Raw genomic sequence first — 71,464 nt, 5'->3', positions numbered from 1 at the left:
AATCAGGCGTACCGTATCCGGTCGAAGCTCCTTGCTACCCGCCAGGGTATGAAGGAGTTATTGGACTATGTCCAGGAGTTGAGAACTCTTATCGCCGGAATGGCGGCGGACCCTCTTCTGGAACTGGTCAGCGTGACCGTGTTCATGGAGGGACTTCGTGTGAGCGCAGCTCGAACGGAAGTGTTCCGTGTACACCCTAACTCTTTCGAAGAGGCGGTGAATGTGGCGTTAAATGCCGAGCACAACTTCAGGTCGGCTCGACCTGGTTGGAGCGCTAGTAGCGCAAGCTCTTCGAGCGGTCCAGAGCCGATGGACCTCAGCTATGCTGAAGATGAAGAAGCGGAGCTTTTTGCTGCGGAGCAGCGTGCCGGCATCCGCCGATGCTTTGTGTGCAATAGCACTAAGCACTTGATGGCATATTGCCCTCTGCGCAAGAAGCGCGTGGCTCCGGCGAGCCAACCCTCCGGGTCATCGCCGGGAAACGGCATTTCCCAGTTGGCGCGGGGCGGCCTACTGGGGAAGAACTAAGTTCTGTTGTACCTCGAGGAGGTAGAGGGCAACGGGGCTCAGCCCCGAAGAGAGCTGAGCTCTCTTACGAAAAGCGTGTGTGCAAGCCGGGCTTGCTGGTCGTTCAAGCGAACGTGAAGGGCTTTGCAAAGCCATGGAGAGTCTTGATTGACTCGGGAGCCTCGGGCAACTACGCCCGTCGCTCCACCCTAGAAGGGAGTCAGCTGTATGCTGAGGCACTGGAAGTGCCAACGAGAGATACGATCTCTGTCCGTCTCGCGACGGGGACACTGGTAACTGTGTCGAAGGTCTCTGTCGACCTTGGAGTGAAGTTTGAGAACTTCGATAGCGTGGAGCGCTGCTTGGTCTTAGACCTGGATGCGAGGTATGACCTCATCTTTGGCATGGCATGGCTGGAACGCCATGAGCCATGGATCGACTGGAAGTCGAAAACGCTGGGTGCGTCGCACCCTGCTCCTAGTGGAGCTTTGGTGAGTCATGACCCACCTCTGCTAGGAAGCAGAAGCGCTTTTGGCGCGAGCACGAGGCCGGGGCGGCCGTAGTGCTGGACATTGGTATGTCCGAAATTGTTAGCAACGAGGTTGCTGTTTGCCCTGAGGGCGTACGTGGTGCGGCACGTTATCCGCTGAGCGGTGCAGGTCAGGTCAATGACCAACTGCTGGGTCCTGGTGAGGACGAGCGCGGAGTGGCGCGTAATCCACTGAGTGGTATGAATCTGCTCGATGACCTACCGCAGCGTTACCCGAGGGTCGCGGTCGACTGCGAGTCGAGGCATCATGGGCGTGGCCCAGGAGATGCAGGTGAAGTGACACCTAATTCACTGTGTGAAGGTCAAGAACCTCTTGGCTTTCAGCCGAGTGTCTTGCGAGACACTGTATCCTCTTCGAGGAGTGATGGTGCTGCTGCACCCGGTGGTGGTGACGGAGATGTCGCCACACCGCCCTCATCCGGCCGGGCTCGGTCGCGGAGGGAGAGGAGAAGAAGACGCAGGGCGTCTGTGACGTCTTCGACGTCGGACGATGTGTCCAACGTGACAAGCGGTGATGCTCCACGTGAATGCTGTGAACAGCTGTATACACTCGTGAACGGAGTGACGGGGGAGGTAGAAGGCGATATCAGCCTTGATACTCTGCCCGCTGCAGATGCTCTGCTAGAGCTGGACGAGATGTCCATTGCCGAGTTTGGCGAAGCCTTAAAGGCAGGCGAGCTAGCCGACGTGGTCTTGCTGGGACCTGAGGAGGAGTTGAACTCCTCATCCGTCGTGGACGACGCGGTCCTAGAGGACACCAAGAAGGCGCTGAGCGCAAGAAGTGGATCGGCGATCCTCAAAGATCCTTCGGATCCCTTCTACCCGGTGGTGAAGGAGTATGGAGACGTTGTCTCGAAAGACCCACCGACGGGCCTGCCTCCGGATCGAGGTGTGTGTCATGAGATTGACCTGGTTCCTGGAACCAAATACTGCGTAACAAGGCAATGACCTTTGCCGAGAGAGAAGTGTGACGTCATTGACGCATTCTTCCGTGCGAAGCACGAGGCAGGGATGGTGCGTAAGAGTAAGTCTCCGCACTCGACACCCACGTTCTGTGTCAGAAAGCCGAACGGCAAGTGGCGCATTGTTCATGCTTTTAACAAGCTAAATGCGGCCACTATCCCGGCGCAAACGCCGATTCCTCGCAAGGATGTTCTGCAGAGCAACATGGTAGGCTGTACGTTGTACAGCGCGCTCGACTTGGTCGATGGCTACTACCAATTGCTCATGAGAGCGAGCGACATTCCGCTGACAGCGGTGAGTACTCCGAGCGGTATGCTCTGGGAGTGGCTGGTGATGCCCCAGGGGCTGTCGAACGCACCAGCAACGTTCAATCGTCTTGTGACGCAGTTGTTTAGGCCCCACCGGGCGTACGCTCAAACGTACTTTGACGATATATTCGTCCATAGTCGTGCTGAGCACGGAAAGTCAGACGTGGATAACCACATTGACCACTTGCGAGCGGTGCTCGAGTGCATGCGCACTAATAAGTTGTATGCCAACTTGGACAAGTGCGTCTTTGGCGCGGAGGAGATACCTTTCCTCGGGTGCTTCATTGGGAAGCGTGGCTTACGGGCAGATCCTGCCAAAGTCAAGGCCATCGTGGACTGGCCGGTTCCCAAGAACCAAAAAGACTTACGCAAGTGGCTAGGCTTAGCCAATTACTTGCACAAGTACAGCGCAAACTACGCGGAGATGGCTCGGCCATTATCAGATCTCCTTAAGAAGGACGCACCATGGTGCTGGAACGTCGAGCACGACGGAGCCTTTGAGGCTGTGAAGGAGAGCCTTCTCCAGGCTCCGATCCTTGCGCTACCGGACCCGGATAGTCTGTTTAGCGTCGTCTGTGACGCCTCCGATTTTGCAATCGGTTGTGCTTTACTACAAGCAGACGCCGAAGGGCGTGAGCGCGTGATCGCGTTTGAGTCTCGCCAGCTCAAAGCTGCAGAGAAGAACTATCCAGTTCATGACAAAGAGCTACTTGCAATGAAGTATGCTCTAGTCAAATTCAGGGTACACCTGCTAGGCTCTAAGCCTTTTGTGATCTTTACTGATCATGCGTCGTTACGCACTGCGACACAGTCGCCTCATCTCTCTCAGAGAATGGCAAGATGGATTTCCTTTTTTGCCGAGTATAACTTCGAGGTGAAGTACAAGCCGGGGCGGCTTAATGTAGTGGCCGATGCGCTCTCGCGCAGGCCGGACTACGAGTTAGCTCATGTCACGACAGTGACGTCGTCAGTGTCTGACTTGATACGCGGAGCGTATGCACAAGACGACATGTGCGTAGCGCTGCTACGGGCTCTTGGGAGCGAAGAGTTTAAAGACTCTGACAAGGAATTGTCTGGGCGCTTACGCGCGAGGCTGCATCGATACTCGCTCAATGGCGGCCTGCTGTACTACAGCACCGACTCTGAGGATAACCCTCGTGTAGTCGTTCCTCATGATGAGGTCTAAAGTATCGAATCCTCTATGAGGTTCATGATACGCCCGTGGGCGGGCACTTAGGTCGGGAGAAGACCTATGGCTCGGTGAGCTCGAGGTACTGGTGGCCCAAGATGTATAAGTGGGTTGGCACCTATGTACGCACGTGTGAGACGTGTCAACGGACGAAGTCCGCGCCGAGCACGGCAGCGTTATTGGCGAGTTTGCCTGTCCCCAAGGGATGTTGGCAGTCCATGAGTATGTACTTTGTGTTTGTCCTTCCCAAGGACAAGGCAGGAAACACGGGTTTTGTGGTCTTTGTAGACCGATTGAGCAAGATGGCTCATCTAGCGGCGGTGCCGGACACCATAGATGGTGAAGGTACAGCTTTGCTGTTTTTAGACCGAGTCTTTCGCCAACATGGCTTGCCTGAGGCAATTGTCTCGGATCGAGACCCGCGCATCACCGCGAATTTCTGAATGTCCCTCTTCAGAGTGCTTGGCACTCGTTTGGACATGTCCACAGCGGACCATCCGCAGACCGATGGTCAGACCGAACGCGTGAATCGCGTTGTGGAGGATATCCTCCGAAGCGTATGCGCTGAGGCGCCAAAACGCTGAAGCCAGATGCTCCCACTCGTTGAGTTCGCATTAAATAATGCAGTGCACGCCTCGACAGGCTACACGCCGTTCTATGTGAACGGCTTGGTTAACCCTCGCGTCCCACTGACGCCGCCACGCAGTGGCTCAGGGCTTGATGGGGGAGGGATAGCCGAGCGGCTAGCTGATGTCAGCCCTGTTGCGGTTCGCAAGCAGGTCAATGACTTTGTCTCTTTGAGACTAAGCGTAATGCGTCAAGTACGCGACGCTATGGCTGAAAGCCAAGACATGCAAAAAGAACATGCAGATGCCAAAGGCAGACGCAATGAAGAAAGGTTTGAGGTCGGAGACCAAGTTTATTAAATGCAAAAAGCCTACCTACTCATGCAGTGTCTGCAGTCTTTAAGACAAAATTGAGACCACGGTTCATAGGACCGTTCAAGGTCGTGGCCAAGAAGGGCCTAGCGTATACGGTTAACCTTCCGAAGAAGATCCGCACGCATCCAGTCTTCTACGTTGGCTTACTCAAGCCGTATCAGGACCCTGCTCAGGTGAGCGCGGAGGCGTTGGCGCCAACGGTTGCTGGGCCACGACAGGCTGCGCAACAGCGGAAGGCCGAACCACGGCAGGCTGAGCGACAGCAGGTCGCGGGGCCACAAGACGCAACAGCAAGACGATCTGACCTTGCAGCTGAGCGACTTGACGCTCAAGGTCCGCGACTCGGTTCTGAACCGACTGTGGTTGTTCAAACCAGTCCACGCGGTGGTTCGTCTCATCGAGACCATCTGCAAGGCGACTCAGAGAGTCAGTCGTATCATGGAGATACTGGTTCAGAGAACCCACACGTTGCTCCAGCGCGAACACGTCGCTGCGACTCGCGACGCGAAAGTCCAGCTGAGGCTCGGCCTCCTCCTGCTCTGCTCGACGAGCACGGCGAGATCCACTTCCATGTGGAACGCCTGGTGGCGAGGCGCAGGCGCCAGGGTCGTACTCAGTACCTTGTGAAATGGAGGGATTATCCTCACTCACAAAACTCTTGGGAGTTTGAGGTTGTCCTCCGGCAGGACTGCCCTGACGTCGTCGACGCTTTTGATCGGGCACACTCACTGCCCCGCCGCTACGGCGTACGACCGCGTCGTCAGGCGCCGAGCGCTTCCGCCGCTAGAACGCGGGGATGACAGGTCGGTGGCTGAGCTCAAGCTCCGACCAGTGGCTGGAGCAGCCGGCTCATAGGAATGAGCGGTGCTCGCAGCATGAGCAAGAGGTGGTGACGCCTCGAGATGATGGGGACGGGGTCCCAGTGCTCGTCGACGTGCTTTCGACTTAGCGAAGTCTAAGCGCAAACGTCTCTCAAGACGAATATCAGTTTCAGAGAAACTTGCTCGAAGAGCATTGTAGGAGGGGAGCCGTCGAGCTCCCTCCACCCAGCTTCGGAATTGTGCTTCATAAGCACGCTGGGATTCCCCAGGGTTGAGAACAACCGGAATGGTTCGCATAGAGGGAACCGGTTGGCGGTTGAGCTGCATCTGCAGGCGCGCCTGATACTCCTGTGGAGTTGTGACTTGTGGAGTCAGATATCGCTCTCGGAGCCGGTGCCGTTGCACTTGCTCATCAGCAGTCGAGGCCGCAGGCCCACACGTGTACGTGTTCAGCGGCTGCTGCGCCGCGAGGCGGGCCGCTTCGGCAGGATTTCGCGGCTGGAAGCCGTAGTCACGGCGTGACGTTAGAACAAGTGGTCGGACCGCAGGTCGGAACGACTGCGAGCGCTGCTCATTGGACAACTGACGGCCTTGGGCCTCGTCCAGGTCATTCGTAATGACGTTGTGATCGTATCGATCTTCCTCGTCATACCGCGACGATAGCGGTGGCGCATCGCGCAGCGAGCGAATCGGATTCGAACGTTCAGAGAACGGATGCGGTGTCCGCAGGTGTCTTCTTGTTGGAGATCGCGCCGTTGAGCGGCTAGACCTCACAGAGGAAGCTGGGGAAGACGCGGCACCAGCGTGCGACCTCGGAGAGGTTGGGTTGGAGTGATCCTCACTACCCATGGGCTCGTCGTAATCGACTTCGCCCTCTTCGAGTTCCGAGAACAGACCATCGTTCCCTCTGGGCGGCGCCCGCGGCTCTGACGAGCTTTGAGCTTTGCTCTCTTCCTGTTGACGGCTCATGGAGCGTTGACCGTGTCGACGGCGATACTCTTGGTGGTACTCTGCCACCGAAAGAGACGAAGATGCTCTTGGAGCAGTTGCGGAGCGCAGTTGGGGGTCTGGGACCGACGAGGCAGGGGCGGCGCGACGCGCTGGAGACGTTGAGCCGTGGGCCGGAGTGGGAGTGCCAGGCATCAAGGATGCGAACGCGTTTGTGAGCTCGTGGGCCTGAGAAAGCAAAGGTGAGGTCTAGTGACCTCCGTCGTCTTGACAAGACGTGACCTCGCTGAGGAAAGTTCGAGAACGGAATGTTCTCATCTTAGTGAGGGAGAGTGTAACGGGGTTACATGGTGTGGAACACACAGGGGTACGAAGTACCCGGCGAGTTAACAAACTCTCAGTACATAAGTTGGAGAGTTAACAAGGTCTCTCAGTACGTTGGCTGAAAGCCACACGTTATGCATTTGATTAGGTTTAACTATGCTACATAGTTAAAGAGATACATTTACCCCTAGGCGGCTTGGCCGCAATAATAGTAAATAAAGCACTTCTGGTTTTGAAGCATAAAAGTTAAGGTATTAACTTTGAGCCCTGGTCTTGGGCTGTAAGTGTCCTTTGGATAAGGAACTTAGTATTAGTGACTCTTTGAGTCGAACGTCTTCCTCTGACGCTAAAGCTACGGCAGCCCCGCTGCAACTTTGCACTAGTACATGTAGTACGTGTGCAAACCGGTCTTCACTGTGAGATTAGGATTCAAATATTAAAAAATAATAATACTATTAATACAGCACAGCTGGACGGTTTGAAGTCGTGGTTAGGAATATCTACAACTAGTAGTACTATAATACAGGTACTTTTGTGCTTGTGCCCACAACATGGCTGATAAAGTGTGCTCGACAGATCCACCAGGTTAAAGGAACTTTTCATTTTCAAACACACGTCAGTGTTACACCGAGTCCGGTAGACGAAGCCATAACGACAAGCAGTGAACTGCGCCCAGGTTTAGCAATTCGGTCCCGAAAATTGCTGACAGCTTGATCAAAAACGCCGGTTTCTAATGATTCGAGAACGGCGAGTCTTGTCAATGAGTCCGTGATGGTCTGTTCGTGCTCGATCTTCAAGCTCGAAGATCGCAAATCACACTTTTTGGCATCAAAACACACGGAGAGCAGCGCGTATCATTTACTCGCAAGCGTACTTAGCAATGATCTGATTTTCTACAAAACCTATGAGCTAAAGCTATCAGTGTACCGCGTGTTTCCACTTTGTGTGTAACATTTTTAAAGATTGCGATTAGCCCAGTGCATATGTACAGTATTATAGCATTTTTCTCGTTTTAAGAACACAAACAGGGAATGCAAAGATATTTCACTTTGCAGCTCTCGTTTTAATTTTTTTAAACTAGTATTTTCTACACATGCAATGATTTTTATCTTAGAAATAAAATATATTTGCATGTGTAGAAAAGCAGTTCAATACTATTGTGTTCGAAGCAGTTCAATACTACTCCGTAGTATGATACAATGTCAAAGAATATCGTGGTTTTGCTGTTCAAGCACTCTTCAACAGGTCTAGTGTGCCTGTTTATCGCTGCTAATACACCGCATTTCAAGCAAAGCACGTCGGAGTGGCTTCCACTACTCCGCTTGCTGTGGTTCTTGGCAATTATCACATTCAGTACGCTCCGAAAGCCAGCTCATCGTCGGAAATAGAAGCGTTATGCTCTGCTTTGGCTTCGAGTTCATGAACCTTGCCGCCTCTGCTATTCTCATAGACTTGCTAAGAAGTGCAAGCATTACTACAGTACTTCACCTTCCATTTACGCTTACATTATTCTACAAAACCTCTACTACTGCTAGCAATAAAGCACTAGTGGATGTTACAACATTTTCACTTCCACGCATTGCCCCCCCCCTTGGTTTACATGGTGACGTGCAGTTTGCAGTTTGCACCTGCTCCTTGGCCTCCTCCTCGAGGAAGTTAGTGCTCGGCATTATTCACGAATGATTTAGCCACCGTCCTACTATGACATTCAGTATGAAATCTGTGGGGAGAACACAGTAGCACACATGCTGATTTGAGTATGTAAATTCAAAGAAGACATAACGTCGTTGAATTGCTATTGTGATTTTTACGGAAGGACCAACTAAACTTTGAAACGATGAAGCTATAAAGCTTATAGTAACAATCTATGTCGGATCCAAATAAAGAATCCATCGTAAAGGCTGTAGGTCTACTGTGATCAATGTGGCAGCTTCTCTGTTGTTTTCCATTGGGACTATAGCTACTAATGGACGAGCATAATTTCAACATAGTGGCATGTATTCAACTCGTAAGCGATGCTGGTAGAGTGCTCGTGCTACGACGAAAGTGTCGTCGTCACAAAACCTATTGGTATTAGTATGGTCACGATTTTTGCAACGGCTATAACGATGTACTGGAAAGTACTAAAGTAGTACAACTGATGCGAACAATTCAAACTTGGCGCGAAGTTGAAGTAGTGGAAAAGATACGGGCCGTATTTCCCCCCCAGGGTTCACATCAATAATTCCACCAATAAGGTATTTGTACTCATAGTGGCATGTCGTGTGATTGGTGGAGCCACACATTCAAGAGTTGTGATTGAAGGAACCGTGGCTTCCACAGCGTGCTCACGGGGCGAGCGAATATGGCGGCAAAATCTCGCCGTGCGGAGCGCGGCAAACGAAGGCTCATTTCCAAATTCGACGAAAGCTGCACAAGTCCAACAGCTCAATGACCGCCACTGTCTTCTTCAACCACACTAGTGCTGCCTTTAACTCCCGTACAGCCAACCCAGAAACAATCGGCAAGGCACTGATCCTCTTTGGCTAGGCGGAGTCTCGCCACATATCGATATTCATCGACGGACCCGAGCTACTGAAGAACCTGTTCGGTGATACACCCATCTGCGGCTTAACCAAGGAGATGCGGGAGGGCTTGGTCATGGCAGGTTTACCTGAGATCACGACCGAAGAGGTGATCACAATCCTGTGGAACGCCGAATGCGTACTCTGCTCCCTGGCTCTCCTTATCGCCTCGGATATCGTCATCGGCCGCCCCGCCTTCAAACTCCTTAACGACTCGGTGTACGTCGGACGCGAACACAGTCTCATAAGCTAGATGTACTACTACATGGCGCAAGTGAGCAAAACCCGTATTTAAACGGCAGACGTACCTCGTCCAGGGTCGAGCCGTTGCAATAGCATAACTACGCTGGACGGATATGGAGCCGTCACGGCGGAGCTACTGAAAAAATGGCGAATCATGGGTACAGGGTTTTCCGTACACGTACTAAGCTCTACGAGAACCGTCAGACTACGCACATATACGCTGCCCTGACGGCAGAAGTGCAGGAGGTGTGGGCAAGTTCGTGCTCTCGCCATGCCACCACAGCGCTGCCAAAAGGGTCTCCGCGCGTTATACAAGTGCTCCTCGTTGCCGCTAAGGTGGAGAAAGGCCTTCTCAGGATCAAGCACGTCTACGACCACCAAAGGATTTCTGATCCGCTTTCGAACCGACGAAGGTCAGCAAAACAGATGTACTGGAGGTCCCGTGGTACGATGGAGTTGTACGCAACCACCACTGCAGAGCGGCAAACGCGTCAGACTACTGGTGTGATTATTTAATGCAGTTGATGAAGAACCGCTGAAGGAGCCGCAGTACGCTAGTATGCACGGCTACGAAGCTGCTGAACGACTCGCTGCCTCCACATACGAGTCCAGCTACCATCGTCGCTACTGAGAATCGCTGGGAACTCGCTACGATGAATTTTCTTAAAGATAGCGTAGAAGACTAATTCAGTTGACAGTTTCGTACGAGGCTAAGGTGCTGGTAGGCATAACTGGAAGTAATCTTACGCAATCATTCAAACTTTTGATTTGAGCGTTTCATTATCTACAGTGGAGACAACCACGCTACTTCTTCTCGCGCTGCTTGCGGTAGATTGCCTCAGAGGGGCTCACACCTTGGCTTTCGCGCCGATAGAATCTTACAGGAGGTAGCATGTCAGGCTCCATGACATCAGGTTTCGTTTTGCGCCACTTTGGTGACCGGTAGTACATGCACTTGGTGCATTGGCACTGCTGCCATTGAAGCTTGTTAGCTTGCTTCGCCATTACATAGATGACGTTCATGGTCATACTCAGATACACAAAAATAGTGTAGCCACGCTCTTTGTGAAACCCATCCTTCTTGTGGAGATAAATTGACTCTTTATCAACAGATTCGTCCGCCTTCATTTCGTTGTAGCATTTGAAGTGCTCATCGAGCTTGGTCCGCGTATACTGAAGGTAGACTTTCAAGAAATCTAGGCGATCGTGAAGGTGGTTGCGAGTAATCTATACATATCGATGTCAAATTAGCCACTGTATTCAACTGACACAGATCTAAAAATTAGAGTCGTACATCCGAATTTTCATAGAGGATCGAAGCCATCTCAGCATCATGATGTATTCGTGAAGAAGGTGATGATTGCCGGCATAAAGCCCTGTATAAAATCTGTACATTTGTTTCACTGGGAGGGCCCCAACGAAATCATCAATTCCGGCATAAGAGCCAAAGCTGTGCTCACGCTCCTTAACAACAAAACGCGTCAGCGTAGACACTAGTATCGGATAATAAACGTACTCAGCGTACAAGGTGATCAAGCGAATAGAGAACGGGGTATAAATTGTCGAATTCGATAGGCTTGCGAGTGCCAACAGTGAAGTACTCAAGGGCCTGGCTTACACAAGAATCAATAGCTTAGAGCTGTAAAGACGAGGGCATCATACACGCACCATGTTGAGATTGACGCCAGAGCCCTCATTCCGGCCCAGCATCTCCTTTGGGCTTGGTAGCTGATTAAACACGCTATACACAGGCACGTGTGAGATTGAACGACAGACCGGGTCGTCAGACTCGACACTTCACCGGAGACTGCAAAATCTGGACTGAGCGGAAACTAAGCACATGCAAGATGGGTGGCACTAGAAGATCGCTTCACAGCTGCCTTATACATTTTTGGAGTAAAATACACAAATTAAAATCTGGAGTAAGGGTGCGTGCATCTGCGCTTGTCGACGCAATACGACTTAAAAATGAAACTAGAGCGAGTTTAGCCTTCTCGTTTAGAGTTTCGCATTGAGAAACAACTATAGAGCTGTTGCCGCTAGTCATGGCAACGCAGCGAGTGTGCATTCACCTCTATAAATTGATACATAATAATTGTGCGTAACTTGTGCTGTAGGGAGAGTTAGAGCCCATCAATTCAAGGAGCAAGCGCAGCATAGGTGGGCAAAAGCGTATTGCGTGCGTTAGTGGCATGCGCTTCATGTGATGTGGCTGTCGGGGTATGCGCGACATGTGTTTGTGATGAGACTAGGCTAGCGGCCTAGTGGTCTAGTGGTATGATTCTCGCTTTGGGTGCGAGAGGTCCCGGTTTCGATCACCGGCTGGGCCCGTCTTTTGCTCGGAATCCCACCCAACGCCAGGTCAACCGTGTCCTATCGGGGTAAGGCGGCGTTCGGCGCATATCACCCGTCTACTCGGTCGCGACTGGTACTGGGGGAATTTTGCTCAGCACCACGACTCGACGTGACATGGCGTGGTGCTTGTGCTGTGCTTGTCGTCCTCACTTTTTCGCTACTCTGCGACTTTGCCACCCTCTTCTCTTCCACCGACAGCCAGCTAGTGACTCCCAACCATCGCACCTTTCTGCTTAGAATTCTTGGCTAGATATATCTCATTTGTGTTTGCATACTACACACCGCTTCTAGATGTTCACGGATGTCCGACCGTGAATGGTGTGTGCATTCACCTCTATAAATTGATACATAATAATTGTGCGTAACTTGTGCTGTAGGGAGAGTTAGAGCCCATCAATTCAAGGAACAAGCGCAGCATAGGTGGGCAAAAGCGTATTGCGTGCGTTAGCGACATGCGCTTGCATGTGATGTGGCTGTCGGGGTATGCGCGAGATGTGTTTGTGATGAGACTAGGCTAGCGGCCTAGTGGTCTAGTGGTATGATTCTCGCTTTGGGTGCGAGAGGTCCCGGTTTCGATCACCGGCTGGGCCCGTCTTTTGCTCGATATCCCACCCAACGCCAGGTCAACCGTGTCCTATCGGGGCAAGGCGGCGTTCGGCGCATATCACCCGTCTACTCGGTCGCGACTGGTACTGGGGGAATTTTGCTCAGCACCACGACTCGACGTGACATGGCGTGGTGCTTGTGCTGTGCTTGTCGTCCTCACTTTTTTGCTACTCTGCGACTTTGCCACCCTCTTCTCTTCCACCGACAGCCAGCTAGTGACTCCCTACCATCGCACCTTTCTGCTTAGAATTCTTGGCTAGATATATCTCATTTGTGTTTACATACTACACACCGCTTCTAGATGTTCACGGATGTCCGACCGTGAATGGTGTGTGCATTCACCTCTATAAATTGATACATAATAATTGTGCGTAACTTGTGCTGTAGGGAGAGTTAGAGCCCATCAATTCAAGGAACAAGCGCAGCATAGGTGGGCAAAAGCGTATTGCGTGCGTTAGCGACATGCGCTTGCATGTGATGTGGCTGTCGGGGTATGCGCGACATGTGTTTGTGATGAGACTAGGTTAGCGGCCTAGTGGTCTAGTGGTATGATTCTCGCTTTGGGTGCGAGAGCTCCCGGTTTCGATCACCGGCTGGGCCCGTGTATTGCTCGGAATCCCAGGTCGGCCGTGTCCTATCGGGGCAAGGCGGCGTTCGGCGCGTATCACCCGTCTACTCGGTCGCGACTGGTACTGGGGGAATTTTGCTCAGCACCACGACTCGACGTGACATGGCGTGGTGCTTGTGCTGTGCTTGTCGTCCTCACTTTTTCGCTACTCTGCGACTTTGCCACCCTCTTCTCTTCCACCGACAGCCAGCTAGTGACTCCCTACCATCGCACCTTTCTGCTTAGAATTCTTGGCTAGATATATCTCATTTGTGTTTGCATACTACACACCGCTTCTAGATGTTCACGGATGTCCGACCGTGAATGGTGTGTGCATTCACCTCTATAAATTGATACATAATAATTGTGCGTAGCTTGTGCTGTAGGGAGAGTTAGAGCCCATCAATTCAAGGAACAAGCGCAGCATAGGTGGGCAAAAGCGTATTGCGTGCGTTAGCGACATGCGCTTGCATGTGATGTGGCTGTCGGGGTATGCGCGAGATGTGTTTGTGATGAGACTAGGCTAGCGGCCTAGTGGTCTAGTGGTATGATTCTCGCTTTGGGTGCGAGAGGTCCCGGTTTCGATCACCGGCTGGGCCCGTCTTTTGCTCGATATCCCAGCACCCACACGGTCAACCGTGTCCTATCGGGGCAAGGCGGCGTTCGGCGCATATCACCGGTCTACTCGGTCGCGACTGGTACTGGGGGAATTTTGCTCAGCACCACGACTCGACGTGACATGGCGTGGTGCTTGTGCTGTGCTTGTCGTCCTCACTTTTTCGCTACTCTGCGACTTTGCCACCCTCTTCTCTTCCACCGACAGCCAGCTAGTGACTCCCAACCATCGCACCTTTCTGCTTAGAATTCTTGGCTAGATATATCTCATTTGTGTTTGCATACTACACACCGCTTCTAGATGTTCACGGATGTCCGACCGTGAATGGTGTGTGCATTCACCTCTATAAATTGATACATAATAATTGTGCGTAACTTGTGCTGTAGGGAGAGTTAGAGCCCATCAATTCAAGGAACAAGCGCAGCATAGGTGGGCAAAAGCGTATTGCGTGCGTTAGTGGCATGCGCTTCATGTGATGTGGCTGTCGGGGTATGCGCGACATGTGTTTGTGATGAGACTAGGTTAGCGGCCTAGTGGTCTAGTGGTATGATTCTCGCTTTGGGTGCGAGAGGTCCCGGTTTCGATCGGGCCCGTCTTTTGCTCGGAATCCCACCCAACGCCAGGTCGGCCGTGTCCTATCGGGGCAAGGCGGCGTTCGGCGCGTATCATCCGTCTACTCGGTCGCGACTGGTACTGGGGGAATTTTGCTCAGCACCACGACTCGACGTGACATGGCGTGGTGCTTGTGCTGTGCTTGTCGTCCTCGCTTTTTCGCTACTCTGCGACTTTGCCACCCTCTCCTCTTCCACCTACAGCCAGCTAGTGACTCCCTACCATCGCACCTTTCTGCTTAGAATTCTTGGCTAGATATATCTCATTTGTGTTTGCATACTACACACCGTTTTTAGATGTTCACGGATGTCCGACCGTGAATGGTGTGTGCATTCACCTCTATAAATTGATACATAATAATTGTGCGTAACTTGTGCTGTAGGGAGAGTTAGAGCCCATCAATTCAAGGAACAAGCGCAGCATAGGTGGGCAAAATCGTATTGCGTGCGTTAGTGGCATGCGCTTCATGTGATGTGGTTGTCGGGGTATGCGCGACATGTGTTTGTGATGAGACTAGGCTAGCGGCCTAGTGGTCTAGTGGTATGATTCTCGCTTTGGGTGCGAGAGGTCCCGGTTTCGATCACCGGCTGGGCCCGTCTTTTGCTCGGAATCCCACCCAACGCCAGGTCAACCGTGTCCTATCGGGGCAGGCGGCGCTCGGCGCATATCACCCGTCTACTCGGTCGCGGCTGGTACTGGGGGAATTTTGCTCAGCACCACGACTCGACGTGACATGGCGTGGTGCTTGTGCTGTGCTTGTCGTCCTCACTTTTTCGCTACTCTGCGACTTTTCCACCCTCTTCTCTTCCACCGACAGCCAGCTAGTGACTCCCTACCATCGCACCTTTCTGCTTTAGAATTTCTTGGCTAGATATATCTCATTTGTGTTTGCATACTACACACCCGTTTTTAGATGTTCACGGATGGACCGACCTGAATGGTGTGTGCATTCACCTCTATAAATTGATACATAATACTTGTGCGTAACTTGTGCTGTAGGGAGAGTTAGAGCCCATCAATTCAAGGAACAAGCGCAGCATAGGTGGGCAAAAGCGTATTGCGTGCGTTAGCGACATGCGCTTGCATGTGATGTGGCTGTCGGGGTATCCGCGACATGTGTTTGTGATGAGACTAGGCTAGCGGCCTAGTGGTCTAGTGGTATGATTCTCGCTTTGAGTGCGAGAGGTCCCGGTTTCGATCACCGGCTGGGCCCGTCTTTTGCTCGGAATCCCAGGTCGGCCGTGTCCTATCGGGGCAGGCGGCGCTCGGCGCATATCACCCGTCTACTCGGTCGCGGCTGGTACTGGGGGAATTTTGCTCAGCACCACGACTCGACGTGACATGGCGTGGTGCTTGTGCTGTGCTTGTCGTCCTCACTTTTTCGCTACTCTGCGACTTTGCCACCCTCTTCTCTTCCACCGACAGCCAGCTAGTGACTCCCTACCATCGCACCTTTCTGTTCAAAATTCTTGGCTAGATATATCTCATTTGTGTTTGCATACTACACACCGCTTCTAGATGTTCACGGATGTCCGACCGTGAATGGTGTGTGCATTCACCTCTATAAATTGATACATAATAATTGTGCGTAACTTGTGCTGTAGGGAGCCATAAATTCAAGGAGCAAGCGCAGCATAGGTGGGCAAAAGCGTATTGCGTGCGTTAGTGGCATGCGCTTCATGTGATGTGGTTGTCGGGGTATGCGCGACATGTGTTTGTGATGAAACTAGGCTAGCGGCCTAGTGGTCTAGTGGTATTTGGGTGCGAGAGGTCCCGGTTTCGATCACCGGCTGGGCCCGTCTTTTGCTCGGAATCCCACCCAACGCCAGGTCAACCGTGTCCTATCGGGGCCAGGCGGCGTTCGGCGCGTATCACCGGTCTACTCGGTCGCGGCTGGTACTGGGGGAATTTTGCTCAGCACCACGACTCGACGTGACATGGCGTGGTGCTTGTGCTGTGCTTGTCGTCCTCACTTTTTCGCTACTCTGCGACTTTGCCACCCTCTTCTCTTCCACCGACAGCCAGCTAGTGACTCCCTACCATCGCACCTTTCTGCTTAGAATTCTTGGCTAGATATATCTCATTTGTGTTTGCATACTACACACCGCTTCTAGATGTTCACGGATGTCCGACCGTGAATGGTGTGTGCATTCACCTCTATAAATTGATACATAATAATTGTGCGTAACTTGTGCTGTAGGGAGAGATAGAGCCCATCAATTTCAAGGAACAAGCGCAGCATAGGTGGGCAAAAGCGTATTGCGTGCGTTAGCGACATGCGCTTGCATGTGATGTGGCTGTCGGGGTATGCGCGACATGTGTTTGTGATGAGACTAGGTTAGCGGCCTAGTGGTCTAGTGGTATGATTCTCGCTTTGGGTGCGAGAGCTCCCGGTTTCGATCGGGCCCGTCTTTTGCTCGGAATCCCAGGTCGGCCGTGTCCTATCGGGGCCAGGCGGCGTTCGGCGCATATCACCCGTCTACTCGGTCGCGACTAGTACTGGGGGAATTTTGCTCAGCACCACGACTCGACGTGACATGGCGTGGTGCTTGTGCTGTGCTTGTCGTCCTCACTTTTTCGCTACTCTGCGACTTTGCCACCCTCTTCTCTTCCACCGACAGCCAGCTAGTGACTCCCTACCATCGCACCTTTCTGTTCAAAATTCTTGGCTAGATATATCTCATTTGTGTTTGCATACTACACACCGTTTTTAGATGTTCACGGATGTCCGTGCATTCACCTCTATAAATTGATACATAATAATTGTGCGTAACTTGTGCTGTAGGTAGAGTTAAAGCCCATCAATTCAAGGAACAAGCGCAGCATAGGTGGGCAAAAGCGTATTGCGTGCGTTAGTGGCATGCGCTTCATGTGATGTGGTTGTCGGGGTATGCGCGACATGTGTTTGTGATGAAACTAGGTTAGCGGCCTAGTGGTCTAGTGGTATGATTCTCGCTTTGGGTGCGAGAGGTCCCGGTTTCGATCACCGGCTGGGCCCGTCTTTTGCTCGGAATCCCACCCAACGCCAGGTCGGCCGTGTCCTATCGGGGCAAGGCGGCGTTCGGCGCATATCACCCGTCTACTCGGTCGCGATTGGTACTGGGGGAATTTTGCTCAGCACCACGACTCGACGTGACATGGCGTGGTGCTTGTGCTGTGCTTGTCGTCCTCACTTTTTCGCTACTCTGCGACTTTGCCACCCTCTTCTCTTCCACCGACAGCCAGCTAGTGACTCCCAACCATCGCACCTTTCTGCTTAGAATTCTTGGCTAGATATATCTCATTTGTGTTTGCATACTACACACCGCTTCTAGATGTTCACGGATGTCCGACCGTGAATGGTGTGTGCATTCACCTCTATAAATTGATACATAATAATTGTGCGTAACTTGTGCTGTAGGGAGAGTTAGAGCCCATCAATTCAAGGAACAAGCGCAGCATAGGTGGGCAAAAGCGTATTGCGTGCGTTAGCGACATGCGCTTGCATGTGATGTGGCTGTCGGGGTATGCGCGACATGTGTTTATGATGAGACTAGGTTGGCGGCCTAGTGGTCTAGTGGTATGATTCTCGCTTTGGGTGCGAGAGGTCCCGGTTTCGATCACCGGCTGGGCCCGTCTTTTGCTCGGAATCCCAGAACCCACCAGGTCGGCCGTGTCCTATCGGGGCAAGGCGGCGTTCGGCGCATATCACCCGTCTACTCGGTCGCGACTGGTACTGGGGGAATTTTGCTCAGCACCACGACTCGACGTGACATGGCGTGGTGCTTGTGCTGTGCTTGTCGTCCTCACTTTTTCGCTACTCTGCGACTTTGCCACCCTCTTCTCTTCCACCGACAGCCAGCTAGTGACTCCCAACCATCGCACCTTTCTGCTTAGAATTCTTGGCTAGATATATCTCATTTGTGTTTGCATACTACACACCGCTTCTAGATGTTCACGGATGTCCGACTGTGAATGGTGTGTGCATTCACCTCTATAAATTGATACATAATAATTGTGCGTAACTTGTGCTGTAGGGAGAGTTAGAGCCCATCAATTCAAGGAACAAGCGCAGCATAGGTGGGCAAAAGCGTATTGCGTGTGTTAGCGACATGCGCTTCATGTGATGTGGTTGTCGGGGTATGCGCGACATGTGTTTGTGATGAGACTAAGTTAGCGGCCTAGTGGTCTAGTGGTATGATTCTCGCTTTGGGTGCGAGAGGTCCCGGTTTCGATCACCGGCTGGGCCCGTCTTTTGCTCGGAATCCCAGGTCGGCCGTGTCCTATCGGGGCAAGGCGGCGTTCGGCGCGTATCACCGGTCTACTCGGTCGCGGCTGGCACTGGGGGAATTTTGCTCAGCACCACGACTCGACGTGACATGGCGTGGTGCTTGTGCTGTGCTTGTCGTCCTCACTTTTTCGCTACTCTGCGACTTTGCCACCCTCTTCTCTTCCACCGACAGCCACCTAGTGACTCCCTACCATCGCACCTTTCTGTTCAAAAATCTTGGCTAGATATATCTCATTTGTGTTTGCATACTACACACCGTTTTTAGATGTTCACGGATGTCTGATCGTGAATGGTGTGTGCATTCACCTCTATAAATTGATACATAATAAGTGTGCGTAACTTGTGCTGTAGGGAGAGTTAGAGCCCATCAATTCAAGGAACAAGCGCAGCATAGGTGGGCAAAAGCGTATTGCGTGCGTTAGTGGCATGCGCTTCATGTGATGTGGTTGTCGGGGTATGCGCGACATGTGTTTGTGATGAGACTAGGTTAGCGGCCTAGTGGTCTAGTGGTATGATTCTCGCTTTGGGTGCGAGAGCTCCCGGTTTCGATCACCGGCTGGGCCCGTCTTTTGCTCGGAATCCCACCCAACGCCAGGTCAACCGTGTCCTATCGGGGCAGGCGGCGTCGGCGCATATCACCCGTCTACTCGGTCGCGGCTGGCACTGGGGGAATTTTGCTCAGCACCACGACTCGACGTGACATGTCGTGGTGCTTGTGCTGTGCTTGTCGTCCTCACTTTTTCGCTACTCTGCGACTTTGGCAACCCTCTTCTCTTTCCACCGACAGCCAGCTAGTGACTCCCTACCATCGCACCTTTCTGTTCAAAATTCTTGGCTAGATATATCTCATTTGTGTTTGCATACTACACACCGTTTTTAGATGTTCACGGATGTCCGTGCATTCACCTCTATAAATTGATACATAATAATTGTGCGTAACTTGTGCTGTAGGTAGAGTTAAAGCCCATCAATTCAAGGAACAAGCGCAGCATAGGTGGGCAAAAGCGTATTGCGTGCGTTAGTGGCATGCGCTTCATGTGATGTGGTTGTCGGGGTATGCGCGACATGTGTTTGTGATGAAACTAGGTTAGCGGCCTAGTGGTCTAGTGGTATGATTCTCGCTTTGGGTGCGAGAGGTCCCGGTTTCGATCACCGGCTGGGCCCGTCTTTTGCTCGGAATCCCACCCAACGCCAGGTCGGCCGTGTCCTATCGGGGCAAGGCGGCGTTCGGCGCGTATCACCGGTCTACTCGGTCGCGGCTGGCACTGGGGGAATTTTGCTCAGCAACACGACTCGATGTGACATGGCGTGGTGCTGGTGCTGTACTTGTCGTCCTCGCTTTTTCGCTACACTGCGACTTTGCCACCCTCTTCTCTTCCACCGACAGCCAGCTAGTGACTCCCTACCATCGCACCTTTCTGTTCAAAATTCTTGGCTAGATATATCTCATTTGTGTTTGCATACTACACACCGTTTTTAGATGTTCACGGATGTCTGATCGTGAATGGTGTATGCATTCACCTCTATAAATTGATACATAATAATTGTGCGTAACTTGTGCTGTAGGGAGAGTTAGAGCCCATCAATTCAAGGAACAAGCGCAGCATAGGTGGGCAAAAGCGTATTGCGTGCGTTAGTGGCATGCGCTTCATGTGATGTGGTTGTCGGGGTATGCGCGATATGTGTTTGTGATGAAACTAGGTTAGCGGCCTAGTGGTCTAGTGGTATGATTCTCGCTTTGGGTGCGAGAGCTCCCGGTTTCGATCACCGGCTGGACCCGTCTTTTGCTCGGAATCCCACCCAACGCCAGGTCGGCCGTGTCCTATCGGGGCAAGGCGGCGTTCGGCGCGTATCACCGGTCTACTCGGTCGCGGCTGGCACTGGGGGAATTTTGCTCAGCAGCACGACTCGACGTGACATGGCGTGGTGCTGGTGCTGTACTTGTCGTCCTCGCTTTTTCGCTACACTGCGACTTTGCCACCCTCTCCTCTTCCACCTACAGCCAGCTAGTGACTCCCTACCATCGCACCTTTCTGTTTAGAAATTTTGGCTAGATATATCTCATTTGTGTTTGCATACTACACACCGTTTTTAGATGTTCACGGATGTCCGTGCATTCACCTCTATAAATTGATACATAATAATTGTGCGTAACTTGTGCTGTAGGGAGAGTTAGAGCCCATCAATTCAAGGAACAAGCGCAGCATAGGTGGGCAAAAGCGTATTGCGTGCGTTAGTGGCATGCGCTTCATGTGATGTGGCTGTCGGGGTATGCGCGACATGTGTTTGTGATGAGACTAGGTTAGCGGCCTAGTGGTCTAGTGGTATGATTCTCGCTTTGGGTGCGAGAGGTCCCGGTTTCGATCACCGGCTGGGCCCGTCTTTTGCTCGGAATCCCACCCAACGCCAGGTCAACCGTGTCCTATCGGGGCAAGGCGGCGTTCGGCGCATATCACCCGTCTACTCGGTCGCGACTGGTACTGGGGGAATTTTGCTCAGCACCACGACTCGACGTGACATGGCGTGGTGCTTGTGCTGTGCTTGTCGTCCTCACTTTTTCGCTACTCTGCGACTTTGCCACCCTCTTCTCTTCCACCGACAGCCAGCTAGTGACTCCCTACCATCGCACCTTTCTGCTTAGAATTCTTGGCTAGATATATCTCATTTGTGTTTGCATACTACACACCGCTTCTAGATGTTCACGGATGTCCGACCGTGAATGGTGTGTGCATTCACCTCTATAAATTGATACATAATAATTGTGCGTAACTTGTGCTGTAGGGAGAGTTAGAGCCCATCAATTCAAGGAACAAGCGCAGCATAGGTGGGCAAAAGCGTATTGCGTGTGTTAGCGACATGCGCTTGCATGTGATGTGGCTGTCGGGGTATGCGCGACATGTGTTTGTGATGAGACTAGGTTAGCGGCCTAGTGGGCTAGTGGTATGATTCTCGCTTTGGGTGCGAGAGGTCCCGGTTTCGATCACCGGCTGGGCCCGTCTTTTGCTCGGAATCCCACCCAACGCCAGGTCGGCCGTGTCCTATCGGGGCAAGGCGGCGTTCGGCGCATATCACCCGTCTACTCGGTCGCGATTGGTACTGGGGGAATTTTGCTCAGCACCACGACTCGACGTGACATGGCGTGGTGCTTGTGCTGTGCTTGTCGTCCTCACTTTTTCGCTACTCTGCGACTTTGCCACCCTCTTCTCTTCCACCGACAGCCAGCTAGTGACTCCCTACCATCGCACCTTTCTGCTTAGAATTCTTGGCTAGATATATCTCATTTGTGTTTGCATACTACACACCGCTTCTAGATGTTCACGGATGTCCGACCGTGAATGGTGTGTGCATTCACCTCTATAAATTGATACATAATAATTGTGCGTAACTTGTGCTGTAGGGAGAGTTAGAGCCCATAAATTCAAGGAACAAGCGCAGCATAGGTGGGCAAAAGCGTATTGCGTGCGTTAGCGACATGCGCTTCATGTGATGTGGTTGTCGGGGTATGCGCGATATGTGTTTGTGATGAGACTAGGTTAGCGGCCTAGTGGTCTAGTGGTATGATTCTCGCTTTGGGTGCGAGAGCTCCCGGTTTCGATCACCGGCTGGGCCCGTCTTTTGCTCGGAATCCCAGGTCGGCCGTGTCCTATCGGGGCAAGGCGGCGTTCGGCGCATATCACCCGTCTACTCGGTCGCGACTGGTACTGGGGGAATTTTGCTCAGCACCACGACTCGACGTGACATGGCGTGGTGCTTGTGCTGTGCTTGTCGTCCTCACTTTTTCGCTACTCTGCGACTTTGCCACCCTCTTCTCTTCCACCGACAGCCAGCTAGTGACTCCCAACCATCGCACCTTTCTGCTTAGAATTCTTGGCTAGATATATCTCATTTGTGTTTGCATACTACACACCGCTTCTAGATGTTCACGGATGTCCGACTGTGAATGGTGTGTGCATTCACCTCTATAAATTGATACATAATAATTGTGCGTAACTTGTGCTGTAGGGAGAGTTAGAGCCCATCAATTCAAGGAACAAGCGCAGCATAGGTGGGCAAAAGCGTATTGCGTGCGTTAGTGGCATGCGCTTCATGTGATGTGGTTGTCGGGGTATGCGCGACATGTGTTTGTGATGAGGCTAGGTTAGCGGCCTAGTGGTCTAGTGGTATGATTCTCGCTTTGGGTGCGAGAGGTCCCGGTTTCGATCACTGGCTGGGCCCGTCTTTTGCTCGGAATCCCACCCAACGCCAGGTCGGCCGTGTCCTATCGGGGCAAGGCGGCGTTCGGCGCGTATCACCGGTCTACTCGGTCGCGGCTGGCACTGGGGGAATTTTGCTCAGCAACACGACTCGACGTGACATGGCGTGGTGCTGGTGCTGTACTTGTCGTCCTCGCTTTTTCGCTACTCTGCGACTTTGCCACCCTCTTCTCTTCCACCGACAGCCAGCTAGTGACTCCCTACCATCGCACCTTTCTGCTTAGAATTCTTGGCTAGATATATCTCATTTGTGTTTGCATACTACACACCGCTTCTAGATGTTCACGGATGTCCGTGCATTCACCTCTATAAATTGATACATAATACTTGTGCGTAACTTGTGCTGTAGGGAGAGTTAGAGCCCATCAATTCAAGGAACAAGCGCAGCATAGGTGGGCAAAAGCGTATTGCGTGCGTTAGTGGCATGCGCTTCATGTGATGTGGTTGTCGGGGTATGCGCGACATGTGTTTGTGATGAAACTAGGCTAGCGGCCTAGTGGTCTAGTGGTATGATTCTCGCCTTGGGTGCGAGAGCTCCCGGTTTCGATCACCGGCTGGGCGCGTCTTTTGCTCGGAATCCCAGGTCGGGCCGTGTCCTATCGAGGGCAAGGCGGCGTTCGGCGCATATCACCCGTCTACTCGCTCGCGACTGGTACTGGGGGGAATTTTGCTCAGCACCACGACTCGACCGTGACATGCTGTGGGGCTTGGGCTGGGGCTTGTCGTCCTCACTTTTTTCTCTACTCTGCGACGTTGGCACCCATCTTTCTCTCCCATCGACCGCCAGCTAGTGACCTCCCTACCATTCGCACCTATCCTGTTCAAAATTCTTGCCTAAGATTATATCTCAATTTGTGTTTGCATACTACACACCGTTTTTAGATGTTCACGGATGTCCGACCGTGAATGGTGTGTGCATTCACCTCTATAAATTGATACATAATAAGTGTGCGTAACTTGTGCTGTAGGGAGAGTTAGAGCCCATCAATTCAAGGAACAAGCGCAGCATAGGTGGGCAAAAGCGTATTGCGTGCGTTAGTGGCATGCGCTTCATGTGATGTGGTTGTCGGGGTATGCGCGACATGTGTTTGTGATGAGACTAGGTTAGCGGCCTAGTGGTCTAGTGGTATGATTCTCGCTTTGGGTGCGAGAGCTCCCGGTTTCGATCACCGGCTGGGCCCGTCTTTTGCTCGGAATCCCACCCAACGCCAGGTCGGCCGTGTCCTATCGGGGCAAGGCGGCGTTCGGCGCGTATCACCGGTCTACTCGGTCGCGGCTGGCACTGGGGGAATTTTGCTCAGCAACACGACTCGACGTGACATGGCGTGGTGCTGGTGCTGTACTTGTCGTCCTCGCTTTTTCGCTACACTGCGACTTTGCCACCCTCTTCTCTTCCACCGACAGCCAGCTAGTGACTCCCTACCATCGCACCTTTCTGCTTAGAATTCTTGGCTAGATATATATCATTTGTGTTTGCATACTACACACCGCTTCTAGATGTTCACGGATGTCCGACCGTGAATGGTGTGTGCATTCACCTCTATAAATTGATACATAATAATTGTGCGTAACTTGTGCTGTAGGGAGAGTTAGAGCCCATCAATTCAAGGAACAAGCGCGGCATAGGTGGGCAAAAGCGTATTGCGTGCGTTAGTGGCATGCGCTTCATGTGATGTGGCTGTCGGGGTATGCGCGACATGTGTTTGTGATGAGACTAGGTTAGCGGCCTAGTGGTCTAGTGGTATGATTCTCGCCTTGGGTGCGAGAGCTCCCGGTTTCGATCACCGGCTGGGCCCGTCTTTTGCTCGGAATCCCAGGTCGGCCGTGTCCTATCGGGGCAAGGCGGCGTTCGGCGCATATCACCCGTCTACTCGGTCGCGACTGGTACTGGGGGAATTTTGCTCAGCACCACGACTCGACGTGACATGGTGTGGTGCTTGTGCTGTGCTTGTCGTCCTCACTTTTTCGCTACTCTGCGACTTTGCCACCCTCTTCTCTTCCACCGACAGCCAGCTAGTGACTCCCTACCATCGCACCTTTCTGTTCAAAATTCTTGGCTAGATATATCTCATTTGTGTTTGCATACTACACACCGTTTTTAGATGCTCACGGATGTCCGTGCATTCACCTCTATAAATTGATACATAGTACTTGTGCGTAACTTGTGCTGTAGGGAGAGTTAGAGCCCATCAATTCAAGGAACAAGCGCAGCATAGGTGGGCAAAAGCGTATTGCGTGCGTTAGTGGCATGCGCTTCATGTGATGTGGTTGTCGGGGTATGTGCCACATGTGTTTGTGATGAGACTAGGCTAGCGGCCTAGTGGTCTAGTGGTATGATTCTCGCTTTGGGTGCGAGAGGTCCCGGTTTCGATCACCGGCTGGGCCCGTCTTTTGCTCGGAATCCCACCCAACGCCAGGTCAACCGTGTCCTATCGGGGCAAGGCGGCGTTCGGCGCATATCACCCGTCTACTCGGTCGCGACTGGTACTGGGGGAATTTTGCTCAGCACCACGACTCGACGTGACATGGCGTGGTGCTTGTGCTGTGCTTGTCGTCCTCACTTTTTCGCTACTCTGCGACTTTGCCACCCTCTTCTCTTCCACCGACAGCCAGCTAGTGACTCCCTACCATCGCACCTTTCTGCTTAGAATTCTTGGCTAGATATATCTCATTTGTGTTTGCATACTACACACCGTTTTTAGATGTTCACGGATGTCCGTGCATTCACCTCTATAAATTGATACATAATACTTGTGCGTAACTTGTGCTGTAGGGAGAGTTAGAGCCCATCAATTCAAGGAACAAGCGCAGCATAGGTGGGCAAAAGCGTATTGCGTGCGTTAGTGGCATGCGCTTCATGTGATGTGGTTGTCGGGGTATCCGCGACATGTGTTTGTGATGAGACTAGGCTAGCGGCCTAGTGGTCTAGTGGTATGATTCTCGCTTTGGGTGCGAGAGCTCCCGGTTTCGATCACCGGCTGGGCCCGTCTTTTGCTCGGAATCCCACCCAACGCCAGGTCAACCGTGTCCTATCGGGGTAAGGCGGCGTTCGGCGCATATCACCCGTCTACTCGGTCGCGACTGGTACTGGGGGAATTTTGCTCAGCACCACGACTCGACGTGACATGGTGTGGTGCTTGTGCTGTGCTTGTCGTCCTCACTTTTTCGCTACTCTGCGACTTTGCCACCCTCTTCTCTTCCACCGACAGCCAGCTAGTGACTCCCTACCATCGCACCTTTCTGTTCAAAATTCTTGGCTAGATATATCTCATTTGTGTTTGCATACTACACACCGTTTTTAGATGCTCACGGATGTCCGTGCATTCACCTCTATAAATTGATACATAATACTTGTGCGTAACTTGTGCTGTAGGGAGAGTTAGAGCCCATCAATTCAAGGAACAAGCGCAGCATAGGTGGGCAAAAGCGTATTGCGTGCGTTAGTAGCATGCGCTTCATGTGATGTGGCTGTCGGGGTATGCGCGACATGTGTTTGTGATGAGACTAGGTTAGCGGCCTAGTGGTCTAGTGGTATGATTCTCGCTTTGGGTGCGAGAGGTCCCGGTTTCGATCACCGGCTGGGCCCGTCTTTTGCTCGGAATCCCACCCAACGCCAGGTCAACCGTGTCCTATCGGGGTAAGGCGGCGTTCGGCGCATATCACCCGTCTACTCGGTCGCGACTGGTACTGGGGGAATTTTGCTCAGCACCACGACTCGACGTGACATGGCGTGGTGCTTGTGCTGTGCTTGTCGTCCTCACTTTTTTGCTACTCTGCGACTTTGCCACCCTCTTCTCTTCCACCGACAGCCAGCTAGTGACTCCCTACCATCGCACCTTTCTGCTTAGAATTCTTGGCTAGATATATCTCATTTGTGTTTGCATACTACACACCGCTTCTAGATGTTCACGGATGTCCGACCGTGAATGGTGTGTGCATTCACCTCTATAAATTGATACATAATACTTGTGCGTAACTTGTGCTGTAGGGAGAGTTAGAGCCCATCAATTCAAGGAACAAGCGCAGCATAGGTGGGCAAAAGCGTATTGCGTGCGTTAGTGGCATGCGCTTCATGTGATGTGGCTGTCGGGGTATGCGCGACATGTGTTTGTGATGAAACTAGGCTAGCGGCCTAGTGGTCTAGTGGTATGATTCTCGCCTTGGGTGCGAGAGCTCCCGGTTTCGATCACCGGCTGAGCCCGTCTTTTGCTCGGAATCCCACCCAACGCCAGGTCGGCCGTGTCCTATCGGGGCAAGGCGGCGTTCGGCGCGTATCACCGGTCTACTCGGTCGCGGCTGGCACTGGGGGAATTTTGCTCAGCACCACGACTCGACGTGACATGGCGTGGTGCTGGTGCTGTACTTGTCGTCCTCGCTTTTTCGCTACTCTGCGACTTTGCCACCCTCTTCTCTTCCACCGACAGCCAGCTAGTGACTCCCTACCATCGCACCTTTCTGCTTTAGAATTCTTGGCTAGATATATCTCATTTGTGTTTGCATACTCAACACCGTTTTTAGATGTTCACGGATGTCCGTGCATTCACCTCTATAAATTGATACATAATACTTGTGCGTAACTTGTGCTGTAGGGAGAGTTAGAGCCCATAAATTCAAGGAACAAGCGCAGCATAGGTGGGCAAAAGCGTATTGCGTGCGTTAGTGGCATGCGCTTCATGTGATGTGGTTGTCGGGGTATGCGCGACATGTGTTTGTGATGAGACTAGGTTAGCGGCCTAGTGGTCTAGTGGTATGATTCTCGCTTTGGGTGCGAGAGGTCCCGGTTTCGATCACCGGCTGGGCCCGTCTTTTGCTCGGAATCCCACCCAACGCTAGGTCGGCCGTGTCCTATCGGGGCAAGGCGGCGTTCGGCGCGTATCACCGGTCTACTCGGTCGCGGCTGGCACTGGGGGAATTTTGCTCAGCAACACGACTCGACGTGACATGGCGTGGTGCTGGTGCTATACTTGTCGTCCTCGCTTTTTCGCTACACTGCGACTTTGCCACCCTCTTCTCTTCCACCGACAGCCAGCTAGTGACTCCCTACCATCGCACCTTTCTGCTTAAAATTCTTGGCTAGATATATCTCATTTGTGTTTGCATACTACACACCGCTTCTAGATGTTCACGGATGTCCGACCGTGAATGGTGTGTGCATTCACCTCTATAAATTGATACATAATAATTGTGCGTAACTTGTGCTGTAGGGAGAGTTAGAGCCCATCAATTCAAGGAACAAGCGCAGCATAGGTGGGCAAAAGCGTATTGCGTGCGTTAGTGGCATGCGCTTCATGTGATGTGGTTGTCGGGGTATGCGCGACATGTGTTTGTGATGAGACTAGGCCCCTGGAGTAGTGGGCTAGTGGTGAGATTCTCGCTTTGGGTGCGAGAGGTCCGCGATTCGATCCCCGGCTGGGCCCGTCTTTTGCTCGGAATCCCACCCAACGCCAGGTCAACCGTGTCCTATCGGGGCAGGCGGCGCTCGGCGCATATCACCCGTCTACTCGGTCGCGGCTGGTACTGGGGGAATTTTGCTCAGCACCACGACTCGACGTGACATGGCGTGGTGCTTGTGCTGTGCTTGTCGTCCTCACTTTTTCGCTACTCTGCGACTATGCCACCCTCTTCTCTTCCACCGACAGCCAGGTAGTGACTCCCTACCATCGCACCTTTCTGTTCAAAATTCTTGGCTAGATATATCTCATTTGTGTTTGCATACTACACACCGTTTTTAGATGTTCACGGATGTCTGATCGTGAATGGTGTGTGCATTCACCTCTATAAATTGATACATAATACTTGTGCGTAACTTGTGCTGTAGGGAGAGTTAGAGCCCATCAATTCAAGGAACAAGCGCAGCATAGGTGGGCAAAAGCGTATTGCGTGCGTTAGTGGCATGCGCTTCATGTGATGTGGCTGTCGGGGTATGCGCGACATGTGTTTGTGATGAGACTAGGTTAGCGGCCTAGTGGTCTAGTGGTATGATTCTCGCTTTGGGTGCGAGAGCTCCCGGTTTCGATCACCGGCTGGGCCCGTCTTTGCTCGGAATCCCAGGTCGGCCGTGTCCTATCGGGGCAAGGCGGCGTTCGGCGCATATCACCCGTCTACTCGGTCGCGACTGGTACTGGGGGAATTTTGCTCAGCACCACGACTCGACGTGACATGGCGTGGTGCTTGTGCTGTGCTTGTCGTCCTCACTTTTTCGCTACTCTGCGACTTTGCCACCCTCTTCTCTTCCACCGACAGCCAGCTAGTGACTCCCTACCATCGCACCTTTCTGCTTAGAATTCTTGGCTAGATATATCTCATTTGTGTTTGCATACTACACACCGCTTCTAGATGTTCACGGTGTCCGACCGTGAATGGTGTGTGCATTCACCTCTATAAATTGATACATAATAAGTGTGCGTAACTTGTGCTGTAGGGAGAGCTAGAGCCCATCAATTCAAGGAACAAGCGCAGCATAGGTGGGCAAAAGCGTATTGCGTGCGTTAGTGGCATGCGCTTGCATGTGATGTGGTTGTCGGGGTATGCGCGACATGTGTTTGTGATGAGACTAGGTTAGCGGCCTAGTGGTCTAGTGGTATGATTCTCGCTTTGGGTGCGAGAGCTCCCGGTTTCGATCACCGGCTGGGCCCGTCTTTTGCTCGGAATCCCACCCAACGCCAGGTCAACCGTGTCCTATCGGGGCAAGGCGGCGTTCGGCGCGTATCACCGGTCTACTCGGTCGCGGCTGGCACTGGGGGAATTTTGCTCAGCAACACGACTCGACGTGACATGGCGTGGTGCTGGTGCTGTACTTGTCGTCCTCGCTTTTTCGCTACACTGCGACTTTGCCACCCTCTCCTCTTCCACCGACAGCCAGCTAGTGACTCCCTACCATCGCACCTTTCTGTTCAAAATTCTTGGCTAGATATATCTCATTTGTGTTTGCATACTCAACACCGTTTTTAGATGTTCACGGATGTCCGACCGTGAATGGTGTGTGCATTCACCTCTATAAATTGATACATAATACTTGTGCGTAACTTGTGCTGTAGGGAGAGCTAGAGCCCATAAATTCAAGGAACAAGCGCAGCATAGGTGGGCAAAAGCGTATTGCGTGCGTTAGTGGCATGCGCTTCATGTGATGTGGTTGTCGGGGTATGCGCGACATGTGTTTGTGATGAGACTAGGCTAGCGGCCTAGTGGTCTAGTGGTATGATTCTCGCTTTGGGTGCGAGAGGTCCCGGTTTCGATCACCGGCTGGGCCCGTCTTTTGCTCGGAATCCCAGCACCAGCCCGTGCGGCCGTGTCCTATCGGGGCAAGGCGGCGTTCGGCGCGTATCACCGGTCTACTCGGTCGCGACTGGTACTGGGGGAATTTTGCTCAGCACCACGACTCGACGTGACATGGCGTGGTGCTTGTGCTGTGCTTGTCGTCCTCACTTTTTCGCTACTCTGCGACTTTGCCACCCTCTTCTCTTCCACCGACAGCCAGCTAGTGACTCCCTACCATCGCACCTTTCTGCTTAGAATTCTTGGCTAGATATATCTCATTTGTGTTTGCATACTACACACCGCTTCTAGATGTTCACGAATGTCCGACCGTAAATGGTGTGTGCATTCACCTCTATAAATTGATACATAATAATTGTGCGTAACTTGTGCTGTCGGGAGAGTTAGAGCCCATCAATTCAAGAAACAAGCGCAGCATAGGTGGGCAAAAGCGTATTGCGTGCGTTAGTGGCATGCGCTTCATGTGATGTGGTTGTCGGGGTATGCGCGACATGTGTTTGTGATGAAACTAGGTTAGCGGCCTAGTGGTCTAGTGGTATGATTCTCGCTTTGGGTGCGAGAGCTCCCGGTTTCGATCACCGGCTGGGCCCGTCTTTTGCTCGGAATCCCACCCAACGCCAGGTCGGCCGTGTCCTATCGGGGCAAGGCGGCGTTCGGCGCGTATCACCGGTCTACTCGGTCGCGGCTGGCACTGGGGGAATTTTGCTCAGCAACACGACTCGACGTGACATGGCGTGGTGCTGGTGCTGTACTTGTCGTCCTCGCTTTTTCGCTACACTGCGACTTTGCCACCCTCTTCTCTTCCACCGACAGCCAGCTAGTGACTCCCTACCATCGCACCTTTCTGCTTAGAATTCTTGGCTAGATATATCTCATTTGTGTTTGCATACTACACACCGCTTCTAGATGTTCACGGATGTCCGACCGTGAATGGTGTGTGCATTCACCTCTATAAATTGATACATAATAGTTGTGCGTAACTTGTGCTGTAGGGAGAGTTAGAGCCCATCAATTCAAGGAACAAGCGCAGCATAGGTGGGCAAAAGCGTATTGCGTGCGTTAGTGGCATGCGCTTCATGTGATGTGGTTGTCGGGGTATGCGCGACATGTGTTTGTGATGAAACTAGGTTAGCGGCCTAGTGGTCTAGTGGTATGATTCTCGCTTTGGGTGCGAGAGGTCCCGGTTTGGATCACCGGCTGGGCCCGTCTTTTGCTCGGAATCCCACCCAACGCCAGGTCGGCCGTGTCCTATCGGGGCAAGGCGGCGTTCGGCGCGTATCACCGGTCTACTCGGTCGCGGCTGGCACTGGGGGAATTTTGCTCAGCAACACGACTCGACGTGACATGGCGTGGTGCTGGTGCTGTACTTGTCGTCCTCGCTTTTTTCGCTACACTGCGACTTTGCCACCCTCTTCTCTTCCACCGACAGCCAGCTAGTGACTCCCTACCATCGCACCTTTCTGTTCAAAATTCTTGGCTAGATATATCTCATTTGTGTTTTGCATACTACACACCGGTTTTTAGATGTTCACGGATGTCTGGATCGGGAATGGGGGGTGCATTCACCTCTATAAATTGATACATAATAAGTGGTGCGTAACTTGGTGCTGGAGGGGAGAGTTAGAGCCCATTCATTTCAGGGAACAAGCGCAGCATAGGTGGGCAAAAGCGTATTGCGTGCGTTAGTGGCATGCGCTTCTTGTGATGTTGGTCGTCGGGGTATCGCGACCATGTGTTTAATGAAGGAGACCTAGGGTTAGCCGGCCTAGTGGTCTAGTGGTATGATTCTCGCTTTGGGTGCGAGAGCTCCCGGTTTCGATCACCGGCTGGACCCGTCTTTTGCTCGGAATCCCACCCAACGCCAGGTCGGCCGTGTCCTATCGGGGCAAGGCGGCGTTCGGCGCGTATCACCGGTCTACTCGGTCGCGGCTGGCACTGGGGGAATTTTGCTCAGCAACACGACTCGACGTGACATGGCGTGGTGCTGGTGCTGTACTTGTCGTCCTCGCTTTACGCTACACTGCGACTTTGCCACCCTCTTCTCTTCCACCGACAGCCAGCTAGTGACTCCCTACCATCGCACCTTTCTGTTCAAAATTCTTGGCTAGATATATCTCATTTGTGTTTGCATACTACACACCGTTTTTAGATGTTCACGGATGTCTGATCGTGAATGGTGTGTGCATTCACCTCTATAAATTGATACATAATAAGTGTGCGTAACTTGTGCTGTAGGGAGAGTTAGAGCCCATCAATTCAAGGAACAAGCGCAGCATAGGTGGGCAAAAGCGTATTGCGTGCGTTAGTGGCATGCGCTTCATGTGATGTGGTTGTCGGGGTATGCGCGACATGTGTTTGTGATGAGACTAGGTTAGCGGCCTAGTGGTCTAGTGGTATGATTCTCGCTTTGGGTGCGAGAGGTCCCGGTTTCGATCACCGGCTGGGCCCGTCTTTTGCTCGGAATCCCACCCAACGCCAGGTCGGCCGTGTCCTATCGGGGCAAGGCGGCGTTCGGCGCGTATCACCGGTCTACTCGGTCGCGGCTGGCACTGGGGGAATTTTGCTCAGCAACACGACTCGACGTGACATGGCGTGGTGCTGGTGCTGTACTTGTCGTCCTCGCTTTTTCGCTACACTGCGACTTTGCCACCCTCTTCTCTTCCACCGACAGCCAGCTAGTGACTCCCTACCATCGCACCTTTCTGTTCAAAATTCTTAGCTAGATATATCTCATTTGTGTTTGCATACTACACACCGTTTTTAGATGTTCACGGATGTCTGATCGTGAATGGTGTGTGCATTCACCTCTATAAATTGATACATAATAAGTGTGCGTAACTTGTGCTGTAGGGAGAGTTAGAGCCCATCAATTCAAGGAACAAGCGCAGCATAGGTGGGCAAAAGCGTATTGCGTGCGTTAGTGGCATGCGCTTCATGTGATGTGGTTGTCGGGGTATGCGCGACATGTGTTTGTGATGAGACTAGGTTAGCGGCCTAGTGGTCTAGTGGTATGATTCTCGCTTTGGGTGCGAGAGGTCCCGGTTTCGATCACCGGCTGGGCCCGTCTTTTGCTCGGAATCCCAGGTCGGCCGTGTCCTATCGGGGCAAGGCGGCGTTCGGCGCGTATCACCGGTCTACTCGGTCGCGGCTGGCACTGGGGGAATTTTGCTCAGCAACACGACTCGACGTGACATGGCGTGGTGCTGGTGCTGTACTTGTCGTCCTCGCTTTTTCGCTACACTGCGACTTTGCCACCCTCTTCTCTTCCACCGACAGCCAGCTAGTGACTCCCTACCATCGCACCTTTCTGTTCAAAATTCTTGGGCTAGATATATCTCATCTGTGTTTGTGTACTACACACCGCGTTTAGATGTTCACGGATGTCTGATCGATGAATGGTGTGTGCATTCACCGCTATATAAACGATCCATACATAAGTATACATAATACTTGTGCTGTAGCTTGAGTTGGAGCACCTTGAGCTGTAGGGAGAGTTAGAGCCCATCAATTGGAGGAACAAGCGCAGCATAGGTGGGCAAAAGCGTATTGCGTGCGTTAGTGGCATGCGCTTCATGTGATGTGGTTGTCGGGGTATGCGCGACATGTGTTTGTGATGAAACTAGGTTAGCGGCCTAGTGGTCTAGAGGTATGATTCTCGCTTTGGGTGCGAGAGCTCCCGGTTTCGATCACCGGCTGGGCCCGTCTTTTGCTCGGAATCCCAGGTCGGCCGTGTCCTATCGGGGCAAGGCGGCGTTCGGCGCGTATCACCGGTCTACTCGGTCGCGGCTGGCACTGGGGGAATTTTGCTCAGCAACACGACTCGACGTGACATGGCGTGGTGCTGGTGCTGTACTTGTCGTCCTCGCTTTTTCGCTACACTGCGACTTTGCCACCCTCTTCTCTTCCACCGACAGCCAGCTAGTGACTCCCTACCATCGCACCTTTCTGTTCAGAATTCTTGGCTAGATATATCTCATTTGTGTTTGCATACTACACACCGTTTTTAGATGTTCACGGATGTCCGTACATTTACCTTAATTAATTGATACATAATAATTGTGCGTAGCTTGTGCTGTAGGGAGAGTTAGAGCCCATCAATTCAAGGAACAAGCGCAGCATAGGTGGGCAAAAGCGTATTGCGTGCGTTAGTGGCATGCGCTTCATGTGATGTGGTTGTCGGGGTATGCGCGACATGTGTTTGTGATGAAACTAGGTTAGCGGCCTAGTGGTCTAGTGGTATGATTCTCGCTTTGGGTGCGAGAGCTCCCGGTTTCGATCACCGGCTGGGCCCGTCTTTTGCTCGGAATCCCAGGTCGGCCGTGTCCTATCGGGGCAAGGCGGCGTTCGGCGCGTATCACCGGTCTACTCGGTCGCGGCTGGCACTGGGGGAATTTTGCTCAGCAACACGACTCGACGTGACATGGCGTGGTGCTGGTGCTGTACTTGTCGTCCTCGCTTTTTCGCTACACTGCGACTTTGCCACCCTCTTCTCTTCCACCGACAGCCAGCTAGTGACTCCCTACCATCGCACCTTTCTGTTCAGAATTCTTGGCTAGATATATCTCATTTGTGTTTGCATACTACACACCGTTTTTAGATGTTCACGGATGTCCGTACATTTACCTTTATTAATTGATACATAATAATTGTGCGTAGCTTGTGCTGTAGGGAGAGTTAGAGCCCCATGAATTCAAGGAACAAGCGCAGCATAGGTGGGCAAAAGCGTATTGCGTGCGTTAGTGGCATGCGCTTCATGTGATGTGGTTGTCGGGGTATGCGCGACATGTGTTTGTGAAGAGACTAGGTTAGCGGCCTAGTGGTCTAGTGGTATGATTCTCGCTTTGGGTGCGAGAGGTCCCGGTTTGGATCACCGGCTGGGCCCGTCTTTTGCTCGGAATCCCACCCAACGCCAGGTCGGCCGTGTCCTATCGGGGCAAGGCGGCGTTCGGCGCGTATCACCGGTCTACTCGGTCGCGGCTGGCACTGGGGGAATTTTGCTCAGCAACACGACTCGACGTGACATGGCGTGGTGCTGGTGCTGTACTTGTCGTCCTCGCTTTTTCGCTACACTGCGACTTTGCCACCCTCTTCTCTTCCACCGACAGCCAGCTAGTGACTCCCTACCATCGCACCTTTCTGTTCAAAATTCTTGGCTAGATATATCTCATTTGTGTTTGCATACTACACACCGTTTCTAGATGTTCACGGATGTCTGATCGTGAATGATGTGTGCATTCACCTCTATAAATTGATACATAATAACTGTGCGTAACTTGTGCTGTAGGGAGAGTTAGAGCCCATCAATTCAAGGAACAAGCGCAGCATAGGTGGGCAAAAGCGTATTGCGTGCGTTAGTGGCATGCGCTTCATGTGATGTGGTTGTCGGGGTATGCGCGACATGTGTTTGTGATGAGACTAGGTTAGCGGCCTAGTGGTCTAGTGGTATGATTCTCGCTTTGGGTGCGAGAGCTTCCGGTTTCGATCACCGGCTGGGCCCGTCTTTTGCTCGGAATGCCACCCAACGCCAGGTCGGCCGTGTCCTATCGGGGCAAGGCGGCGTTCGGCGCGTATCACCGGTCTACTCGGTCGCGGCTGGCACTGGGGGAATTTTGCTCAGCAACACGACTCGACGTGACATGGCGTGGTGCTGGTGCTGTACTTGTCGTCCTCGCTTTTTCGCTACACTGCGACTTTGCCACCCTCCTCTCTTCCACCGACAGCCAGCTAGTGACTCCCTACCATCGCACCTTTCTGTTCAAAATTCTTGGCTAGATATATCTCATTTGTGTTTGCATACTACACACCGTTTTTAGATGTTCACGGATGTCTGATCGTGAATGGTGTGTGCATTCACCTCTATAAATTGATACATAATAAGTGTGCGTAACTTGTGCTGTAGGGAGAGTTAGAGCCCATCAATTCAAGGAACAAGCGCAGCATAGGTGGGCAAAAGCGTATTGCGTGCGTTAGTGGCATGCGCTTCATGTGATGTGGTTGTCGGGGTATGCGCGACATGTGTTTGTGAAGAGACTAGGTTAGCGGCCTAGTGGTCTAGTGGTATGATTCTCGCTTTGGGTGCGAGAGCTCCCGGTTTGGATCACCGGCTGGGCCCGTCTTTTGCTCGGAATCCCACCCAACGCCAGGTCGGCCGTGTCCTATCGGGGCAAGGCGGCGTTCGGCGCGTATCACCGGTCTACTCGGTCGCGGCTGGCACTGGGGGAATTTTGCTCAGCAACACGACTCGACGTGACATGGCGTGGTGCTGGTGCTGTACTTGTCGTCCTCGCTTTTTCGCTACACTGCGACTTTGCCACCCTCTTCTCTTCCACCGACAGCCAGCTAGTGACTCCCTACCATCGCACCTTTCTGTTCAAAATTCTTGGCTAGATATATCTCATTTGTGTTTGCATACTACACACCGTTTTTAGATGTTCACGGATGTCTGATCGTGAATGGTGTGTGCATTCACCTCTATAAATTGATACATAATAAGTGTGCGTAACTTGTGCTGTAGGGAGAGTTAGAGCCCATCAATTCAGGAACCACGCGCGCGATAGGGAGGCATAAGCGTATGGCTTGCGTTAGTGGCATGCGCTTCATGTGATGTGGTGGTCGAGGTATGCGCGACATGTGATTGTGATGAGACTAGGTAAGCGGCCTAGTGGTCTAGTGGTATGCATCTCGCTTAGGGTGCGAGAGCTCCCGGTTTCGATCACCGGCTGGGCCCGTCTTTTGCTAGGAATCCCAGATCGGCCGTGTCCTATCGGGGCAAGGCGGCGTTCGGCGCGTATCACCGGTCTACTCGGTCGCGGCTGGCACTGGGGGAATTTTGCTCAGCAACACGACTCGACGTGACATGGCGTGGTGCTGGTGCTGTACTTGTCGTCCTCGCTTTTTCGCTACACTGCGACTTTGCCACCCTCTTCTCTTCCACCGACAGCCAGCTAGTGACTCCCTACCATCGCACCTTTCTGTTCAGAATTCTTGGCTAGATATATCTCATTTGTGTTTGCATACTACACACCGTTTTTAGATGTTCACGGATGTCCGTACATTTACCTTTATTAATTGATACATAATAATTGTGCGTAGCTTGTGCTGTAGGGAGAGTTAGAGACCATCAATTCAAGGAACAAGCGCAGCATAGGTGGGCAAAAGCGTATTGCGTGCGTTAGTGGCATGCGCTTCATGTGATGTGGTTGTCGGGGTATGCGCGACATGTGTTTGTGATGAAACTAGGTTAGCGGCCTAGTGGTCTAGTGGTATGATTCTCGCTTTGGGTGCGAGAGCTCCCGGTTTCGATCACCGGCTGGGCCCGTCTTTTGCTCGGAATCCCAGGTCGGCCGTGTCCTATCGGGGCAAGGCGGCGTTCGGCGCGTATCACCGGTCTACTCGGTCGCGGCTGGCACTGGGGGAATTTTGCTCAGCAACACGACTCGACGTGACATGGCGTGGTGCTGGTGCTGTACTTGTCGTCCTCGCTTTTTCGCTACACTGCGACTTTGCCACCCTCTTCTCTTCCACCGACAGCCAGCTAGTGACTCCCTACCATCGCACCTTTCTGTTCAAAATTCTTGGCTAGATATATCTCATTTGTGTTTGCATACTACACACCGTTTTTAGATGTTCACGGATGTCCGTACATTTACCTTTATTAATTGATACATAATAAGTGTGCGTAACTTGTGCTGTAGGGAGAGTTAAAGCCCATCAATTCAAGGAACAAGCGCAGCATAGGTGGGCAAAAGCGTATTGCGTGCGTTAGTGGCATGCGCTTCATGTGATGTGGTTGTCGGGGTATCCGCGACATGTGTTTGTGATGAGACTAGGTTAGCGGCCTAGTGGTCTAGTGGTATGATTCTCGCTTTGGGTGCGAGAGGTCCCGGTTTGGATCACCGGCTGGGCCCGTCTTTTGCTCGGAATCCCACCCAACGCCAGGTCGGCCGTGTCCTATCGGGGCAAGGCGGCGTTCGGCGCGTATCACCGGTCTACTCGGTCGCGGCTGGCACTGGGGGAATTTTGCTCAGCAACACGACTCGACGTGACATGGCGTGGTGCTGGTGCTGTACTTGTCGTCCTCGCTTTTTCGCTACACTGCGACTTTGCCACCCTCTTTTCTTCCACCGACAGCCAGCTAGTGACTCCCTACCATCGCACCTTTCTGTTCAAAATTCTTGGCTAGATATATCTCATTTGTGTTTGCATACTACACACCGTTTTTAGATGTTCACGGATGTCTGATCGTGAATGGTGTGTGCATTCACCTCTATAAATTGATACATAATAAGTGTGCGTAACTTGTGCTGTAGGGAGAGTTAGAGCCCATCAATTCAAGGAACAAGCGCAGCATAGGTGGGCAAAAGCGTATTGCGTGCGTTAGTGGCATGCGCTTCATGTGATGTGGTTGTCGGGGTATGCGCGACATGTGTTTGTGATGAGACTAGGTTAGCGGCCTAGTGGTCTAGTGGTATGATTCTCGCTTTGGGTGCGAGAGGTCCCGGTTTCGATCACCGGCTGGGCCCGTCTTTTGCTCGGAATCCCACCCAACGCCAGGTCGGCCGTGTCCTATCGGGGCAAGGCGGCGTTCGGCGCGTATCACCGGTCTACTCGGTCGCGGCTGGCACTGGGGAAATTTTGCTCAGCAACACGACTCGACGTGACATGGCGTGGTGCTGGTGCTGTACTTGTCGTCCTCGCTTTTTCGCTACACTGCGACTTTGCCACCCTCTTCTCTTCCACCGACAGCCAGCTAGTGACTCCCTACCATCGCACCTTTCTGTTCAAAATTCTTGGCTAGATATATCTCATTTGTGTTTGCATACTACACACCGTTTTTAGATGTTCACGGATGTCTGATCGTGAATGATGTGTGCATTCACCTCTATAAATTGATACATAATAAGTGTGCGTAACTTGTGCTGTAGGGAGAGTTAGAGCCCATCAATTCAAGGAACAAGCGCAGCATAGGTGGGCAAAAGCGTATTGCGTGCGTTAGTGGCATGCGCTTCATGTGATGTGGTTGTCGGGGTATGCGCGACATGTGTTTGTGAAGAGACTAGGTTAGCGGCCTAGTGGTCTAGTGGTATGATTCTCGCTTTGGGTGCGAGAGCTCCCGGTTTGGATCACCGGCTGGGCCCGTCTTTTGCTCGGAATCCCACCCAACGCCAGGTCGGCCGTGTCCTATCGGGGCAAGGCGGCGTTCGGCGCGTATCACCGGTCTACTCGGTCGCGGCTGGCACTGGGGGAATTTTGCTCAGCAACACGACTCGACGTGACATGGCGTGGTGCTGGTGCTGTACTTGTCGTCCTCGCTTTTTCGCTACACTGCGACTTTGCCACCCTCTTCTCTTCCACCGACAGCCAGCTAGTGACTCCCTACCATCGCACCTTTCTGTTCAAAATTCTTGGCTAGATATATCTCATTTGTGTTTGCATACTACACACCGTTTTTAGATGTTCACGGATGTCTGATCGTGAATGATGTGTGCATTCACCTCTATAAATTGATACATAATAACTGTGCGTAACTTGTGCTGTAGGGAGAGTTAGAGCCCATCAATTCAAGGAACAAGCGCAGCATAGGTGGGCAAAAGCGTATTGCGTGCGTTAGTGGCATGCGCTTCATGTGATGTGGTTGTCGGGGTATGCGCGACATGTGTTTGTGAAGAGACTAGGTTAGCGGCCTAGTGGTCTAGTGGTATGATTCTCGCTTTGGGTGCGAGAGGTCCCGGTTTGGATCACCGGCTGGGCCCGTCTTTTGCTCGGAATCCCACCCAACGCCAGGTCGGCCGTGTCCTATCGGGGCAAGGCGGCGTTCGGCGCGTATCACCGGTCTACTCGGTCGCGGCTGGCACTGGGGGAATTTTGCTCAGCAACACGACTCGACGTGACATGGCGTGGTGCTGGTGCTGTACTTGTCGTCCTCACTTTTTCGCTACTCTGCGACTTTGCCACCCTCTTCTCTTCCACCGACAGCCAGCTAGTGACTCCCTACCATCGCACCTTTCTGTTCAAAATTCTTGGCTAGATATATCTCATTTGTGTTTGCATACTACACACCGTTTTTAGATGCTCACGGATGTCCGTGCATTCACCTCTATAAATTGATACATAATACTTGTGCGTAACTTGTGCTGTAGGGAGAGTTAGAGCCCATCAATTCAAGGAACAAGCGCAGCATAAGTGGGCAAAAGCGTATTGCGTGCGTTAGTGGCATGCGCTTCATGTGATGTGGCTGTCGGGGTATGCGCGACATGTGTTTGTGATGAGACTAAGTTAGCGGCCTAGTGGTCTAGTGGTATGATTCTCGCCTTGGGTGCGAGAGCTCCCGGTGTCGATCACCGGCTGGGGCCGTCTTTTGCTCGGAATCCCAGCTCGGCCGTGTCCTATCAGGGCAAAGCGGCGTTCGGCGCATATCATCCGTCTACTCGGTCGCGACTGGTACTGGGGGAATTTTGCTCAGCACCACGACTCGACGTGACATGGCGTGGTGCTTGTGCTGTGCTTGTCGTCCTCACTTTTTCGCTACTCTGCGACTTTGCAACCCTCTTCTCTTCCACCGACAGCCAGCTAGTGACTCCCTACCATCGCACCTTTCTGTTCAGAATTCTTGGCTAGATATATCTCATTTGTGTTTGCATACTACACACCGTTTTTAGATGTTCACGGATGTCCGTACATTTACCTTTATTAATTGATACATAATAATTGTGCGTAGCTTGTGCTGTAGGGAGAGTTAGAGCCCATCAATTCAAGGAACAAGCGCAGCATAGGTGGGCAAAAGCGTATTGCGTGCGTTAGTGGCATGCGCTTCATGTGATGTGGTTGTCGGGGTATGCGCGACATGTGTTTGTGATGAGACTAGGTTAGCGGCCTAGTGGTCTAGTGGTATGATTCTCGCTTTGGGTGCGAGAGGTCCCGGTTTCGATCACCGGCTGGGCCCGTCTTTTGCTCGGAATCCCACCCAACGCCAGGTCGGCCGTGTCCTATCGGGGCAAGGCGGCGTTCGGCGCGTATCACCGGTCTACTCGGTCGCGGCTGGCACTGGGGGAATTTTGCTCAGCAACACGACTCGACGTGACATGGCGTGGTGCTGGTGCTGTACTTGTCGTCCTCGCTTTTTCGCTACACTGCGACTTTGCCACCCTCTTCTCTTCCACCGACAGCCAGCTAGTGACTCCCTACCATCGCACCTTTCTGTTCAAAATTCTTGGCTAGATATATCTCATTTGTGTTTGCATACTACACACCGTTTTTAGATGTTCACGGATGTCTGATCGTGAATGGTGTGTGCATTCACCTCTATAAATTGATACATAATAAGTGTGCGTAACTTGTGCTGTAGGGAGAGTTAGAGCCCATCAATTCAAGGAACAAGCGCAGCATAGGTGGGCAAAAGCGTATTGCGTGCGTTAGTGGCATGCGCTTCATGTGATGTGGTTGTCGGGGTATGCGCGACATGTGTTTGTGAAGAGACTAGGTTAGCGGCCTAGTGGTCTAGTGGTATGATTCTCGCTTTGGGTGCGAGAGCTCCCGGTTTCGATCACCGGCTGGGCCCGTCTTTTGCTCGGAATCCCACCCAACGCCAGGTCGGCCGTGTCCTATCGGGGCAAGGCGGCGTTCGGCGCGTATCACCGGTCTACTCGGTCGCGGCTGGCACTGGGGGAATTTTGCTCAGCAACACGACTCGACGTGACATGGCGTGGTGCTGGTGCTGTACTTGTCGTCCTCGCTTTTTCGCTACACTGCGACTTTGCCACCCTCTTCTCTTCCACCGACAGCCAGCTAGTGACTCCCTACCATCGCACCTTTCTGTTCAAAATTCTTGGCTAGATATATCTCATTTGTGTTTGCATACTACACACCGTTTTTAGATGTTCACGGATGTCTGATCGTGAATGGTGTATGCATTCACCTCTATAAATTGATACATAATAAGTGTGCGTAACTTGTGCTGTAGGGAGAGTTAGAGCCCATCAATTCAAGGAACAAGCGCAGCATAGGTGGGCAAAAGCGTATTGCGTGCGTTAGTGGCATGCGCTTTATGTGATGTGGTTGTCGGGGTATGCGCGACATGTGTTTGTGAAGAGACTAGGTTAGCGGCCTAGTGGTCTAGTGGTATGATTCTCGCTTTGGGTGCGAGAGCTCCCGGTTTGGATCACCGGCTGGGCCCGTCTTTTGCTCGGAATCCCACCCAACGCCAGGTCGGCCGTGTCCTATCGGGGCAAGGCGGCGTTCGGCGCGTATCACCGGTCTACTCGGTCGCGGCTGGCACTGGGGGAATTTTGCTCAGCAACACGACTCGACGTGACATGGCGTGGTGCTGGTGCTGTACTTGTCGTCCTCGCTTTTTCGCTACACTGCGACTTTGCCACCCTCTTCTCTTCCACCGACAGCCAGCTAGTGACTCCCTACCATCGCACCTTTCTGTTCAAAATTCTTGGCTAGATATATCTCATTTGTGTTTGCATACTACACACCGTTTAAGATGTTCACGGATGTCTGATCGTGAATGGTGTGTGCATTCACCTCTATAAATTGATACTTAATAATTGTGCGTAACTTGTGCTGTAGGGAGAGTTAGAGCCCATCAATTCAAGGAACAAGCGCAGCATAGGTGGGCAAAAGCGTATTGCGTGCGTTAGTGGCATGCGCTTCATGTGATGTGGCTGTCGGGGTATGCGCGACATGTGTTTGTGATGAGACTAGGTTAGCGGCCTAGTGGTCTAGTGGTATGATTCTCGCTTTGGGTGCGAGAGCTCCCGGTTTCGATCACCGGTCTGGACCCGTCTTTTGCTCGGAATCCCACCCAACGCCAGGTCGGCCGTGTCCTATCGGGGCAAGGCGGCGTTCGGCGCGTATCACCGGTCTACTCGGTCGCGGCTGGCACTGAGGGAATTTTGCTCAGCAACACGACTCGACGTGACATGGCGTGGTGCTGGTGCTGTACTTGTCGTCCTCGCTTTTTCGCTACACTGCGACTTTGCCACCCTCTTCTCTTCCACCGACAGCCAGCTAGTGACTCCCTACCATCGCACCTTTCTGTTCAAAATTCTTGGCTAGATATATCTCATTTGTGTTTGCATACTACACACCGTTTAAGATGTTCACGGATGTCTGATCGTGAATGGTGTGTGCATTCACCTCTATAAATTGATACATAATAAGTGTGCGTAACTTGTGCTGTAGGGAGAGTTAGAGCCCATCAATTCAAGGAACAAGCGCAGCATAGGTGGGCAAAAGCGTATTGCGTGCGTTAGTGGCATGCGCTTCATGTGATGTGGTTGTCGGGGTATGCGCGACATGTGTTTGTGATGAGACTAGGTTAGCGGCCTAGTGGTCTAGTGGTATGATTCTCGCTTTGGGTGCGAGAGGTCCCGGTTTCGATCACCGGCTGGGCCCGTCTTTTGCTCGAAATCCCACCCAACGCCAGGTCGGCCGTGTCCTATCGGGGCAAGGCGGCGTTCGGCGCGTATCACCGGTCTACTCGGTCGCGGCTGGCACTGGGGGAATTTTGCTCAGCAACACGACTCGACGTGACATGGCGTGGTGCTGGTGCTGTACTTGTCGTCCTCGCTTTTTCGCTACACTGCGACTTTGCCACCCTCTTCTCTTCCACCGACAGCCAGCTAGTGACTCCCTACCATCGCACCTTTCTGTTCAAAATTCTTGGCTAGATATATCTCATTTGTGTTTGCATACTACACACCGTTTTTAGATGTTCACGGATGTCTGATCGTGAATGGTGTGTGCATTCACCTCTATAAATTGATACATAATAAGTGTGCGTAACTTGTGCTGTAGGGAGAGTTAGAGCCCATCAATTCAAGGAACAAGCGCAGCATAGGTGGGCAAAAGCGTATTGCGTGCGTTAGTGGCATGCGCTTCATGTGATGTGGTTGTCGGGGTATGCGCGACATGTGTTTGTGATGAGACTAGGTTAGCGGCCTAGTGGTCTAGTGGTATGATTCTCGCTTTGGGTGCGAGAGGTCCCGGTTTCGATCACCGGCTGGGCCCGTCTTTTGCTCGGAATCCCACCCAACGCCAGGTCGGCCGTGTCCTATCGGGGCAAGGCGGCGTTCGGCGCGTATCACCGGTCTACTCGGTCGCGGCTGGCACTGGGGGAATTTTGCTCAGCAACACGACTCGACGTGACATGGCGTGGTGCTGGTGCTGTACTTGTCGTCCTCGCTTTTTCGCTACACTGCGACTTTGCCACCCTCTTCTCTTCCACCGACAGCCAGCTAGTGACTCCCTACCATCGCACCTTTCTGTTCAAAATTCTTGGCTAGATATATCTCATTTGTGTTTGCATACTACACACCGTTTTTAGATGTTCACGGATGTCTGATCGTGAATGGTGTGTGCATTCACCTCTATAAATTGATACATAATAAGTGTGCGTAACTTGTGCTGTAGGGAGAGTTAGAGCCCATCAATTTAAGGAACAAGCGCAGCATAGGTGGGCAAAATCGTATTGCGTGCGTTAGTGGCATGCGCTTCATGTGATGTGGTTGTCGGGGTATGCGCGACATGTGTTTGTGAAGAGACTAGGTTAGCGGCCTAGTGGTCTAGTGGTATGATTCTCGCTTTGGGTGCGAGAGGTCCCGGTTTCGATCACCGGCTGGGCCCGTCTTTCGCTCGGAATCCCACCCAACGCCAGGTCGGCCGTGTCCTATCGGGGCAAGGCGGCGTTCGGCGCGTATCACCGGTCTACTCGGTCGCGGCTGGCACTGGGGGAATTTTGCTCAGCAACACGACTCGACGTGACATGGCGTGGTGCTGGTGCTGTACTTGTCGTCCTCGCTTTTTCGCTACATTGCGACTTTGCCACCCTCTTCTCTTTCACCGACAGCCAGCTAGTGACTCCCTACCATCGCACCTTTCTGTTCAAAAATCTTGGCTAGATATATCTCATTTGTGTTTGCATACTACACACCGTTTTTAGATGTTCACGGATGTCTGATCGTGAATGGTGTGTGCATTCACCTCTATAAATTGATACATAATAAGTGTGCGTAACTTGTGCTGTAGGGAGAGTTAGAGCCCATCAATTCAAGGAACAAGCGCAGCATAGGTGGGCAAAAGCGTATTGCGTGCGTTAGTGTGATGTGGTTGTCGGGGTATGTCCGACATGTGTTTGTGAAGAGACTAGGTTAGCGGCCTAGTGGTCTAGTGGTATGATTCTCGCTTTGGGTGCGAGAGGTCCCGGTTTCGATCACCGGCTGGGCCCGTCTTTCGCTCGGAATCCCACCCAACGCCAGGTCGGCCGTGTCCTATCGGGGCAAGGCGGCGTTCGTGCGTATCACCGGTCTACTCGGTCGCGGCTGGCACTGGGGGAATTTTGCTCAGCAACACGACTCGACGTGACATGGCGTGGTGCTGGTGCTGTACTTGTCGTCCTCGCTTTTTCGCTACACTGCGACTTTGCCACCCTCTTCTCTTCCACCGACAGCCAGCTAGTGACTCCCTACCATCGCACCTTTCTGTTCAAAATTCTTGGCTAGATATATCTCATTTGTGTTTGCATACTACACACCGTTTCTAGATGTTCACGGATGTCTGATCGTGAATGATGTGTGCATTCACCTCTATAAATTGATACATAATAAGTGTGCGTAACTTGTGCTGTAGGGAGAGTTAGAGCCCATCAATTCAAGGAACAAGCGCAGCATAGGTGGGCAAAAGCGTATTGCGTGCGTTAGTGGCATGCGCTTCATGTGATGTGGTTGTCGGGGTATGCGCGACATGTGTTTGTGAAGAGACTAGGTTAGCGGCCTAGTGGTCTAGTGGTATGATTCTCGCTTTGGGTGCGAGAGCTCCCGGTTTCGATCACCGGCTGGGCCCGTCTTTTGCTCGGAATCCCACCCAACGCCAGGTCGGCCGTGTCCTATCGGGGCAAGGCGGCGTTCGGCGCGTATCACCGGTCTACTCGGTCGCGGCTGGCACTGGGGGAATTTTGCTCAGCAACACGACTCGACGTGACATGGCGTGGTGCTGGTGCTGTACTTGTCGTCCTCGCTTTTTCGCTACACTGCGACTTTGCCACCCTCTTCTCTTCCACCGACAGCCAGCTAGTGACTCCCTACCATCGCACCTTTCTGTTCAAAATTCTTGGCTAGATATATCTCATTTGTGTTTGCATACTACACACCGTTTTTAGATGTTCACGGATGTCTGATCGTGAATGGTGTATGCATTCACCTTTATTAATTGATACATAATAATTGTGCGTAGCTTGTGCTGTAGGGAGAGTTAGAGCCCATCAATTCAAGGAACAAGCGCAGCATAGGTGGGCAAAAGCGTATTGCGTGCGTTAGTGGCATGCGCTTCATGTGATGTGGTTGTCGGGGTATGCGCGACATGTGTTTGTGAAGAGACTAGGTTAGCGGCCTAGTGGTCTAGTGGTATGATTCTCGCTTTGGGTGCGAGAGCTCCCGGTTTGGATCACCGGCTGGGCCCGTCTTTTGCTCGGAATCCCACCCAACGCCAGGTCGGCCGTGTCCTATCGGGGCAAGGCGGCGTTCGGCGCGTATCACCGGTCTACTCGGTCGCGGCTGGCACTGGGGGAATTTTGCTCAGCAACACGACTCGACGTGACATGGCGTGGTGCTGGTGCTGTACTTGTCGTCCTCACTTTTTCGCTACTCTGCGACTATGCCACCCTCTTCTCTTCCACCGACAGCCAGGTAGTGACTCCCTACCATCGCACCTTTCTGTTCAAAATTCTTGGCTAGATATATCTCATTTGTGTTTGCATACTACACACCGTTTTTAGATGTTCACGGATGTCTGATCGTGAATGATGTGTGCATTTACCTCTATAAATTGATACATACGTAACTTGTGCTGTAGGGAGAGTTAGAGCCCATCAATTCAAGGAACAAGCGCAGCATAGGTGGGCAAAAGCGTATTGCGTGCGTTAGTGGCATGCGCTTCATGTGATGTGGTTGTCGGGGTATGCGCGACATGTGTTTGTGAAGAGACTAGGTTAGCGGCCTAGTGGTCTAGTGGTATGATTCTCGCTTTGGGTGCGAGAGGTCCCGGTTTCGATCACCGGCTGGACCCGTCTTTTGCTCGGAATCCCACCCAACGCCAGGTCGGCCGTGTCCTATCGGGGCAAGGCGGCGTTCGGCGCGTATCACCGGTCTACTCGGTCGCGGCTGGCACTGGGGGAATTTTGCTCAGCAACACGACTCGACGTGACATGGCGTGGTGCTGGTGCTGTACTTGTCGTCCTCGCTTTTTCGCTACACTGCGACTTTGCCACCCTCTCCTCTTCCACCGACAGCCAGCTAGTGACTCCCTACCATCGCACCTTTCTGTTCAAAATTCTTGGCTAGATATATCTCATTTGTGTTTGCATACTACACACCGTTTTTAGATGTTCACGGATGTCTGATCGTGAATGGTGTGTGCATTCACCTCTATAAATTGATACATAATAAGTGTGCGTAACTTGTGCTGTAGGGAGAGTTAGAGCCCATCAAATCAAGGAACAAGCGCAGCATAGGTGGGCAAAAGCGTATTGCGTGCGTTAGTGGCATGCGCTTCATGTGATGTGGTTGTCGGGGTATGCGCGACATGTGTTTGTGATGAAACTAGGTTAGCGGCCTAGTGGTCTAGTGGTATGATTCTCGCTTTGGGTGCGAGAGCTCCCGGTTTCGATCACCGGCTGGGCCCGTCTTTTGCTCGGAATCCCACCCAACGCCAGGTCGGCCGTGTCCTATCGGGGCAAGGCGGCGTTCGGCGCGTATCACCGGTCTACTCGGTCGCGGCTGGCACTGGGGGAATTTTGCTCAGCAACACGACTCGACGTGACATGGCGTGGTGCTGGTGCTGTACTTGTCGTCCTCGCTTTTTCGCTACACTGCGACTTTGCCACCCTCTTCTCTTCCACCGACAGCCAGCTAGTGACTCCCTACCATCGCACCTTTCTGTTCAAAATTCTTGGCTAGATATATCTCATTTGTGTTTGCATACTACACACCGTTTTTAGATGTTCACGGATGTCCGACCGTGAATGGTGTGTGCATTCACCTCTATAAATTGATACATAATAGTTGTGCGTAACTTGTGCTGTAGGGAGAGTTAGAGCCCATCAATTCAAGGAACAAGCGCAGCATAGGTGGGCAAAAGCGTATTGCGTGCGTTAGTGGCATGCGCTTCATGTGATGTGGTTGTCGGGCTATGCGCGACATGTGTTTGTGAAGAGACTAGGTTAGCGGCCTAGTGGTCTAGTGGTATGATTCTCGCTTTGGGTGCGAGAGGTCCCGGTTTCGATCACCGGCTGGGCCCGTCTTTTGCTCGGAATCCCACCCAAGGCCAGGTCGGCCGTGTCCTATCGGGGCAAGGCGGCGTTCGGCGCGTATCACCGGTCTACTCGGTCGCGGCTGGCACTGGGGGAATTTTGCTCAGCAACACGACTCGACGTGACATGGCGTGGTGCTGGTGCTGTACTTGTCGTCCTCGCTTTTTCGCTACACTGCGACTTTGCCACCCTCTTCTCTTCCACCGACAGCCAGCTAGTGACTCCCTACCATCGCACCTTTCTGTTCAAAATTCTTGGCTAGATATATCTCATTTGTGTTTGCATACTACACACCGTTTTTAGATGTTCACGGATGTCTGATCGTGAATGATGTGTGCATTCACCTCTATAAATTGATACATAATAAGTGTGCGTAACTTGTGCTGTAGGGAGAGTTAGAGCCCATCAATTCAAGGAACAAGCGCAGCATAGGTGGGCAAAAGCGTATTGCGTGCGTTAGTGGCATGCGCTTCATGTGATGTGGTTGTCGGGGTATGCGCGACATGTGTTTGTGAAGAGACTAGGTTAGCGGCCTAGTGGTCTAGTGGTATGATTCTCGCTTTGGGTGCGAGAGCTCCCGGTTTGGATCACCGGCTGGGCCCGTCTTTTGCTCGGAATCCCACCCAACGCCAGGTCGGCCGTGTCCTATCGGGGCAAGGCGGCGTTCGGCGCGTATCACCGGTCTACTCGGTCGCGGCTGGCACTGGGGGAATTTTGCTCAGCAACACGACTCGACGTGACATGGCGTGGTGCTGGTGCTGTACTTGTCGTCCTCGCTTTTTCGCTACACTGCGACTTTGCCACCCTCTTCTCTTCCACCGACAGCCAGCTAGTGACTCCCTACCATCGCACCTTTCTGTTCAAAATTCTTGGCTAGATATATCTCATTTGTGTTTGCATACTACACACCGTTTTTAGATGTTCACGGATGTCTGATCGTGAATGGTGTGTGCATTCACCTCTATAAATTGATACATAATAAGTGTGCGTAACTTGTGCTGTAGGGAGAGTTAGAGCCCATCAATTCAAGGAACAAGCGCAGCATAGGTGGGCAAAAGCGTATTGCGTGCGTTAGTGGCATGCGCTTCATGTGATGTGGTTGTCGGGGTATGCGCGACATGTGTTTGTGATGAGACTAGGTTAGCGGCCTAGTGGTCTAGTGGTATGATTCTCTTTGTGTGCGAGAGATCCCGGTTTCTATCACCGGCTGTGCCCGCCTCTTGCTCGCAATCCCACCCAACGCCAGGTCGGCCGTGTCCTATATCGGCAAGGGGGCGTTCGCCGCGCATCACCGCTCTACTCGCTCGCGCCTGTGACTGTGGGAAATTTGTTCACCAACACGACTCGACATGACATGTGGTGGGGCTGGGGCTGTACATGTCGTCTTCGCTTTTTCTCTACACTGTGACATTGCCACCCTCCTCTCTCCCACCGACAGCCAGCTAGAGACTCTCTACCATCGCACCCTTCTGTTCTAAATCTTGGCTAGATATATCTCACTTGTGTGTGCATACAACACACCGTGTTTAGATGTTCACGGATGTCTGATCGCGAATGGGGTGTGCATTCACCTCTATAAATTGATACATAATAATTGTGCGTAACTTGTGCTGTAGGGAGAGTTAGAGCCCATCAATTCAAGGAACAAGCGCAGCATAGGTGGGCAAAAGCGTATTGCGTGCGTTAGTGGCATGCGCTTCATGTGATGTGGTTGTCGGGGTATGCGCGACATGTGTTTGTGATGAGACTAGGTTAGCGGCCTAGTGGTCTAGTGGTATGATTCTCGCTTTGGGTGCGAGAGCTCCCGGTTTCGATCACCGGCTGGGCCCGTCTTTTGTTTGGAATCCCACCCAACGCCAGGTCGGCCGTGTCCTATCAGGGCAAGGCGGCGTTCGGCGCGTATCACCGGTCTACTCGGTCGCGGCTGGCACTGGGGGAATTTTGCTCAGCAACACGACTCGACGTGACATGGCGTGGTGCTGGTGCTGTACTTGTCGTCCTCGCTTTTTCGCTACACTGCGACTTTGCCACCCTCTTCTCTTCCACCGACAGCCAGCTAGTGACTCCCTACCATCGCACCTTTCTGTTCAAAAATCTTGGCTAGATATATCTCATTTGTGTTTGCATACTACACACCGTTTTTAGATGTTCACGGATGTCTGATCGTGAATGGTGTGTGCATTCACCTCTATAAATTGATACATAATAAGTGTGCGTAACTTGTGCTGTAGGGAGAGTTAGAGCCCATCAATTCAAGGAACAAGCGCAGCATAGGTGGGCAAAAGCGTATTGCGTGCGTTAGTGGCATGCGCTTCATGTGATGTGGTTGTCGGGGTATGCGCGACATGTGTTTGTGAAGAGACTAGGTTAGCGGCCTAGTGGTCTAGTGGTATGATTCTCGCTTTGGGTGCGAGAGCTCCCGGTTTGGATCACCGGCTGGGCCCGTCTTTTGCTCGGAATACCACCCAACGCCAGGTCGGCCGTGTCCTATCAGGGCAAGGCGGCGTTCGGCGCGTATCATCCGGTCTACTCGGTCGCGGCTGGCACTGGGGGAATTATTGCTGCAGCAACAACGACTCGACGTGACATGGCGTGGTGCTGGTGGCTGTACTTGTCGTCCTCGCTTTTTCGCTACACTGCGACTTTGCCACCCTCTTCTCTTCCACCGACATCCAGCTAGTGACTCCCCTACCATCGCACCTTTCTGTTCAAAATTCTTGGGCTAGATATATCTCATTTGTGTTTGCATTCTACACACCGTTTTTTAGATGTTCACGGATGTCTGATCGTGAATGATGTGTGCATTCACCTCTATAAATTGATACATAATAAGTGTGCGTAACTTGTGCTGTAGGGAGAGTTAGAGCCCATCAATTCAAGGAACAAGCGCAGCATAGGTGGGCAAAAGCGTATTGCGTGCGTTAGTGGCATGCGCTTCATGTGATGTGGTTGTCGGGGTATGCGCGACATGTGTTTGTGATGAGACTAGGTTAGCGGCCTAGTGGTCTAGTGGTATGATTCTCGCTTTGGGTGCGAGAGGTCCCGGTTTCGATCACCGGCTGGGCCCGTCTTTTGCTCGGAATCCCACCCAACGCCAGGTCGGCCGTGTCCTATCGGTGCAAGGCGGCGTTCGGCGCGTATCACCGGTCTACTCGGTCGCGGCTGGCACTGGGGGAATTTTGCTCAGCAACACGACTCGACGTGACATGGCGTGGTGCTGGTGCTGTACTTGTCGTCCTCGCTTTTTCGCTACACTGCGACTTTGCCACCCTCCTCTCTTCCACCGACAGCCAGCTAGTGACTCCCTACCATCGCACCTTTCTGTTCAAAATTCTTGGCTAGATATATCTCATTTGTGTTTGCATACTACACACCGTTTTTAGATGTTCACGGATGTCTGATCGTGAATGGTGTGTGCATTCACCTCTATAAATTGATACATAATAAGTGTGCGTAACTTGTGCTGTAGGGAGAGTTAGAGCCCATCAATTCAAGGAACAAGCGCAGCATAGGTGGGCAAAAGCGTATTGCGTGCGTTAGTGGCATGCGCTTCATGTGATGTGGTTGTCGGGGTATGCGCGACATGTGTTTGTGATGAGACTAGGTTAGCGGCCTAGTGGTCTAGTGGTATGATTCTCGCTTTGGGTGCGAGAGGTCCCGGTTTCGATCACCGGCTGGGCCCGTCTTTCGCTCGGAATCCCACCCAACGCCAGGTCGGCCGTGTCCTATCGGTGCAAGGCGGCGTTCGGCGCGTATCACCGGTCTACTCGGTCGCGGCTGGCACTGGGGGAATTTTGCTCAGCAACACGACTCGACGTGACATGGCGTGGTGCTGGTGCTGTACTTATCGTCCTCGCTTTTTCGCTACACTGCGACTTTGCCACCCTCTTCTCTTCCACCGACAGCCAGCTAGTGACTCCCTACCATCGCACCTTTCTGTTCAAAATTCTTGGCTAGATATATCTCATTTGTGTTTGCATACTACACACCGTTTCTAGATGTTCACGGATGTCTGATCGTGAATGATGTGTGCATTCACCTCTATAAATTGATACATAATAAGTGTGCGTAACTTGTGCTGTAGGGAGAGTTAGAGCCCATCAATTCAAGGAACAAGCGCAGCATAGGTGGGCAAAAGCGTATTGCGTGCGTTAGTGGCATGCGCTTCATGTGATGTGGTTGTCGGGGTATGCGCGACATGTGTTTGTGAAGAGACTAGGTTAGCGGCCTAGTGGTCTAGTGGTATGATTCTCGCTTTGGGTGCGAGAGCTCCCGGTTTCGATCACCGGCTGGGCCCGTCTTTTGCTCGGAATCCCACCCAAGGCCAGGTCGGCCGTGTCCTATCGGGGCAAGGCGGCGTTCGGCGCGTATCACCGGTCTACTCGGTCGCGGCTGGCACTGGGGGAATTTTGCTCAGCAACACGACTCGACGTGACATGGCGTGGTGCTGGTGCTGTACTTGTCGTCCTCGCTTTTTCGCTACACTGCGACTTTGCCACCCTCTTCACTTCCACCGACATCCAGCTAGTGACTCCCTACCATCGCACCTTTCTGTTCAAAATTCTTGGCTAGATATATCTCATTTGTGTTTGCATACTACACACCGTTTTTAGATGTTCACGGATGTCTGATCGTGAATGGTGTGTGCATTCACCTCTATAAATTGATACATAATAAGTGTGCGTAACTTGTGCTGTAGGGAGAGTTAGAGCCCATCAATTCAAGGAACAAGCGCAGCATAGGTGGGCAAAAGCGTATTGCGTGCGTTAGTGGCATGCGCTTCATGTGATGTGGTTGTCGGGGTATGCGCGACATGTGTTTGTGATGAGACTAGGTTAGCGGCCTAGTGGTCTAGTGGTATGATTCTCGCTTTGGGTGCGAGAGGTCCCGGTTTCGATCACCGGCTGGGCCCGTCTTTCGCTCGGAATCCCACCCAACGCCAGGTCGGCCGTGTCCTATCGGTGCAAGGCGGCGTTCGGCGCGTATCACCGGTCTACTCGGTCGCGGCTGGCACTGGGGGAATTTTGCTCAGCAACACGACTCGATGTGACATGGCGTGGTGCTGGTGCTGTACTTGTCGTCCTCGCTTTTTCGCTACACTGCGACTTTGCCACCCTCTTCTCTTCCACCGACAGCCAGCTAGTGACTCCCTACCATCGCACCTTTCTGTTCAAAAATCTTGGCTAGATATATCTCATTTGTGTTTGCATACTACACACCGTTTTTAGATGTTCACGGATGTCTGATCGTGAATGGTGTGTGCATTCACCTCTATAAATTGATACATAATAAGTGTGCGTAACTTGTGCTGTAGGGAGAGTTAGAGCCCATCAATTCAAGGAACAAGCGCAGCATAGGTGGGCAAAAGCGTACTGCGTGCGTTAGTGGCATGCGCTTCATGTGATGTGGTTGTCGGGGTATGCGCGACATGTGTTTGTGATGAGACTAGGTTAGCGGCCTAGTGGTCTAGTGGTATGATTCTCGCTTTGGGTGCGAGAGGTCCCGGTTTCAATCACCGGCTGGGCCCGTCTTTTGCTCGGAATCCCACCCAACGCCAGGTCGGCCGTGTCCTATCGGGGCAGGCGGCGCTCGGCGCATATCACCGGTCTACTCGGTCGCGGCTGGTACTGGGGGAATTTTGCTCAGCACCACGACTCGACGTGACATGGCGTGGTGCCTGTGCTGTGCTTGTCGTCCTCGCTTTTTCGCTACACTGCGACTTTGCCACCCTCTTCTCTTCCACCGACATCCAGCTAGTGACTCCCTACCATCGCACCTTTCTGTTCAAAATTCTTGGCTAGATATATCTCATTTGTGTTTGCATACTACACACCGTTTTTAGATGTTCACGGATGTCTGATCGTGAATGGTGTGTGCATTCACCTCTATAAATTGATACATAATAAGTGTGCGTAACTTGTGCTGTAGGGAGAGTTAGAGCCCATCAATTCAAGGAACAAGCGCAGCATAGGTGGGCAAAAGCGTATTGCGTGCGTTAGTGGCATGCGCTTCATGTGATGTGGTTGTCGGGGTATGCGCGACATGTGTTTGTGAAGAGACTAGGTTAGCGGCCTAGTGGTCTAGTGGTATGATTCTCGCTTTGGGTGCGAGAGGTCCCGGTTTGGATCACCGGCTGGGCCCGTCTTTTGCTCGGAATCCCACCCAACGCCAGGTCGGCCGTGTCCTATCGGGGCAAGGCGGCGTTCGGCGCGTATCACCGGTCTACTCGGTCGCGGCTGGCACTGGGGGAATTTTGCTCAGCAACACGACTCGACGTGACATGGCGTGGTGCTGGTGCTGTACTTGTCGTCCTCGCTTTTTCGCTACACTGCGACTTTGCCACCCTCTTTTCTTCCACCGACAGCCAGCTAGTGACTCCCTACCATCGCACCTTTCTGTTCAAAATTCTTGGCTAGATATATCTCATTTGTGTTTGCATACTACACACCGTTTTTAGATGTTCACGGATGTCTGATCGTGAATGATGTGTGCATTCACCTCTATAAATTGATACATAATAAGTGTGCGTAACTTGTGCTGTAGGGAGAGTTAGAGCCCATCAATTCAAGGAACAAGCGCAGCATAGGTGGGCAAAAGCGTATTGCGTGCGTTAGTGGCATGCGCTTCATGTGATGTGGTTGTCGGGGTATGCGCGACATGTGTTTGTGAAGAGACTAGGTTAGCGGCCTAGTGGTCTAGTGGTATGATTCTCGCTTTGGGTGCGAGAGGTCCCGGTTTGGATCACCGGCTGGGCCCGTCTTTTGCTCGGAATCCCACCCAACGCCAGGTCGGCCGTGTCCTATCGGGGCAAGGCGGCGTTCGGCGCGTAAAACCGGTCTACTCGGTCGCGGCTGGCACTGGGGGAATTTTGCTCAGCAACACGACTCGACGTGACATGGCGTGGTGCTGGTGCTGTACTTGTCGTCCTCGCTTTTTCGCTACACTGCGACTTTGCCACCCTCTTCTCTTCCACCGACAGCCAGCTAGTGACTCCCTACCATCGCACCTTTCTGTTCAAAATTCTTGGCTAGATATATCTCATTTGTGTTTGCATACTACACACCGTTTTTAGATGTTCACGGATGTCTGATCGTGAATGGTGTGTGCATTCACCTCTATAAATTGATACATAATAATTGTGCGTAACTTGTGCTGTAGGGAGAGTTAGAGCCCATCAATTCAAGGAACAAGCGCAGCATAGGTGGGCAAAAGCGTATTGCGTGCGTTAGTGGCATGCGCTTCATGTGATGTGGTTGTCGGGGTATGCGCGACATGTGTTTGTGATGAGACTAGGTTAGCGGCCTAGTGGTCTAGTGGTATGATTCTCGCTTTGGGTGCGAGAGGTCCCGGTTTCGATCACCGGCTGGGCCCGTCTTTTGCTCGGAATCCCACCCAACGCCAGGTCGGCCGTGTCCTATCGGGGCAAGGCGGCGTTCGGCGCGTATCACCGGTCTACTCGGTCGCGGCTGACACTGGGGGAATTTTGCTCAGCAACACGACTCGACGTGACATGGCGTGGTGCTGGTGCTGTACTTGTCGTCCTCGCTTTTTCGCTACACTGCGACTTTGCCACCCTCTCCTCTTCCACCGACAGCCAGCTAGTGACTCCCTACCATCGCACCTTTCTGTTCAAAATTCTTGGCTAGATATATCTCATTTGTGTTTGCATACTACACACCGTTTTTAGATGTTCACGGATGTCTGATCGTGAATGGTGTGTGCATTCACCTCTATAAATTGATACATAATAAGTGTGCGTAACTTGTGCTGTAGGGAGAGTTAGAGCCCATCAATTCAAGGAACAAGCGCAGCATAGGTGGGCAAAAGCGTATTGCGTGCGTTAGTGGCATGCGCTTCATGTGATGTGGCTGTCGGGGTATGCGCGACATGTGTTTGTGATGAGACTAGGTTAGCGGCCTAGTGGTCTAGTGGTATGATTCTCGCTTTGGGTGCGAGAGGTCCCGGTTTCGATCACCGGCTGGGCCCGTCTTTTGCTCGGAATCCCACCCAACGCCAGGTCGGCCGTGTCCTATCGGGGCAAGGCGGCGTTCGGCGCGTATCACCGGTCTACTCGGTCGCGGCTGGCACTGGGGGAATTTTGCTCAGCAACACGACTCGACGTGACATGGCGTGGTGCTGGTGCTGTACTTGTCGTCCTCGCTTTTTCGCTACACTGCGACTTTGCCACCCTCTTCACTTCCACCGACATCCAGCTAGTGACTCCCTACCATCGCACCTTTCTGTTCAAAATTCTTGGCTAGATATATCTCATTTGTGTTTGCATACTACACACCGTTTTTAGATGTTCACGGATGTCTGATCGTGAATGGTGTGTGCATTCACCTCTATAAATTGATACATAATAATTGTGCGTAACTTGTGCTGTAGGGAGAGTTAGAGCCCATCAATTCAAGGAACAAGCGCAGCATAGGTGGGCAAAAGCGTATTGCGTGCGTTAGTGGCATGCGCTTCATGTGATGTGGTTGTCGGGGTATGCGCGACATGTGTTTGTGATGAGACTAGGTTAGCGGCCTAGTGGTCTAGTGGTATGATTCTCGCTTTGGGTGCGAGAGCTCCCGGTTTCGATCACCGGCTGGACCCGTCTTTTGCTCGGAATCCCACCCAACGCCAGGTCGGCCGTGTCCTATCGGGGCAAGGCGGCGTTCGGCGCGTATCACCGGTCTACTCGGTCGCGGCTGGCACTGGGGGAATTTTGCTCAGCAACACGACTCGACGTGACATGGCGTGGTGCTGGTGCTGTACTTGTCGTCCTCGCTTTTTCGCTACACTGCGACTTTGCCACCCTCTCCTCTTCCACCTACAGCCAGCTAGTGACTCCCTACCATCGCACCTTTCTGTTCAAAATTCTTGGCTAGATATATCTCATTTGTGTTTGCATACTACACACCGTTTTTAGATGTTCACGGATGTCTGATCGTGAATGGTGTGTGCATTCACCTCTATAAATTGATACATAATAATTGTGCGTAACTTGTGCTGTAGGGAGAGTTAGAGCCCATCAATTCAAGGAACAAGCGCAGCATAGGTGGGCAAAAGCGTATTGCGTGCGTTAGTGGCATGCGCTTCATGTGATGTGGTTGTCGGGGTATGCGCGACATGTGTTTGTGAAGAGACTAGGTTAGCGGCCTAGTGGTCTAGTGGTATGATTCTCGCTTTGGGTGCGAGAGGTCCCGGTTTGGATCACCGGCTGGGCCCGTCTTTTGCTCGGAATCCCACCCAAACGCCAGGTCAACCGTGTCCTATCGGGGCAAGGCGGCGTTCGGCGCGTATCGTCCGTCAGCTCGGTCGCGACTGATTCTGAGGGAATTTTGCTCAGCAACGCGTCGTGACATGACGTGGTGCTTGTGCCGTGCTTGTCGTCCTTGGCTGAGACGGGCTTTAGGGATAGGTGGCCGCATGCGGCGAAGTACAAGAATAAACGGCCATGCTGCGCCTTCGCCACAGGCGAGCAAATCGCCGCACGTCGACGTTTAAGGCTCGCGTGACAAAACACCAATCAGACTACGTGATAATTCCGGCAATAAAAATGTTGAATCTGCTCGGATCTACCGGAAAAATCGAATGATAGAGCTCTTATGTGGCATTGTCAATGAACCTGTCATGAATTATGCACAGGTTTTCTTAATGTATCGTAATCTTTGAAGTATCGCGCTAGACCCTCACAAAACGAAAAAAAATATTAGTTTTTTTTGTGCTCTATCTTTACGACTTTTCCGGTGGTTTGCTGCACATCATACTCAAATACAGTGAGCGCATTCACCGAGGGATTATTGAGCACAGATTAACTGCAAAGCTAATACACTACTACAGGTAGTGTGCAGGTTGATCAGTATGTCAAACACACATCAATACTAGTAGTTTGATGGTGAAAAACCAATATAATAGCATATTTCAGCTGATGCTGTTGCTCCAATCAGAGCGCACAAGGGAATAGGCTGGAGCATCGTACAAACATGTGCGATGTGGTGCGATGCGTCCGGTTGAGAATAGGCCTAAGCAGTGCGTCTTGTCTGGCTTCACTATCTCGTCATTAACGAGCTTGTCTGTCGTAGAAACAAGGCGCTGACCGGGTTGAGGTGGCTATTACCGAACTCCCTTAGTTATGACATTCAGAAAAGTTTTCGCACATAGACCAGAAAATGCGTGTACTGTCTTTCCAAAGTGTTCTTCAAAAAAAAATATTGCTACATAATAGATTAATATCTGCAACGGCCCTCATGCACTAGGGTACTTTGTGCGCCGCTGTGAAGGATGACACGAGGTTCTTTCTCACTTTATGGCCTCGGCCTCCTGGAAGTCGTGGTCGCCCTTTTGGGCGGCGGCGTTGCGTAGGAGCTATCCGATGGCAGAATGCAAAGACAGAAAAGACGGTTCGTACGACTGAATGCAATAACTAAGGATGCACGGAGGTCTTTCCCGTTCGGCCCCTGATTGGTTGAAATCCTCCTGGATGTCATAACAAATAGTACGTGATAACTAAGGGAATTCGGTACTGGAGAAATACATTGCGACAGCAAAATAACGAAACGCATTCGAAATTTTAAGTGCACCATTATATAGTCGATCACCGCGAAATTGTAGAAACGTAACTACAACTTTGCGTTCAGCCACTCGCATGCAGAGGTAAATCGGCCCATGAGAGCTGTAGACAGGGGCGGATCTTCATACAAGAAGAGGTGGCACGCCCCCCCATATTTTTCAGAGTTTTTTTAATAGGTCCAATCACATACTTATCCTGCGCCTCGTCAGTGCTTAACCTATAAGTAGCTGCTTGGACAGTGATCTAGACTACAGGCTAGTGACAATGGCTAAAGGACTGGTAGCAACGCCAATAACAACATTCTTCGCGAGGAAACCCGCTCTCCTAACAAGCCACCAGGTCCTCCTCTAACTACTGTCGCCGACCGAGCCAAAACCGATGGCTCGGTCTGGTGCACAAGTAATGGCGCTGCTGAAATTACCGAGGATTGCAGTGTTGCCGACTTCATTAAAGCGGATCCAGCGGATCGTCCTCCCAATCTGTTTCATATTCGGCAGTTGCGTGAGAGTCCCAGGCTTTTAAGAAGGGTTATTCGAGCTTACGCTGAACAAGGGCCATACCAATCTCGATATAGACGCATATAAATCGCGTGTCTTTGGAAATCGGTCTCGCGCGTTCCAGTCGAAATGCTTTCAGCTTTACCCTTGGTTAACGTATTCCCCAAGATTGGTGCGGCTTATTGTTTTTGCTGCTAGAGAGATCAAGATGGTAGAGGATGAAATGTCAGTTTTTGCGCAGCCAAGTGTGGGTTACAGAAACTGGAAAAAGTAATGACGAGCAGTGAATTTACGAAGCATATTAGAGATGCGTGTTCGAGGCATAAAATAGTAGAAGCCGCTCTTGACAATCTCATTTCTACGGATCATGATATCAATTTGGCGCTCCTACAACAAAGTCACAACGAACGACTTCAGAACAGAGCAAGACTGAGGACGATCTTGGATATCTGCCTGTTTTTAGCTCGACAGGGGTTACCATTCCGCGGTGGTGACGAAAAGGTAAACAAATAATGCATTTGCCATACTGAGTTATAGTTTAATAAAGTCCTAACAAATTTTCTTTGTCTGACTTTACTTTACGATAGGACAGTTCTTCAAATCGTGGCAATTTCCTGGAGCTGATACGCTTTACAGCTGAGCGCGTACCGGACTTTTCGCTACAGATGGCTAATGCAGGCTACAATGCTAAGTACACTTCGCCTTCTGTTCAACGCCAGCTACTCCACTGTGCCGCTACAGCCATTCGACAGCACATTGTGCTGAAAGAGCTAGAAGATATATACTTTTCGCTGTTAGTTGACGAAGCCAGTTGTGATACAAAGTCTGAGCAAATGGCAGTTGTTATTAGGTTTGTGAGCAAAACGACTGGAATTGTTTTGAAGCGATTCATGGGAACCGTGCGTGTGGTCGAGACGGGTGCAATTATACTTTATAATTCACAGATAGCCAAGCTGAGGATGTAGGGCTTAAGTTTATCGCGGTGGGATACGGTGGGGCCTGCTAACATGGCCGGAGATTATAACGGTCTACAACAGAGAGTCCGAAATGAGTGTCCTCATGCACGTTTTACTGGAAATACCTTAGAATGAGGGATGGACGGCCCCAATGGATTAATTCCGCGGCACTGCGTGCGCGTAACCTCGGTCGACATTCGTACGACACTAATATCGGTTGCAGAAAGGGAGAATTACTTGAAGTCGCATAAGGCACTCTCAAAGAGAGAATAACGTGTAGTCACTTAACACCATTCAGGTTGTCGTCGCATATTTGTTCTTTCCGGTTCAGTTGGGAACGCGTTGTTACCTAGACCACACTGCGTGCTGGGGGTGGCTTCCAGAGATTCTGGAGCGGCGAACTAGTTCGTTGCCGGAAGTGGATTGTCATCGGGGGAGGGTGCCGAGATCTCCGTCTTTGGTGGAGTGGGCGCCTACCTTTTCCTAGTGTGCGTCAAGCTCAAGGTGATGGCGAAATGCGCAGCCTCGATGGAGGCGGAGACAACGACCGATGAAGCGCCAACCCAAGAACACGTGCTACAGCAAAAACGATGCCGTAAGGCGCAATACATGCGTGAATACAGGACCAAACACAAGCAAGCCGCCGATGCCAGTAGGTTTGATCGACCAAACGATTTCAAGACAAAGTCCTAGGGCCCTTTTTACATTAATCGACAGAAAATGTTTATTTCAAAACAATAGCTTAAACTTTGATTTTTTTTAAGTTTATGTTCATGTTTGTTGTATTCATGAAAACTATTTTGGATTTTTTAAAAATTTCGAAAATAATCGACTTGTGCTTGAAAAAGATCTTCAACAGCTATACATGTATGTCACAATATTTTCAAATGTAAAACTGTGACGGCAAAATAACCGTGCCAAAACCTAAACCATGCTGTGAAAAAAACTCCCTTTAATAGGTAAAGATATTGTTGATTGGTTATGGGGAGGTTTTGCTGTTGATAATCCAACATTAAATCGTTTTTTTAGTTTACATTTTACTCTTCCTTTTATAATAGTAGGTGCTGTATTAGTTCACTTTAACACCCCTTAATCTTCTTCTGCTTCAGCCAGCACATATTTTCTCTCAAATAAACTTCTTCGACCAATGCACTTCCGAAAATACTTGCGCACGATATTTTGCGAAAGAGCTCGCATGGGCTCACACGTATCAGCCCAACGCACTGTTGCCCCGCATCCGTCCTTAGTGTAGTCATGAGCGACAATTTCCTTCACAGAATACGCCGGTTGCTCGCTTGGAGACTCTGTAGCCACGGATAGACCTGCCGCCACTAGCGTCTTGCGTGTTACCTCACGATTGTTTTTCGCACGAAGCGCGTATAACATCTTGGACAACACTGCTTTTATTTTGTTGTCGCTTCGAGCACCACAACTCACGACATGAGCCTTCACTACCTTGGCCGTAGATTCCGGTAGCCACAAGCCCTTGAGATTACTATCGTCCGAAATCATAGCGATGGCTATCGCCATAAACTCCTTCTTTGTCATTTTTGCGGTCTTTTTACTAGGCATCGCGAAATTGCAGAATGCTTGGTTTCCTACCATAATCTACTGATTCACTTTCTTTCAATTACCACGAGATCAGTTCACCTCCTTCAACCACTGACTTTCTATCGCTCGTTCCACAAAAACGTCTAGGTGAAGATACTTAGAAAAATAACTTCTATTTCCTGATTTTTTTCTCTCGGAAAACTCCAGTCTACCATACAAGCTGACGTGGTCAGGCGAGAAATCAAGCTCAGAAAACGTGGAGCTGCTGGTATGGAATGTAACGGGGGCACTCGCTTACACAGCTGGTGCAGCGTCACCCAAGGGGCCAAATGAGCGACTGCATAAGGTCCGAGCCATTGCGGGCAGATGCTACTCGAACGAATACGAAGGTACTTTGTGTTTAAGATACAGAGTAATAAGTCAGAGCTTTAGCTTCGAATAGAATACCCTCCCCCCACCAAAAATTTAGTTACAGGTTTATCTAGATTTTTATTTGACCCTTTATCTGGAATTTATGCAGAAACCTTCGAACGGACAACTAAAAAAAGTATTCCCAGTGTAAGTCGCAGACGATCTAGTATTCACTGTTTCGCCCATCGCCTGAATTTAGTATTGGCTGCGATGGCAAAAAATGACGTTATCAGTTGCTGAGTGTCTGGATACTGCTAGCAGCGTGCACACAATTTGCAGTGCCTCCTGTAAGCGTAAAACACATTGGCAAAAGGTAGCCGAAAACGAGAAAGAACAGCGAATAAGGGATGGATATCTACACCTTTGCCAATTCAAAGTGGCCGAAGTGCAGTTCAAAGTGGTTACTGTCAAAAAGTAAAAAAAAGAAAAAAATGTAAAAAAATCACAATAAAAGTCTATTGTTATTTTTAATCCAGAGCAAAGTGGTGTTTGTCCGGCTCAAAACGGATTACTTTCCGTACTCCATTGGCTCGCTTCTCTTCGCAGCGGCGACTGCATGCGCACAGTGACGCGCCATTCTGTTGACCAGCCTGACTGTCATATACGGCATGCAATGGTCAGCAGCCTTCTCCAGTAGCTGCATTCGACTCTCGCTCATCTGGCCGCGAGGAGCGCTGAGCATCTCGTCGTGGCTCAGAGCAAGGAAGCTTTTTATTTTAGCTTTTAGCACGCTAAAGCAACCTACAATAAATAACAGTAAAATACATGACAGTACCATTTTAGCATGAATACAAACAATAACAAGACGGAAACGTACCTTCAATTGGGTTGCACATTGGAGAATACGGGCCCAAGCGTAGTAGCACCAAATCGCTCCGCTCCCTCGCCAAGTCTTCAGTCTGGTTGTGTGCTGGGGCATTGTCCAGCATAATGACAATCGGTTTTCCTAGGAATTCCATTTGATAGACTTCATTCGCTTTGACAGTTTCGTAGATAGCATCCACAAAATCAGCGTTGGCCTGCATCTTGATGCTTTCACGCTGCGTCTTGTAGTGCACGAGGCCAATTTCGGTAGATACCGCGCACTGAACTTGTAAATTCTTTCCTTTTGAAGCTGGAAGCTTCAGAACCGCGCGCTCTCCTTCACGTGCCCTACCCTGGAGACGCTTGCAGTACAAATTAAAGTTGGTTTCGTCATAGTAGACGATGAAAGAACCCGCTCGCTCATGCCTCAGTAGTTTCTCAGCAAACACACGCCTTTTTTTCAATGTTCTCTTCATTGGTGCATGTTGCGGGCGCAATCCGCACCTACATTTGTCAATTACATGCATTAGAAGTTATTATATATACCAAAATAAAATAGCAGCAGCGTGTATTACCTGTTTCATCGTGTACATTTTTTCCACAGAGCTTTTGACTAATTAGAGAGGTGCTTAGTCACACCAAAGTCAAATAGAAGCATGTCTTGTAGCTGCACCAGCGTGAAGAGACAGTTCTCCTCCACATAGCCTACGAGCGCCGCCTCCATGGCTGGAGTGCACTTTACGTTTCCCTCTCGCGCTCCTCCTCTTGCCTTCACCTCCGGGGATCCTCTAGCCACAATACGACGGGCAGTAGTGGCAGGGATCCCGTTGTGAAAGGCAACCAGCAGTCAATCGTGGCCCTGTTTGTAGGCATCAAGGACGCGCGATCGCGCCACCACCGTATGCTTCGGCTCGGTTGGCATCTTGCCTGCTGATTTAGTTGTAACGTTGGTTTTGTAGTGTGCTCTGGGTGAGGCTTTCACAGCCACCACTTTGCTCTGGACTCCTGCCACTTCGATCTAAAGACCATTTTTTTTTAAATAGTTATGAAATATTTTTTTTACTTCAGCTGCTTCACACCACTTTGAACTGCACTACGGCCACTTTGAATTGGCAAATGTGTAGAAACCGGAAAGGGTCTCAACTAGCCGATGACGACAGAAGCCCTCAGCAATACTCGGTGGAACTGTCGAGTACGAGCACTACATCGTATTAAGTGGCTTTGGTTTCCGATTTGTAATGTTCTCGGTGATATTGCTGATAACGGCGTTAAACCGGATAAAAAAGCTGAAGCTGTTGGCATTTTAGACATAATGTGGAGTTTTTTCTTCATTTTCCACATGGGGTATAAATTACTGTATTGGAGAAAGCCAACATTTTATCACAATACCTACAAATAAAGACATGAACATTGCGTCTGCTGCCAGACTAGTGGAGCAAATTACTCTTGAGATTATTGAAATGCGTGATAACACTCTTCATGACGACGATCCAGCCAGTTTTAATGCGATTTGGGAAAGAGCAGAGAAATTTTGTGAAGCTTTAGTCTTCGAAGGTGAAGAATCTCTAGTACCTGATAGACACGCACAGTGGGTGAGGCGGGGAGGACGATACCGTGGCAAGGACGTCCTGGTGTACCTGGGGCTGACATACCCACTCAGTTAAACATTACTCAAGAGAGCCATTATCACAAGGATGTCTATGAAGCTATTCTAACCAATAATACCGAAACGTGACTGCAGCTCTTGAATCATAATATGATTCAAGGGCTGCAGTCACGTTGTCATTATGATTCAAGAGCTGCAGTCACGTTTCGGTAAAAATATGATTCAATTGATGAAATTGTGTGGTAGTTTAAGATCGAAATACTCTTTCAAGCGTTGGAAGGAAGATGCCATTACTCGAATTGCCAAAGACTACTACTATGATGATTTTTCAAACCAATTAGAAACTTTGAGGTCTGAGGCTAAGTGATTCGGACAACTTGGATAAAAAGAAAGCCGATTGACTTGCTTGAATACGACTGAAGATCTAAGCGTCGCAATGGCTGAGTTTGACATGCATGCAATCTTCCCAACACTTTACAGACTCATATGCCTAGTGTGTGCTCTACCCGTGTCAACTGCGGGCACTGCGCGGTCTTTTTCAGTGCTGAAAAGAGTACAAACATCTAAGAGCTACACTTGCTCGCAATATGCTATCTGATTTGCTTTACCTCGCCATCGAGCAAGACCTCATCAATTCCATCGACAAAGAAGGATTTATTGACGCGTTTAGTAGAATGACAGAGCGAAGGATTGCGTTGTGATAATTGAAGCCAAACTTTTTGTAGTTTTTTCGCCCCCCCCATCCCAGAATTTAGTGCTGGTTCCGTCCCTGGCTGTAGGGACCGTGGTAGTGCGACGCAGCCGAGGCACGCACAGAGAGCCGAACAGACTTTGCACGCGCGCCGACGACGTTTGGCTATTAGTAGCGTATTTTCTTTTCTCCATTCATCAACTTGCCGAGCGCCGGCTTAGAACAAGTCTGATAGAAAGTTCTCGACGAGAGCTGCCGATAATAAAAAGATCGGAAGCTTCGGGGAGTTTCATGTCAGATAGATTCAAGACATTTATCTCAGAACTAAGTTTTTTTTAGATGTTCTACCTAGTCAAAATCGTAATAAGTTAGTTACGACAATTGTCGTCCTTTTGATGGTTTACAAGTACTAGGGCTACGCGAAGGCTGAGATAGGAAATTTAGCGAACCAGCGGAGAGCGGACAACTTTTTGATTAACCTTGGTTTATGCAGAAAAAACGTATCATGATGCACTAACCTTTTCAAGACAGCGTACTGACAGGCGAAAATTTACCCACGTGGAGACTCCGGCTCCAGTGTCAGCGACGTTCTAGGAGTAGACGAGAGTTTCTTACCCTGATATTCAGTCACTCGACAGTCCTGCAGAGCTATTGCTTTGTGCTGGTGCGCTTTTGTTACGGAATCAGCAAATCCACCCCAAAGAGTGCAAGATACGTACTGTCGACAAGTCTAATCTCACAATCGCGACTAGTGCCATTTCGGATTGTCACGGGATATCCGACGCGCTTAATTGTCGTAACCGAGTTTAAAAAAAACACCCCGACGTCAGCAGCCAAGATTTGCTCCACTGTACGCCACGTAAGGTTCTTGGAGCCTCGGAACTTTATATAAGTTCGCCGCTCGCCATTGTAGAAGCTGGGCGGTCTCGGGAATGTCGGGTTGAAGTGAGCAAGACGTGTTTAGCACCGTTGTGATTTCTAGCCCGTTCCGGCGCGAGATACGAGATCCTTTTACAGCACATACTTTTCCAACCCAGGCCGAGGAAACGCTCATTGCTATATCACGCCAAGTAACACATTTTACGTCGGTATTGAACTATCCACAAGCGCGACGCAGCAAAGACAGCTATCCGTAAGCTCTCGAATATCATCCACTTGGGTCACTATTCCAATAACGTCGACGTAAGAATCAGTTGTCAGAGTATGAAGATCGCTGATAGGGAGAAAGTTGAAGTTGCACTGTGGGATAGAACCATCATCATTCTGTACGCGAATGATAGTATCCTGACCGATGATGAGCTCGTACGTTTGACCTTCAACTGCGTATTTACGCTTGGACCGGCGAATCTTAGCATTAGTCAGAGATACAACAGACCCCTGCAACAACAGCGGCTCCGCAGTGCTGACTACGCCGCCAAAAGTCAATGTCGTTGGCGCGAATTGCTTTCTCAAGAGCAACATTAAATCTCTGAAACACCTTAATCTGCTTGTTTTGTCGTCGGAAGTTAACCGTGCTATGCAGTCGACCAGTCGGAACGATCGAAGTCGGACAGATCATTCCAGGTTGACAGGAGGAAACAAATACGATTCAATCAGCGCAACTGCAAAATCACCATTTCCTGCGGCTGGGGATCGCTCTATAACAGCTTGAACGCTCTCCATGTTGTCTTGTAGTGTAAAAAATATTGGACAATGACATGCAGAATAGCGAGGAAAGCATACCCCAAAGTTATTACCCTGCTAGAGATGCGGATCGACGAAAGAGAGTGACGAAAGCGGACCGACTGACGCAAATCTACTCAAGGCAACAACAATCTGTTTTAGTTTGATCGTCAACTTTCAGATCTTTCAGATCGGTGATAGGTCTAGTCCCGCCTAAAATTCACTAAACCATAGCTATTACGTAGGAAACGGCAAATCGGTTTTAATTTTGAAAGACAACAAGAGATTTTACTTCACCACCCACTGGCGATCATGATCTAGACCTTAAACGTCACTAGCCTAGAGCTTTTATAATTTTTCAAAGTTAGATTCAACGCTTTTATTTTACCGTGGCGTTCTGGTTTTCAAGTCTCCACTTAGTCGTGTGTATGTTCGGTCTCAGTCTGAAAAGGCTGGACTTATATACCGCACCAGACAAGGGGAAACAACGCAGTTGAGCTACCGGCGTGACTCGCGATAGCCCAACGTACAAGTGATCGAAGCCCCATTTTGGGGCATGCGGTCGCGAAGGCTAAAGAAAAGCAGCACCCTGTTAAGGGTACAACCTTGCGCCTTCCATACGATCACGACGAAGACTAAGTCGACCGCGTGTTGTGTATACGTTACGCTCGTCGGTGTATCCAAAACCTAATTGCCTAGACCCACACCACGGTTCCCATTTAGAGACTTCATAATTCCAATCGGGATCAAAACGTTTGTCTTGCGAATCCGCGCTCCATTCGGAGAAGTCTCCCATGTTTCTTCCAAATTGCTCGTAGGAGGCCACTTATTAGCCGGGAGAGCTGAATCCAAGAGTTCAACAATGATAAAGTCAGGAGGAAACGGGCGGTCTACCACATCTTCTTTAATTTGGCGTGCACGCTGAATCAGCTCTTCGACCTGACGCCGCTCGTCTTCGTCGCCCCAAGCTAATGAGTGGTATTTACAAGACGAACCGTTTGCCACACCCCATCCGACGTTTCCATTCGTATTGTCGAGGACGCGAGCTGGCGTTCCAGCGACAAAGTATCCAAACAGTTCTGGATCGGCGTCTTCGTCGTACACAAGCCGTAGTACTTCGGACGGCAGTTCGCGACGTAGTGGGCGCTTCCAGCGGAAAAGATATTGATTATGTCGCATCGCGAAACGCCTAGCCGTGCTCGCCGTCAGGATCGCTTTGTCTACATTACTTGTTACGAGAATCGTTGAATCGTCAATCCAGGCTGGACCCCTCTCAACGTCGCCAACGGTAAGTTCGTTGATCAAACTTGCAGCCATATCAGATGTCATCGAGCGAAACGCCTTAGATTCCGCTTCCGTCCAACGCTACCCGGACGGGAAAAACGAAGGCGATGCACGACACGCAAATAGATTGGTCGCGAACGACTCATCAGCCCGCGCACGACGGCGCTGCGCATTCCTTCCTTCGTCCTCCATAGATCAGTAAATACTAACTTTGCACTTGCGTCGCCAACATAGCTCCTCCAGTTCCTGTCATTCTCCCAGGTCACATTAACAAACGTCTATCAGGTCTCACATTGTCAATCCACAATCTACACACCAGCGTCTGACTCCGTCAATCGGCAAGTAGAATTGCGTTTGCTCTATTCTGTTGAACGTAGGAGCAGATGTTGACCAGGTCGATCACAATCATGGTACTGTACTTCGATCTCATCATTTTCGTTCTCAAGTATTCGCACTAAGCCAAGCCAAGACCAGAGCTGCTTGATACAAACACCATTTAAGTTATTAAGCTTCCCAAAAGATTGAAAAGAATAATAAAGCAGACCTTTAAGAGCAGCGCAATGGCCTTCATGTGTACCGCAACTCGCGCTGTTGCAACACCAATATTACACCGCGAGCATCATTCATGCAAGCCGTTAGTATTTACTGGACTATGGAGACCTCGTAGACCTTGGCGTCGTATTTATAGTAACGAAGGAAGTGTTTTTTTTCAGTCACAAACTGTTATAGTAACGAAGGAAGTCTTCTCCAGTCACATTTTGGGGAGGCCAGTCGCCACCGGTGCGTGCATCGGTATACCGGTCCTGCCCGTCCGACACGAATAAGCATTTTGGGGAGGCCAGTCGCCACCGGTGCGTGCATCGGTATACCGGTCCTGCCTATCCGTTCGAATTAATCCTTGTTGGGCTGTGCTATACAGCAACTTCGTTACTTCCTATCTCAGTATTAAAGGACTATTTTTCTGGTACAGTCGTGCACCTCCAATTCGGCACCGGTATCAGTCGATACCCTGCCAGATTTTATGATTACGCGAATCGGATGCGCAATTACCTTTGCCCATCACCACCCTAGCAATTAACCTCAACGGTCTTCCCCTCCTCGCGGAGGGATGACACGCCGCATCGATCTGATTTTGAATTTTGGATCGGACGTCTTCATACAAACACACACTTCGATTTTTACCGCCAAAGACAATGGGACATCGCCCTTCCTCCTACATGTCCCTAACTCTAGCACAAAAGCAGTCTTTGTGCGAGAAGCACAAGTCAGATCCTGCATGCTTCTCACTCCGAACTGTTCTACAAGGGTCTTCCTTACACGCCAGTCGACGTTTACTCCACCATGAAGTGGTTGTCTGAAGGCTGGAACAACATATCTGCAAAGACACTGATTAGAAACTGTTGGTGCCACACAGGCATTGTCTCAAAACTAAACGCAAATTTTGCACTGAATTAACAAAACTAATATCAGTGCACTAGATTTGCGTTTGTTTTTTGCTTTACGTGTTGTGCACTTATGCCCTGGCACTGTTGATATGGTCCGCCCTGCCGAATTGGAGGTAACTTACTGTAGTGCTACGGTCACGCCGAGCTCATAAAGTTACTTCAGGACACAATACCGGTAATTGGATTGGCTATAATCCTAAGTAGGGTATGACAGCTATCATACGGTACGGAACTACCCAATCGAATTCAGAAATCATCGGAAGTTGCTCCAAATGGAACGTAAAGCTTCACGTCTCAAGCGCAAGCCTCCTGTCTCCTCTGCTTCGACCCGCAACAAGCGCCGACGTCAGCAGGCTCCTCCTGATCCTGTAGCCCTAGCACTAGCGTCATCTCCTTCCTCCCGCCCCAAGCTCAAGACGCGCCGACTTGTCACTCCCAACAGAGTTGCAGAACCAAAACCAAAGGAGGAAAGGAAAAAGGTGAAGCAGCAGCTGCCACTCTTCAGTCGCTACGCAGACCCTTCTGTGCAGAGCCCCAGGCCCAAGAACAATCACTATAGTACAGGAACCACCCTATTAGAGACGCCACCATTTCGCCATTCCGAGGCAGCAGCTACTAATGGAGCCGTGGACTTGACCACTATGCCGGATGTGACGAAGCTGGTGACAGTGGAGGGAGACGGAATTCTGGAGACGATGCTGAGAGCGAGCACACCGAGAGTTAAGCGTAGATTCCCTTCCGAAGAAGCTCTGACCGACAGTGAGCAGAAGGATCGGGAGATCTTACGTCGTCGACGGGTGAAGCTGAGAAGTGAGTACTCGGCCATGAAGGAGCAACAAGTGCAACAAGATAGCGGCGCTACAGGCTTAATAATCGCATTACGGAGTGCCATATCGGAGAGGAATTTGAGCCAATCAGACGATCGATCGAGCGAGAATAAACCTGGAGAAGTGGAAGCAGAGGAGCGTGCGCGGTTGGAAGAGGAGGAAGCAGAGACGGACGAAGAGACGACGGAGAGCAAGATCAACCGACTGGGCAAAGTGGTGCACTTAGACTGGCGTCAGTTCTCTCTCTGGCTCCTGTCGGGAGCGTTCCTGCTTTGTGTGGTGGTCGTGGCAGCACCGTTCGCCAAGAAGTTATTGGAGCCGTCGTTGCCTTACTGTGATAGCGAGTGGATTGAAGCGAACGAGGGATCGTTTGTGCTTGCGGATCCTGCAGATTACTTTGATCGCTCGAAAGCCTTGCAGCCTTTTATTGGAGCCACTGCAATGGCCACACAGACGTCGACACCGCTCTGTCAGCCATGTCCCGTGTATGGCAATTGTCTCAATGGCTCCGTGATATCGTGCGCGCCTCCGTATCTACTGCACTCCGGACTCTGCAAGGAAAACCCAGAAATCCAGCAGAATTTGGACCAACTCGCCGTCGCAATCCAGAAATTCGTCGTCGAGAAGGCTGCAAAGATTGTGTGTGACAACGTGTCACTATGGAGCTACCTCACTGTAGGTCAAGCAGAGGCCACAAGAGACGCGACGACGTCAATTGAAGTGCTGCTCTCTGATGTGCAAGTCTTCGTGACAAGGACGATCTCGTTCGGCAAGGTTGTAGCACTGTTGCCTCGCGAGTATGTGTTAAATCGCGCTCTGGATATGGCTCTACGTGATTTGAAGGACATCTTTGTGACTGAAGACCAGAGACAGCTCGTCGTGGGCGGCAGTGTCGTGCCGTGGTCGT

At 51.3% G+C, this 71,464-nt stretch overlaps 2 protein-coding genes and 1 pseudogene across 3 annotated transcripts in view; 2 read left to right on the top strand and 1 right to left on the bottom strand.

Moving 5' to 3' along the window:
• The first annotated feature begins 28,022 nt into the window (after positions 1–28,022).
• On the top strand, positions 28,023–28,094 carry PITG_26463 (annotated as a pseudogene). Its single transcript has one exon. The product of its transcript is annotated as a tRNA-OTHER (tRNA).
• Positions 28,095–31,458: 3,364 nt separating this feature from the next.
• PITG_06395 (uncharacterized protein) lies at positions 31,459–49,551 on the bottom strand (the record flags this gene model as incomplete). The annotated part of the gene is made up of 32 exons (XM_002998479.1): positions 31,459–31,520; positions 32,036–32,056; positions 32,651–32,671; positions 33,256–33,277; positions 33,314–33,366; positions 33,894–33,914; positions 34,484–34,504; positions 35,085–35,105; positions 35,700–35,720; positions 36,315–36,335; positions 36,920–36,940; positions 37,510–37,530; positions 38,110–38,130; positions 38,725–38,745; positions 39,340–39,360; positions 39,955–39,975; positions 40,545–40,565; positions 41,145–41,165; positions 41,760–41,780; positions 42,432–42,482; positions 43,047–43,097; positions 43,604–43,624; positions 44,219–44,239; positions 44,834–44,854; positions 45,434–45,454; positions 46,049–46,069; positions 46,664–46,684; positions 47,270–47,290; positions 47,885–47,905; positions 48,500–48,520; positions 49,115–49,135; positions 49,467–49,551. 32 exons carry the CDS (start codon positions 49,549–49,551, stop codon positions 31,459–31,461), a joined length of 870 nt encoding a protein of 289 aa, XP_002998525.1.
• A 21,003-nt stretch (positions 49,552–70,554) lies between these two features.
• Positions 70,555–71,464, top strand: part of PITG_06394 (uncharacterized protein) — a gene marked incomplete at both ends in the record, with an annotated part of 1,365 nt that continues 455 nt past the window's right edge. Inside the window, 2 exons of the mRNA XM_002998478.1 lie at positions 70,555–70,569; positions 70,693–71,464. The exon at positions 70,693–71,464 is cut by the window's right edge and continues 322 nt beyond it. Coding sequence (XP_002998524.1) covers positions 70,555–70,569; positions 70,693–71,464 — 787 coding nt within the window. The remainder of the gene's footprint in view (positions 70,570–70,692) is intronic.

The sequence above is a fragment of the Phytophthora infestans genome, genomic scaffold (assembly GCF_000142945.1).
Source record: "Phytophthora infestans T30-4 supercont1.8 genomic scaffold, whole genome shotgun sequence".
In the NCBI taxonomy this organism is placed as follows: Eukaryota; Oomycota; class Peronosporomycetes; order Peronosporales; family Peronosporaceae; genus Phytophthora; species Phytophthora infestans.
The sequence above is the reverse complement of the archived record's forward strand: the minus strand, read 5'-3'. Positions and strand labels throughout refer to the sequence as shown.